The sequence below is a fragment of the Neltuma alba genome, unplaced genomic scaffold (assembly GCF_004799145.2).
Source record: "Neltuma alba isolate B1F8T4 unplaced genomic scaffold, ASM479914v2 tig00012250_pilon, whole genome shotgun sequence".
NCBI classification, from domain to species: Eukaryota; Viridiplantae; Streptophyta; class Magnoliopsida; order Fabales; family Fabaceae; genus Neltuma; species Neltuma alba.
Genome location: NW_021636776.1, coordinates 1 through 54,934, shown reverse-complemented (window position 1 = coordinate 54,934; position 54,934 = coordinate 1). Strand labels below are relative to the sequence as shown.

Below are 54,934 nucleotides of genomic sequence, written 5' to 3'. Positions count from 1 at the left end.
TTAGGTTTCTCCAAGATATCCCCACAGCCGGTAGCTATGGGACTAATCCCCCATCCCTACTGTCGGCGCACGAAGCAATATGGAACTGGCCATGTGGTGTTTTCTATTCACAAGAGTGGGGGATCAAACCCCCAACCACTTACTTAAGGGACGAGATGCCAAACCATCATGTCTACCCGTCGTGGTTCAAAAAATAAGTTGATTTAGTTAAAAATTTTAAGTATGTAAGCGGACATAAATTTTTTTCCTCATAATACCCATCAAGAAATTTACCAGAGTAGTTCATTTGTTGATAAGAAAATATTTCTCCCTTCTTTAACTGTTTTTAATCATAATTAAGAGGAAAAATTAGAATCTATCAAATGATTTTGGGGGGGGTTGGGGGTGGTTTTATAATTGTTGGATTAAGTATGGGTGATTAAAGAAAAGGGATGAGGTAAGTGAAGAGAAAGGCAGATATAATAATTTGTTGGAGGGCATGTGACTTAAAGGACACTCAAAATGTGAATAGTAATAATAATAATAATTATTTAAAAAGTGAGTCACCCACTCAAAGTATGTCCGTTTATGGGGGGGGTCTATTTGTTTGCTTAGAAAGTGATTATGGAATAGAATGATCCAGTGGACCAATCCTTTGCCCCCATTGCCTTTCCAGCTTTTTTAAATATTTAGAACAATGAAAATATGAAAAAAAAAAAATTTATCATGTCTCCATTGCCATCAAACAAATAATAGGAATTATCAAACAATAATATAATAAGATGGTAATTATTTTCTCTAACAGCTCATTATTTTATTGAGGGAACTAAAAAGTGAGTTACAACTCAACTAATTATGGGGCTTTCCGTTTGGCGGCTATTGTGCACGCTCTTTTCAAAATGTGCTTATTATTATTATGATTTTATTACGTGGAGTTAATAATCCTTCAAGCCAAAGACTTCAAAGATTCCTCCTCTCTTTCTATTTCTCCGGCTTAAGTTATGAGCACTTCAAGAACCTCTTTTTCAATTCTTTAAAAAAAAATCATATTCATATCCTTTTCATTTCTTTATTCCTCCATAGCTTTTCATGCACCAATCCATAGCGTTACTGATGTACTATTATCTAATACTATTTTTGATTTTAAATATAAGATACAGTTTGTAAGACTATAAACTAAATCTTATACTACCTCCGGTCCTAATTATAAGACCCAGTTGACTTATTTGAGGAGATTAAGGAAGTAAGTTAAGTTAGTTATTTGTAATAAATAAGTGTTGTCATTCCTAAAATATCCTTGCTAATTAAATGTATTGGTTAGAACTATCATTATTAGAAGGACTATCTTGGAAAAAAATGCATAAATATGAGAGAAAAAATGGATTGAGGTCTTATAATTAGGACCAAACAAAAAGTCAAACGGGGTCTTATATTAAGGACCGGAGGTAGTATTTAAAATCGAAGGTAGTATTTAATTTGTAACTACATGCATAATATATTATGGATCTAAAGGTTGGGGGGTTAGACATGGAAGATTAGAAACGTTAAAAATTTCTATAAAAAAAAAAGAAACATTAAAAAGAAAATAAAACAAGGTTTAAGAGACAATATTCCAAGAAGGATTAATTTAGAAGACATATATGAAGTTTAGTTTATAAGCAGAAGCTAAGCATATATAAGCTTGAGTGAGAAGAAGGTGGTAATTAAATACTAGCAAATAGGGAATAGAATGATTCTTGAAAGGGAAAAAAATGATATTGAGAGAGACAAGTTACTTGTATAACTAAATATTCTTGTCAAACAGTCATTTGCTAAAGTGCTGTGCAAATCATCCATTTGGATTTTTGAGGATGAAGATAACACACACACACACACTCGAAACTGGAAAAGAAGTTAGATGTAGAACAATGCACACAAAAGTGACATTGATCTAATGTTGTCTTCCTCTCGTTCAACTATCACTATACTTCACGCCTTCCCAAGATGAAATGTTTGTACAAACTTTATTGCAGCTATATCGATTTTGAGGTACTACTACTATATTTCTGCTGCCATTTCATTTTAAAGTCAGTGTCACGTTCTATCTTTTTTTTGTTGGTATTGTTAGAATCATATAAAGAACTTTGCAGCATGAGCTTCCAACAATTCATATTTGTTGTTTATGATGATTAGCTATAAAGCTTTGAGCTTGCATATTTTTAAAGTCAAAGAATAGAAATCGATCAAGCTCCAAGTTAGTAGTTGTATTGTGAATAATTAGCTTAATTATTGGATTGTGAATAATTTAACAAAGGAAAAACTACCGTTCAATAGCTAGGTGATTGATCAGGAACATGTTTGAAATTACAGTAGGAGTCTTAAAAAACAACGTTTCCATAATAATTTACAAAATAGAAAACAAATAAGTTAAATAAAGTAAAAATGCCTTTAGGCATTTAAGATAAACCAAAGTTGAGTGTTATGCCGTAACAATGGGGGGGGGGGGGGAATCTGTCATAATCATCCATACTACTATTTTATATTTTTGGTAGGCAAGTAGAGCTTGCAGGCATTGAACCCTGATAAGGCCGCCAATAGGTGGCTACCATGCCACAGCGCCACTTTTATAGTTTGACAGAAAATCATAAAATTAGTTAAAGAGGCCACTTATGAAATGGACTGTTTGATAGGCGCGGGGTGAAACGTAAAAGAGGACTAAAATTCGACATACGTCCATCTCTTTATAAATAAAACCTTACTAGTTTCTAGCACTATATATACAGCTGCCCATCATTTCTCGAGTAAAAGTTAGCTTGAGGGGAACAAAACAATTTCATGCACATCCCATATATGAGGAAACCAAGTAGCTCTTTTATAAAAGAATATGACAATTTATGGAGGAATTCTCAGAATCCAATGCATCCTGACATTCTAGTAGTTCCAAATAAAAACATCAAAAACCAAAGTAAAAGTCTAGAATTCTTCCATCACTCTCCAAGAATACCCTACCAAGGGTGTGGGAATAGCCTTTTAACGATACTGCAATTGAAAAACAAACAGAACGTAAGTAATGAGAACTCATTGTGAAACAGAACATGACACAAGAACCAGCAATCACAAACAATGACAGAAGTAGAGAAGATATTAGAGCAGCAAAATACCATACCAACAAATTCTAAACACACACTTACCTTAATAAAGCCGATTTCTTTGGCATTGCTGCGAAAACACTGCCTGCAGCACATGAGCCCGTATTTCCTAATCAATCCATGTGGGTTTCCACACACCCGGCTGAAAAACAAACGATAAAACTAACATCATAATCCACAAAACTATTCAAAAGTGGCTGAAACTTCAAGCTTTGCTTTAACCTAACTTCAAGTTTTGCTTGCCTCTTTAACACCAAAAAAAAAAAAAGGTGGCTAAGACTTAAAATCAAGTGATCATGCGCAAGGCCAACCATCACTTGATCTTCATGAATTAGTTTTCATGCCTAACAAGGTGTAATTTTGGCACTAAACAAATGTGCAGCTCATGAAGCAACATCTTCCGAGCTTGCCAATGCACACAAGAAGGAGAGCCACAATAGGTGGTAAAATTCCCCCGACCAAAGGAAAGAAGATTTAACTACCAACTAATTTATTCCCAAACATATTGTTCGGTTCAACAAAAGGAAGGAAAAGGAAGGGATTTGAATGGGAGGAGACAAACATAAGTATATAACTCCTCCCCTACTCACCCAAAAAAAGGGGAAAGAATCTCCCTACACAAGAGATTCACAGCTCAAGACCACGACACTACATTGGCAGTTTATTAATTTGTAAAGCAACTAATCAACTAGCATTCTAGCAGTTGAAAACCAGTATCCCAGTCTGTTGAGCATGCTATAACGACGAATGCAATATTACCCTATTACAATAAAATCAAAGTATACAGATTTTGCATGCTGAGCCCCCTAGAGATCGGATCAACAGAGTAATAGCATTATTATAAGACAAACAGATTAAAAAGAAAGGAAACTCAATTGATGATATACTCATAATCACAAACATAAAACAGCGCTTCAGCCGTTGCATTGCAGATTAAAAGATAAGTTGGCACTTAAAGTAAACAGCTTTGAAAAAATCCCAACTAAAGGTAAAGAGAAAAGGGTCGATCATATCCATAGACTGATGAAACGAAGCAAAAAGTTTCTTTGCTTACCAGGTGCGAGAACCAGGGCCGTAGTTCTTAGGGTGAGAATTCCACACATTAGAATGCCCCATCTTAGCTGCAGCCAGCAAGCCAAGCTTCAGAGTGAATGAATACAGAGGAGGTCAAGGAAATAATCCGAGAGTCAAAACCCTAATTCTGTGTTATAATCGCGCCAAGACGGTGTCGTATATATGAGTGCCGTGAATCTTCTGTTTCCCCGCCAGGAGTGCCTTGCATAATGCATATGGATGGGCTGGACCCAAACTCCTTCCCTTGGTAGGACATGGGGATGCGATGGACCCAAACCGGATTTTTACTAACAAAAATATGAATACATTCTTCAAAATATGTTTCTTTGAGAAAGATTTTATGGTAAGAATAACATTTTTCAAACCACGAAGAGTACTTAATAATCATAAATTATTTTTGCATAATATCGAATTAAGAAATCAATTTAGTATTTTAACAACATAAAAAATTAAAAACCTCATTGATAATCACACATTTAATATATTTTATATGATAAATTACAAATATCACATGTAAATCAAAATCAATTTTTTTGGCCAACATATCAATTTTTTTTGCTGTATAGGTCTCTCGCTATTAAAGATACTCTTAGATCACACATACTAAGAAAACTTTTAAATTTTATTAACTTTCATTTAAAATTTAACAATTTTTTAATTTTATTTTTATTTAATATATATTATACCTCATGTAAATAAAATCAATACAATAATATATGAAGGATTAGATTATATATCTATATAAAAAATTTGTCTCAGTATCCCGTAAATAAGACCAAAAAATATTTTCTTTCTTTACTCTATAAATAGGACCAGAGAAATAATTTTATTCGATGTTTCATATTAAATGTAGACACCTCTATGTTAGGTGAGACTAGATGGAGGGCAGGTTGCATTCAACCCATATAACTTTAAATTTAAAGATCGTAAAATGTATTTTTTTAAATCAAAATATATGAATTCTTAAAAATACTCATCAATCATCATAAATTTCCTTTTATACGCGTGAAAAATTGTACCAATATAAATGGGAACTCATTCAATTTTTCTTTTCTTTTTGCTAAGCAATTAATTGAAATTTATGTTCAACTAAAATTAAATATCTCATGCTTATCTTTAAAATCAAAGTTGAACAAATATTTAAATCACAAATCCTCCCTAATGCCGCTTCTTTCATGGGATTGGAGGAATGTGTAGATCTCGCCATCCAGTTTAGATTTTTCGTTTGGATTTTATTGCAATTCAAATCTAATTTAACTTAAAAATGAATAAAATAATTTTATTTTATACATATTTTAAATTTTTATTGTTGAAACATTAAAATTCTAAATTACAATGAACCCTTTGGACGGTCCGGATTGCTAATTTAGCATACAGATTCTTCCATTTCCCGTGCCATATACAATATATATAGCCGGGCCCGGGAAGGAACCTTTGAGCGACGGCACTCTTCCGGCGGCATCAGTCTCATCGTGTCCTGGAGTTCATGGCAAACGCAGGTGCTTCGTCTTCTTCCCAGCCGGTATTAACTTCTCCTCCATCTGAATTTTCCTTTTTGATCCCTAACAAAGCCCCCGTAATTCAGTCATATTTAAGTATCATTCTAATTAGTCATATTTAAGTATCATTTTAATTATATTTTCATTAACCGGAAGGAAAGAATCAATATTTCACATGCCAGAGAGTGGAAACAATTTTGCTCATAAAAATCTCAATGTAGTTTGTGTTTACTGTTATCATGTCTGTGCGATGTTCAGGAAGGTCTTCTTGAAGAAGAATACGACTTAATATATGGCTCTGAATCGGGTTGGGTCGAAGCTCGAACTTCGTGCGATCACCTTGGTTCGTTGGGGACCGATCTTACCCACATCCCGTCTCCTGAAACTCCCTGCAATAGGTACCTTTTGCTGGTTCATACTTCTGAAATGTCATCAATTTTATTTATGATCCAAATCCAGCTCCTGTGACTTACCAAATAACGAATGGAGCTTAACGGGATTTTCAATCTGCGAAATGAATGTCCTTAAAACTGTAGGCGTACGCTTGGTGTTATTTTCTCCATGTCACTGTCAATAAAAGCCTAGCTCTTGCTTAGCTCCAAGAATTTTTGGAAAAATCTGGAAACGTTTGGAAAAAATTTGGCATGAAAACGCATAACCCGAAATTGTGTTTGTTATGTGTAAGTGAAGGTAATTCAGCGCGTATATGCAAGTGAATGGAATTTACCAATAATACTAGTCTACTAGTGTATGACTTTCTAAATACTACGTGGTCTATTCGAAGTGATGGGCATAACTGAGAACATAGGTCACTGCCTACACGTTCAGTGCATGGACTGGGGGGCTAAATGGAGAGCTAATTTCAAGGGAAATGAGCAATGACGGATGGTTTGGACATGTGAGTTATGCATGTTGATTGAAGGTTTGGCAGTTGAAGAAGTGCATGTGAGATGTGTATCTGGAAGATGCCACTGGCTTCAGGATAGCCGAGTTGACCTAATTATATTTCACAATATGCTTGTGTCCAACAGTATTCGATCCCTAGGAATCAAGCATATGAACACTTCATGATGAGAAGCCTAGTTTTTGCATAAAAAAGTGGATGTCTTCTAATCTGTGAATGGATTAAACTTTCAGTTGCCAACACCCCAGTGAGAACTGGCTGTGTTTGTCCTGTAAGGATGTGCTTTGTAGCCGTTTTGTGAACAAGCATATGCTTCAGCATTATCAGCAAACGAGTCACAGTGTGGCGCTCAGCTTCAGGTAATTGGCTGCTTTGATCTAAAATGTTATTTTGAAATGCACAATTCCCAGCCAATCTGTAGTTATACTGACGCCATGTCCTTGATGCACTTTGCCACACAGTGATCTGTCAGTCTGGTGCTTCTCCTGTGATGCTTACTTAGATGCTCAAGTGATTCCACAGCTGCGCGCGGTTCATGAAATAGCCTATATATTGAAATTCAAAGAGGCTCCACCTTTGCGCCCAATTAATCATCCTCCCAGTGGAGATAATCGAGCCGAAAATTCATCATCTGGTAGTTGAGATTGACAGGGTAAAAGTAAACCATAGGATATTTGCTTATCTTAATTTCTTTGGGGCCATCTTATCTTCAGTGTCTTTGAATATCATCTTTGCAGAGGCCTTACAGCTGTTAGGATTAATATCTTATGAATGCAAATATTGTAAGTTGGACATGTTGGTATGCAGGATCCAGCTATTACTTGAATCAGATAAATATAGGTTTATTGGTGTTTGTTATCAGATTGTCTAATGGTAGCTAGCGCTAACATGACAGATGAGATGCATAATTTTACAGCTTAGTACCGCGTGATTGAGTATTTGATGGATTTCTTTTGTATTTTATACTTTCAGTAGAGAATCTAATAACAAACATTCACAGAATTTTATCTCGGTATTATCCTCTGTGAAATATGCCATCAAGTTTGAGAGATTGTTAGTCCTTGTGTTGGAAGCACTGAGCCTCTTGATGGCTACTATTATTGGTTTGTGCAACTTGTGACTGAAGTTAAGGAGTTTCCAGTTGTTAGTCTCATAAATGGAAGATGTTTTTGGGCACTTAATAATGATCCTATCTACACTAACATCATTCAAACATGATGAAGAGTAGTTTATTTCTCTGATAAAATTATACACGCTCCGTAACTGAGAAAACTAGGCGCGGAATTTAGCCTTTACGTTGAATGTGGTGTATTCGTTTACCTGTTTTAACCTGGGACATCCGTATACCATATCACTGAACATTTTTAAGAGTTTGTCACATTAAAAATACATAGAATATATTATCGAATGGATTATACGCTTGCACAATTTACAACGATGCGGTACACATTATCTAAAAGAGGTTAAGCTAGATTCTTTTTTTTTTTTGTAGACACAGTATCTTTCTGTTAGAGATAATCATGTTCGAGACATTTAGGCTAGATACTTGATTTGCCTTTTTTTATTCTCCAATCTTTTAGCTATTTAAATTAATCATTAACTAAATTTTCCCTGCAATGTTGTGCATCGTATAAACTATAACTTTGAGGAATGTGATTTATTTGGGAAAAAAAATTAACATGAAGTTAAGGAGCCCAAAAAGTAAAGTGTCTAGTGTCTTTTTTTAAGATATTTTTTTGCTACTGGCCTCTTAGATATTTGATGATGAAAGTGTAATTATAGGCGATTTACACTCAATATTATTACTAATAAATGGGATGATGGAGCTTTAAAAACAAAAACAAAAAAAAACAAAATTGATTCTCCTAAACTGACTCTCCAAGATCAAATAACAAGTTCGCTCCATTAATATTTGTCAAAAGCAAACGGGCCTTTGATAATGCTCGTTGCGTCGGAAAAGCCCATTTTGCTCTTTCGTCTTTAGTCTTCGTTTAGTCTTTTTCCGTTCCCATTGCGTTGAACCGCGCGCTGCAAAATTCGCTGATGCAGCAATTGGAGGCAAAACCTTCACGCTAGATCTTCATAACCTATCCGAATTCGGGTTCTCATCACTTTGGTACGAACTTCAACCTTGTTTCGTAAATTTTCCATCTTTCTTCTAGTTCTAATCCTTTAACGCTTTTTCTCGTGTTTTTTATTTGTTGCTGATCGCTCAAATTTGACCTTGTGCCCATCGGCATTCAATGTTAAACTGAATGAACTGATATTCTGTTATCAATCGCACATCTTCGTCTTAATTTTCTTTCCGATTAATGATTGGTTTCGTAAATTTGAAGCTTTCCTGTGATCTGAACAACGATGCAAGTTTTAGGTCTTGGCTGCGCAGCATTCAAGGGTTTAATTTCAATTCATTGTAGAATTTAAAAATTCATTAAAAAAGCGGATACGTAGTAGTTTCTGATTGATATTTTCGTGAATTGCAGATGAAGACACTATCGGGGAATTAGGGTTTAAAGAAACTTCCGTTTTCGATCATCTTGGTTTTGTTAAAGCATTGCGGGCGATGGTTTGAATGCTGATTCGTTTGCTGCATGAAACTTGGGTAAAATGACGGTACCCAGTCGAAGCTTCACTCGAATTGACACTTTGGAGCTGAAAGCTTTGATTGCTCGAAAGATTGGGCATCAGAGAACTGTGAAATATATTGAACAGCTCAAAAGATTTGTCAGTTTAAAGATCGGCAAGTCTGAGTTTAACAGGTGCTGCATCAAGACAATAGGGAAGGAAAATCTGTCTCTCCACAACCAACTTATGAGGGCACTGCTCAAGAATGCTCGGCTGGCTAAAGTCCCACCTCCAAGGGCTTCTTCAAAAATAGGCAGTCCTCTTAGCGCTAAAATTTCAAATGTGGATCCCTTTTCACCTTGCCTCCAGAGAACCAGGTCTTCAGCCGGCAGGGACGGCAAGTTTAAGGACTGGCAAAGTCCTTTGAGACCGTTGGGCAAACCTCAAAGTGTAACATCTTTAGAAATGATATCCAAAGCCCAGGAGCAGCAGAGTGCAACCGAATTGCATTCCCTTGGCAGTAGGCCACCTATTTCTGTTGAAGATGGGGAGGAGGTTGAACAAATGACTGGAAGCCCTAGTATCCAGAGTAGGAGCCCTGTTACAGCACCTCTTGGTGTATCCATGAACTTCGGCTGTGGAAGAAAACTTCTGTCTAATGTATCAACTTGTCGTAAATATTTGGAGACCTGTCAGGGCAGTAGGGATCTACCTGATACGAGTTCTCTGAGGAGACGATTAGAGCAGAAGCTGGAAAAGGAGGGTTTATCTGTGACTGTGGATTGCGTAAATCTATTGAATAATTCCCTGGATACATATTTGAAGAAGCTGATTGAGTCCTCTTTCGGTTTAGCCGGGTCAAGACAGGGTAGCGAGCGCTTAAGACAACTAAATGGTCGGTCGGTACCTGGTTCAAATGTATCACTACCCGGAAGATGTATACAAACAGTAACAAATTCTGCTTGTACATCTCTTCTAGATTTTCGTCTTGCAATGGAATTGAATCCACAAATTCTTGGACCAGATTGGTCCATGCAGTTTGAGAAGATTTGTTTAAGCGCCTCTGAAGAATGAAGCTTCTGTTTTCACTGGATTAGAATTCAATTGGAATCAAAGGGCAGGAGTTGGCAGATAAGGGATTAATTTGTTGATTGAAGTTTTGAGTGTCTATAATTTCTCACTTCAGCTGACATGAATATTGATTTCCATCTCCTGAAGTCACGTCGATTGCCAAAACAGAATAAGTAACATCTGGGATTCTAGGTATAAGTTGGCTAGATTACACGAAAGATACAGGGACTGAGGGTTGTTGGGGAGTGGAACATGTTTATACAGATATGACCCTCTTGATTGGATGAGAGCTTCACTGTTTTCAAGAGTTCAACATTGATTGTTGATGATGCCCACTTGTTGCCACGCTTATTTTGATTCGCCAACTAATTGTTGTAGGCTAGGCTTGGATGTACTTCTTGGGTCCTCTTGTTTTATATAATACAAGTTTCTCCTTAGTCCTTCTAATTTCAGCAATTTTCTGTTATATGGAGTACGTCCTCCATTAACCGCAGCAAATGAAAGGTGATTTCATTCTAATTTTACGATGTGGAATGACATCTTAACAATTTAATTTATACACGTGTATTTGTAGATGATAACTTTAAATTTTCCGAAATGGCATCCTGAGATATGTTGATAAGAAAAGAAGCCGCCAAGAAAAGGACACGAATAATTAATCCGAACATTGTGCGTTTATTTAAATCTAAATAAAACCTTATCGCCCCCCTTCCCCTCTTCTCCTTATCCAAACATTACTCTAGAAGTGGCAATGTCATGTGATCTCCCTGCTGCATCGATAAACTTAAAAAAGACTCCAACCTAAATATGCCTTTACAATCAGATTATCTGCTGCCTTCGGGAATAATCGTGAATTTTATACAAAACACCCGAATTTGATTTAAATTAGATAATTTTTTTCCATCGCTTCTCTTTCCTCTTTAGAAGACAATTACATCAAACTACCCGTGAAGTCAGAGTGGCAGAGTAAGTTCATGAACATTCATCATTATCCACTTTTTCGTTATGCTGCTTCTTACACAAAACCGCCTTTAGAAGTGGTAGTAGCTTCACAAACGATATTCAACCTCAACAGTCAACAGCTCGTTGGATTAAAACGATTACATTTCCAAGGGTTCACACAGCATCGTAGGAGCTAAAATCTAAAAGAATAAGAAATCAACCCCAAATATCTAAATGAAAAGGTAAGCCAAAAACCATGTCCTTAGTAACAGAAAACGCTTTACAGAGTCCTAGTCGGTCCAGTCCCCTAAGAAAAATGGATACTGTAATATTACCATTAAGTGAGAGAGAAAAAAACTCTCCAAAAGAAAATTTGCTTGAAACAAGTAAGCATTTGATCCACATCATGAATCTTAGAGCGTCCTACCTGCACAATACTAACTACAACATGTCCTGTAAGAGATCGGCTTGGCTTGTATACTGTAACTATTATATAAAGTCTTAAGACTCTATTACTCCATATTTGGATCATGAAACAAGGATTCCTCCAACTAAGTTGATTAACTCGCAGCCTCTGCTTTATCTAGGTTTGCCATATACGTCATATAAATGGTCCACACATATGAAAATGAATTGCTGACTAGTGGCTGCCAAAATATATGAATACAAAATTTCAGGAATTAACGACCATCCATAGCAGGTTGCAATAATAGAAGGGAAATATGAAGGAATAAACCTCATACATACCTGTAAATGGACAGGAACGAATCTGAATGTTATAAAATCACAAACAGGCCAGTACATAATTCCATTTAACATCGTAGGCAGTACATCGCGCTTTAAGCGTGCAACGATCTCTGTGTTGTTTTCACCTGGAAAAAAGTGAAAGCTAAACTAAAATATTCAAACAGCAAATATAATGACGCGATTCTGAGAGACATTGTGATTTACTTCAAAAAAGTCTTGAAATCTTCTGTTATGTTTTGCCCACTAGATATGGACCGCTACACAGTTTTAGAACACAAATTCCTATCTAATATCCGCTGTAACCCCAGTTGTCAATTTTTCCCTCTTTTCTCCAACAAGTCAGAAGAGTTTGGGCCTCTTTCAAGTTAAAGAATCAAAAGCATAAACACAAGACACAAACAGAATGCGATAAACAACGTCTCAGAGACACTTGAGTAAACATGATATATATTAAAACTGAAACGGGGGTCATGTTCTTTACATAGAGGTTCAGGTGAGTCACACTATTCATAGCCTAAGAATATTGAAGTATTCTATAAATTACATATATAGGTTTAGTACAGTACAATACAAACCACAAATGCACTCTGTTAAGGAAATACCTTGCAAGAAAGCATTCAAGGAGAAGAAAACGACAGTCATGATAGGTCCATAAATTGCTTGGCCCATTGCCATCTTCTTGAATGTCGAGAAAAGATCCCTCCTTGGGAAAAGGTTTGACACAAAATTGAACCAGAAATGCAGTGAGGGTCCTAAAATAATCATCCCATATCCTGCCATGCGTAATGTCCTCACAAAATCAAACGGTTCTGAAGATGGTGGTGAAATAGTCTGAAGAAATTAGATTTGATTAGCAAGTGAATATGACAAAAACAACAAATTGAACATGAAGTATAAAGGGTCCAAAATCACATATCTAGCACAAGATAAACCAAAACAGTGAAAGGGAATTATTATAATGTCATAATTACTGCAAGATTTTGAGAGTCTATATAACAGCAATAGCGAGTACATAAATCCCAAGAATGGATGGCTATCCAATACAACAAAGAAAGCGCTAAAATTCCAAGCAACATGCGCCAGCGGAATATTCTTAACAGCTCCCGGATTTACTCCATAAAAACAATAATGGTGAGAAACAAGAAACTTCATAATCATATATACTGTTTTCTGCTAAAAAGTGGGGAAACTTGCAAAGATTAAACCCCTTCAGGTGAAACCCCATAAGCTCGGAAGGGGGAATAACCCATTCCAAATCCAACAAGAGCTAGGGAAAAACTAGGAAAATGGAAAAAGAATTTGATCAACAAAATCCCTTTTAATAATAAAGATGCATAAAGTATAACTTTGACTTCAACCGATAATGGTTCATATCAAACAACGCATTCTCTCTCTTTCACCTACCAAACTTCACGTCCGCTAAGTCAAGACTTATACAAGAATGAAGAATCCAGAAAGACATTAGGGGTTTTCGTACCTGGGAGGACAAATCAGCAGCCGTGTAAATAAGCCCAGAAGTAACACTTTTTGTAAGAATCGGGCGCGACTTGATCATCCCCAAATACCAACCTACAAAACGAACCTTGGAGAGACAACCGCAAGACGATGAAGAAGAAGCAAAAGAGGAAGAAAGAAACGAAGAAGGGGAAATGGCATAATCCCTGACTTTCTTTGTAAAATCTGGGGAACGAAAATATGCTCTGTACTGGGTTTGGTTACACAGAAGCGGAGCTCGGGTGAAATCACTAACACGCTTGGTCGAATGCTTCTGTACCCAGAAGCGAGAAAATGAGGTGTTCCTCAAGAACGCACTGCCCATTTTGCGGTATGCCATTCCCTGAACTTTAGCCGTAAAGATTTTTAGGGGTTTGGACTCTGGGAATGGAGGGGTTAACGCGGGCTTAGACCTAATAAATAACTAGTAGAGAGACTCAAAAGCGAACGGGACGACGAAAGCCGCTGTTCAAAGCGGAATGCTACTTTGCAGGAAAAGGTGGCAATATCAATTTCTTCCTAATCGTTGGCCCAAATAAAAACCATTTCTCGCCGGAATTTCTTCCTAATTGTGAAATACTCCCTTCGTTTCTTATTATAAAAGACAAATAACCGAATTACGTTGATTAAAAAAACAGTTAAAATTAGTTAAGAACAATCAATGTGTAAAAAATATAATTTTTTTTCCAAAAATACCCTCATTAATAAGGAGAGAGAGCATGAGAGAGAACAATTAAATTATTAAAAGAAAGAGAAGTAGGAGGGAGAGAGAGTGTGAGTTGGAGACAATAAATATGGGTAAAATAGGAAATCAACATAAAAAAGTAGAGACAACTTTTAAGTGTCTCTTATATATAGGAACATGCAATAAGCATCAAATGTCTCTTATAATAAGGAACAGAGGAAGTAGTTTCTTACTCCCTCGGCTAGGCAAATCAACTTGTACTCGATTCATGAACCGCTCTTGTCTTTGTTCCCCTAAAACGCTCTTTCTAATTTTTCATTTTTACTTTGTTCGTTTTCTAATTATTTATTTATTTTCTCTAGCTAGCACTAATTAAATTAAATACAAGCACGGAAAATAAAAGCGAGTGGTATTTGTCCGTTGTGTATGACCATTTGTTATAAATATGATATACTCCTCCGGTTCTTATTATAAGGCCCAATTTGACTTTTTATTTGGTCCTAATTATAAGACCCAATCCATTTTGTCTCTTATATTTATGCATTTTTTTCCAAGATAATCCTTCTAATAATGATAGTTTTAGCCAATATACTTAATTAGCAAGGATATTTTAGGAATGACAACACTTATTTATTATAAATAACCAACTTAACTTACTTCCTTAATTTCCTCAAATAAGTCAATTGGATCTTATAATTAGGACCGGAGGAGTATCAAATATGCTAATATTTTAATCATGTTCCAGAAAGTTCCTTTTTTTTTTAAAAAAAAAAGTAATTGAAATAAACAAATATGCTAATATTTTAATCAGGCTTCGAAGAACAGTTTTATTTCACGATGTTGTCGGAAATGCGGCACAATCCACGCCATCACCTTTTTGACAAGTGTCCTATCGGCCACCACTTTCATGCCACGTGTAAAATCGCTGGCCAATTCAGTATCTGGGAAGGCGGCTCAATGCTGGGGCGTGATTTTGCGGTGAGGTCCTGGGGCGAGCGGGCGACAGCATGCCAACATTTTTAATTTTTAATTTTTAATTTTTTACTACAACCACTCCTTCCCTTATCATGATTCATGACCTTCCCTTATCATGACCACTCCTTCGTCCTTCCCCGCAACTTATGATATTTGTCTTTTTAAAAACAAAAATTTTATAAAATTAGACTTTCATTGAATTGGAATATCTTTAAATTATGGGTTCGCAATCTCACGCACAAATTTAAGCGGCAGAAGAAAAAAACATGAACAACTTTTAGTCAGTTCTAAACAATTGTTTATTCCTTAGTTTGCAATGTGTATTTAAAAAATTATTACTTCCGGTCTTAATTATAATACCTCGTTTATAATGTAAACGGGTCTTATAATTTATAAACGAAGTTAGGACTAGAGGTGGTACATTGCACAGAATATGAGAAAAAATGTATTAATTATAATTTATAAATGGGTTAATACAAACTTTACTCCTTTAAGTTTTTTCTTATTTTGATTTTGGTCCCTCAAATTTCAAATCATAGATTTTAACCCCTTCAGTTCCTTTTCATTTAAAAATATTAATCCCTATAATCCAATAAAAACTTGAACTAAGAGACTAAAACTTATGATTTGAAATTTAAAAAATTAAAACCAAAATGAGAATAAGTTTAAGAGACTAGAAATTATATTAACTCTTTATAAATTTTTAAGTAATACAATTTCTTATAAATTTCATATTTTTGTATTGATTAATAAATTATATCAATATTAATTCAATCTTTTTTTTGGCTAAAATCCTAGAAACATAATATTGCCTTTCTGGAATCACATAAACAAACCTAAATGATATGCTAGTATTTGTCAATCAAGTAATCATTTGAAACCAGCGATTTACAATTTAATAATTTTCTTTCACAGAATGGGCAACTTTCCAAATCAAACACACACACAAACTATAAATCGTCTTTAGATTTTATATTGATATATATAGATTTTCCAAACAAACCAGGTATTCATATCTTTATGCTTCAGGGTAGTATAACAAACAAGGTTTTCCTTAAGAGATAAGTGCTCATCACCATCAAAGTCTGAGCTCAGCTATATGCTGAATAGGCCATACAATCAGATCAGATCTAATTTTACTTGATCCCTTTTATTATTCATATATCAGGTTCTCTTCCATGGCAACCATATATTGTTTTAGATTCTCTTTCTCTTCATATAGTCTATCCCCAAATAATAGCTTTTCCTCAGCATCCAAAATTGTAAGAAACCAATCCTTTCAGCTCTGGACCCTTCAGTTTACTGTTGTTTGCAAAGCTGCAAGAGTAAGCAAGCCCACATCAGAGATTATTATGAGATTTTTCATGAACTAAGCTATTAGTTTGGAGATATTAAAGTATATCATCCTTGCAGATTTTGGTTGAATTGATGGACGTAGTAGTATGGTATAGTAAGTCCCATGTTGAGTGGTATGGGATGCTCAATGAGTTATTTATGTGAGTTAGTTCTAACCTGCTAATTTTTGGGATAGGGTTTCAGTCTACTTTAGTACCCATTCAATGAATCTGGTATTTTCTGGTTTATTTCACCTAAAGTGGCATTTGAAGTGATTTAAGTTCATCATGAACAGGATTAATTGGTGAAAAAACTTACCTTTCTGCGGGGAAAGACGCAAAAGGGCCATCTACTGGTATTGTTCCACACAGGTTGTTACTAGAAACATCACTGCAACATGAGAAAATGAGTTCATCAACATATTTCCATTAGATCATATAAGCGACAGCAGAGAAATCACAAGCCACAATGAAGTAGAAGAAACGGAAACTTACAAGATTTTGAGATTAGTTAGACGAGTGATTTGTCTTGGGATTGGGCCCGAAAGCTTGTTGTTGTTTAGGCGGCTGAAGTTTGGATACAGAGAAACCAAGGCAAATGGGAATTTAGATATCATTCTGTTCAAGAGCTATATAATTTTGAGAAGGTTTCTGAGCAATCAAGATAGATATACTCACAGGAATCTGAGAGAGTTCAACTTGCTAAATGATTTTGGGATCTCGCCTTCAAACTTGTTATCATACAAATCCAGACTAACTAGTTTTTTCAAGTTCCCAAATTCTTCAGGAATCTTCCCTCTTATGTCATTCCTATACAGCTCCCTGCAAAAATCACCAATTTCAGAAACCCCGACTTGTTTTTGGCCAATTGAAAGTAACTATCAAATAACTTGGAGCTCATCCTTGATCGAGAAATAATCAGAAGTAATCCCAATCTACCTATCCAGCCAATCATAATCATATGAATAGACAGCAAATATAATGCCTTCATTTAAGACCGGTCTGGTTCAGAAATCAGTGTTTAATCTGTCCTTCGTCAAGGGACAGGAATAGCTCATGAGAAAACTTCGATGGTTCGTAGGTGTTTGTTTGCTTTATGAAAACGTAACGTATGAAGATCTTTCATTTCCTTTTGATGAAAGACTCAACAATATGGGGTTGGGCTCTGAAAATGATATCCTCTTGTCACGTTTATTTCATTGGAACATGTATTTCTCCTATTCTGTAATGAGTTGTGACTTATAAGAGTAAAACTAAAAAGAGGCTCCAAACTGAACTTTAAGCTTCATAACAAACAACCAAAACAAATAGCAGAAGGCAAAAGAGGTAAGGCCAAGTACAAGTATTGTAAATGGTGAAGTTCGCCGAGTTCTGGGCCTAGAGTTCCAGAGACGTTAGAGTTGCCCAAATCTCTGAAATTCAAAGTATAGACAAGCTGATTAGAAGCCGAACAAGCATAAAAAGTTCAAATCAAAATATAAAACAGAAATGAAATGGAAGCAACATACAAGCGAGTCACATGATTATTGGAGTCACAGGTAACATGGAACCAAGTACAAGGATTAACCAGAGTTGGGTCCCAGCTCTGCAGAACGTTGTGGGGGTCAGATAGCCTGCTTCTCAGAGCATTCAGAGCATTTCCTACACGAAAAATTCAAAACCATATAATGGGAAAGAGAAAATTCTCAACTTTTTGAAGCTTAACATCTGAACTTTGATTCTGAGTAATTGTAGTTTACTCAAATTCCTCAGAAACCAAACAGGTTAAAAAGAAACAAAGAAATCAAAATATGAAGAAAAGGATATATTCAGATCCTAAAACTGGAAGACTTGATGGGTTTAAATTGGAAAAAGAGAGGAAATTAAACGGGGCAAAAAAGAGGTGATGAGAATCAGGAGAACATACCTTCAGAATTGGTTGAGAACGATGGGAGGGGACACTGGAGAAGGAGAAACAAGAAAGAGAGGCAAACGAAAGGAGTCATCTTTATTCTATGCAGAGAAACAGAACGACGGCAAAGAGGAAGAGGACGAAGGAGGAGGAGGAGAAAAGAGAAGAGAGAGAGAGTCTAAGTCAAAGTTAGAATAGAATGGGAATAGTGTTTGAAATTGAACAGAGAGACGAGTGGGAGAGGAAAAGTGGAAAGCAAATCATAGTATCATGGGAAGGGGGTGAGTGACAGATTAATTGGCGCGTACTGTGGGGCCCAGTCACACCGGAAACATTGGGAAGGAACGTTGTTACTAGGAAAGTGGTGTTGCTGTTTGTGTTTGACTCCCAATGGGGAAACTGACTTCTTTGACCATTAATAAATCCACCCATTTTGTTTTCGTAAAAATCCAAATGTTTGAAATATATTTTTCAGAGATAAATTAAAAAAAATACTAATTTACTAATTTATGTTAACTCATATAGCGAGTCCTAATTTTTAATTTACTAACATGATAGTGAATTTATAGCGAGAGAATCAGTCTTTCTATCAGAGTAACTGGCTGTCTGGTAAAAGCTTTCTCTTGGGATTAGTTTAAAAAGATGTCTATACTTCTATTCTTCCTGAGATAAAAAAGCTTCCAGACACCAGACTGATGCTAGTAATAACTTTTGGAGAGTTGTCTTAATTGAAGAAATAAATGAAAAGTGATTTTACTATGGACATGTAAGCGGACAATTCAAAGAGTCAGAAAAACATTATCATGCTACCTACAAGAGTTTCATTTGATAATTTTTTTATATATGCAACAAACTTAATTAGAGAGAATTTATCCTTGTCTATGCCTGTAGGGAATTGGTCCCTTTTGCCAACGAAAAATACTCCCTATCCCAACAATGAGAATTAAAAAGTGTAATCAGTTTATCAATTTATTAATTTTTTAGTCAAATCAAATCAATTTTCTTTTTTTTGTTTAAAAAAAAAAAGAAAGTCGACATTCTCAGTAGTATAATACAAATATCATTCCTCCCATTACCAAATTCTTTTTTATTTAAAAAAAAATCACGACATTAGTTTACCAGCTGAACTGAATTTTTTTTCCGTAGCCATCCCCTGAAAAGAGAAGTCTTTCTTCTTTCTTTCTTTTTTTTTTTTTTCCCTTTCCCGTAACTGAAAACCAACATTCCAAAATTTAACACGAAACTTCAAAGCAATAACTAGTGAACCTATACAACTCAGCTAAATGGTGATTAGTTATCACACCGTGTGAGTAAATCTGTCAAAGCATTTCGTACAAACTTTTAAATGAGATATATCTTGCACATAGTAACATATACAATCAATTTTTTGACCTATTTTTAGTACATTAGGCTGCTTCAAAAATCTCATGTCAGGGCAATGGCATAGTTCTGGGGGGGAAAAGACATTTTAGACTCGATCTCGATCTCTAATCCACTTTGTCGCCACCCATTTCTGCCCTTCAATCACGGGACAACTTCCATGGAGAGAAGTCTGCAGTAAAGTTCAGTTACTTGTACCAAAAGCAAACCAAATAATGTAGCAAGTGCGACATTATTGGACATTAAGTTACCATGAAACTTTTTGTTACCAAATTCCAAAGATATAACTGTATATGGTTAAAATATATGATATTTGTGTGAATTTAATGAAATTCAAGAAAAGTAAGTGTAATTTACTTCTCAGTATTAAAAGCGAAAGTACACAAGTATTTTCTATTAAAAGGATGATAAGAGCAATCTCCATGCATCGTCATGAAAATACTATCCAGTCCATCATTATTGTCCAAAAAATCTTCATCTGATTCTCAGATGCTCTTCCAGTATTATACCTACCCATATGTACCACAAGAGGACCAGCAATTATATGCATGTATTATTACTGTTTGAAAAGGGAAGATTCTCTAAAATGGATTACCTTATCGATTGTGCCATTTGGAAGCAAGGAATAAAATAGAAGTCCATCACCTTGACGCGGCTTCACTTTCAAACCAATGCATTCTTTATAATCATAACGTCTACCAATGTTCATACCATCCTGCAAGTTACAGCATTGTCCAGTGACTACATCTATATCGAGATCCATATTACAAAGTGCCATACAATTCCGATGACGTAAAATTCCCCAATCTACCTCGAAAGGGAACATGGTTTCTCCCCCTGCTTCGACGTTTGATAGGTATAGTAAGAAGGAAGCGACCTGCTTATTGAGCATGGATATATACATAAGAAGAGACCCATAAACAGACCGATCAGGCATAAGAAAGGCCTTTGAAAGAGAAGATAGTTAACCAACTTCTTTTAAGTTGTTAAATTCTTGAGTTTCTTGGCAGGGCATATAATATATAAAATCTGAACTGATTTCTGGTCTTAGTCTAATTATTTAACCGGTACAGGTCTAAACCACCAGGGGTCACTGTCAGCCATAATTGGTCAAAGTTTTATAGGATCTCTGTGTGGCTTCTGTCTGTGTTTTGGGACCAATTCATGTGAGCATGACGAGAAATAGGTGATCAGAACAACTTTTGGACTGGTCAAAATATTGAAACAAACTTAACATGGAGAAAATCAATCTGGGCAGTGAAGGTAAAGTCAAAGTCGTACTAAAGAATGCTCTACTTGCTTTGCTTATTCCTTATTTTCCCATTTGGTTCTTTCGCTTTCCAACTCCTGTCTATTCCCACAGTGAATTTGCTGTCCAAATAATATCATACAACAGGTACCACTAGAAATAAGAAGAACTAGCTGCCCAATGACCAGAGGCTTACTTCATAATCTTGATAAGAACTGCTATATAGTCCCCCCCCCCCAAAAAAAAAAAAATCTGAGAGATCTAAGAGGTGAATATGATTTTAGTTAAATCAAACCTAAAAAGGAAGACAACAGGTGTCAGGTACAGCACATAACAAGACATAAAATTATTGAAAAGAGAGATTTGCAGAAAGAATGATTCAGCCAAGAATACCGCCACAAAGAAAAGCAAGATGGCAAAAAGTGGTGTTTGACAAGAATTCCTTAACAATAATGATACCCTTTGACTCTGTTGAGGGCCATATTCAGCTGGGTTAAACGCATCATAATGAGCATCATATTTTTGGCCAATCTCATACCGCAATATGTTGAATGCCTGCAAGATTTTGGCAACAACCTCCACTTCACTCATCTTGAGCAATGAGCACTAACCCTTTAGAGAGCGTTAAATCTTAAAAAGAGTAAATACCTCTCCGTGGGTCCTTGGAAGCATCGTGACCCTCGCAATTTTCCTCTCAATTAACTCCAAGATGCCAGTTTTGTCTTCTGATGCGCTGATGAATGTGCCTGAACTGTTTCCAAGTACAAATTAGTAGCAGCAACACAATTCTGGTAGGTTCAAATGATAAAATTCGTGCGCAAAAACACGTGATGGCATCATAATCTAGCTGTTTTCTCTGCATTTTATGCTCCAGAATATAATATGGTAGGGTTATTATGTATAGTCATAACTAATATGTGAGAGACGGGCCTTCAGTGGGGTGGAACAATCCATTCAATCAAAGATCTACCTTTCGCATTTAAAATGAGGAGTCTCCCATAAACCAATTTTTACAAGGTTTTTCTACCTAATTTATAATACATCATTTTTAAAAAAATCTTATTACTCGTAAACCATCAATTATCACAGCACGCTAAATAATCTATGTGAAGAGAACCGAGCATCCCAAACAAATAATTGATGTTCGTGATGCTTAAGAGTTCTAACTTCCCCATGTCACAAAAATTTTATTTTTTGATACGAGCTCAATCAATGATAGATGACATAAACTCAAGAGCCTAAAAACCACGAATATGAAAGAGCTGATATAACATTTATCGCCATGCAGGATAAGTAATTCAAAAACGTTACCAAATCTAGTTTGACTCATTTAAGCAGACCTATCTATGCTAAGATTGGTCATGTTAATCTACAAGTGCATGTTATATGCAGAACTCCAAGCTATAAATAAGTAGCTATCTACTAAAAAAGCATGAGAAGAATTATAGTAGATAATGCACGTGAGAAGGATAACACCTTGTTCTAGTGCCCTTGGTGCTCTCAGCAGATTCTCCTTTCCGCAGAGCTAACTTTGATGGTTGAAGTTTTGACTTTGCCATGTCAATTATGCGGTCACATAGTTCAGCACTTGTGAAGTTTGGAAAGTATACTGCCCTTGGCCTCCAACTTAAAACCTGCAAAAAGAGAGAAAAAGGAAGAGAATGACATTGAGCAGCAGTAACACTAAAAAGTTCCAGGACGTTTCTAAAAGGCAGAGATTTTCTCTTTGAAGGCTCCATCACAGCCGGAGATATTAATACTTAAGATGATGAGAACCATTTGTCAGGATTATGTTATTACTTAAGATGATGAGAGCAAGAATCAATACAATATATACAAGTATCACTTCCCATGAGCACACTTAAGCAATGTTCTCCCCCCCCCCCCCCCAAAAAAAAAAAAATTTAGGGACAGATATGAACTCACCTTCCTCTATTCGCTAGAGTCGGATAAATTCATAACAAAAAAGAACGGAGCAGACTTGCCCGCTGCATCATTTTTAGGAAAGAAGAAATAAGAATGAAATACCCTATGAAAGACTGCATCAGTAGACGATAGTCCTAAATGACGATAGTTTGTCTAGCTTCTATGTGTCCATGTACCTCCAAATGTGAATCAAATAGATAATCTAATACCTTGAACTAACAAAGCAAGCAACTTTTACATGAACAGAGGTATCACATTGAATCTCGGGCCGTACTGTGATAATCCCATGAGATTAACAGACTTAAGTCATGATAATGTTTGCATTCATTAGCCACGAGCATAAATGTGAAACAGATATGGCCAGATAGAGATAAAAAGAAGACGAATCACCTGAAATGGAATTGATTCAACAAAATCTTCCCCGGTTTTGCCATGTTCAAGCGGGTCATAATCCTTCTTCGCCACCGATTCTTCAAGTATTCTAGCTCCAGATCGAGGCCGTGCGTCGCCCAAATCCTGCTATCAAATGACATAATGAATTCAAGTCACGAGATTGATCAGGCACTCACCAGGCAGTCATTCGATCGAGTATTTTAGAGGGAATTTAAGAGACCTGAAAGAGGATAGTGGACAGAAAAAGTCCAAGAAAGAAGAAAAGAGAACAAAAGAGGATCAAAGAAGGTGAACCCAACTTCAAATTGGAGCCTTTTGCTTTGGCTTTCATCATGGTGTTCCTTTATCTCTCCTCAGTTCACTTTCTCCTCCAATGTTTGCGCTGGGAAGGCTTTAAGAACGTGGGCGATGTGGGGTATAATGGAGGATTTCGACAGTGAAAATCAAGATTTGGAGCTTTTTGGTTGCTTTGTCTTTGTTCTAGGAGAAGATGTGACTCAACACACACGACAATGGCGGGAGTTTCTCTTGTTCAGGTTGGCAGGTTACAACAGCTCCGTCCAAGTTCTACACCCTTCCTTTCTCCATTCCATCTGCTACATGTAACATCTCATGAGAAAATTAAAATCAAGTCCTATAAATCTCAATGTTAAATATTAAATATGATCCATGACAAAAATTAAAAAAAAAAAATACTACTTTCTATGCTTAATACTCCTCCGATCCTAAATGTAAGATCCTTATACACACTAGTATAAGGATCTTACATTTAGGATCGGAGGAGTACTATCTTATGTTCTAATTATAAAACTTTCTTTATAAACTACAAATGAGGTATTATAATTAAAATAAAAAATAGTACAAAAACTAGTTGATTTATTTATTTGAATAAATTTAAAAAATTTGTTTAATTAGTCATTTGTAATAAATTTATGCTACCTTCTTTAAAATACCTGTATTAATAATATGTATTAGGTAAAAGTATTATTTAATAAAACTTTAACATGTATAACTATTATAAAAACTATCTTAAAAAATAGATAAGTATGCAAAATAAAATGAATTAAAGTCTTATATTTATAAGCAAATTAAAAATTAAACTAATTTTTATATTAAGAATTAGAAGTAATGGCAAATATAAGGGACACTTATAAAAATATTTATTAATCAGAAATACCTCCCGCAATATTTTAACGCAGTCTGAACCTTCATTTTGATTAATAGGCCAGGGTCTCCATCACGGGGCAAAACTGCCATGGCGTGCTCTCATATCAACAATGCTCCGTCTTTTTTTTAATCAGCAAGCTTGAGCATGGTGAAATTGTAACACCAATTAAAAAGTCTCTGCGAAATATTAATATCTTCATAAACAAAGAAGGATGGACAATAATTATGTACCTTTTTTTTCCCCTATAACTAATGCGTTTTATTTTATTTTTTTGTTTTTTTTGGTAGGTTATTTTTTTGTTTTTAAAAAAGGGCCAGCGTGCTATTTTGGCGTTGAAGGCTTTCGTGTCAACAAGAAGAATGTAAGATGCGGTGGCCCAGAGAGTACCTCCTCATCCTCCTCTTCTAAATTTCGACTTATTTGTAGCAAGTCTTTTTTTTTTTTTTGGGCCCGAAGACTTATTTGTAATAAGTGTGAACTTTGAAATATAATAACTCTTAGAATTTTTAATTACGAAAATCCCACCAAAAAAATCTAAAATTATTAAATCCCAAATCAAGTTTGGTAATAATATTTTAATTTGTTTTGACAAAATTAAATTTACCATTAACAACATATTTTTATAAAAAAATTATTTGTGATTTAATAATTTCAAACTTTTTGTGGGATTTTTTTCTTTTTGGTTTTGGGCATTAATTATTTGGTTTTTATTTCATTGATAAACAATTATTTGTGTATAACCTGAAATCATTCCATTTGGAATATGCACCAAGTCATGGAATGATGGAATCATCGTCAAATTTCAATTAAAAATTAAAAATAGTTGTTGACTAGGTATTATATTAGAACTTTCTAGAAATGGATTTAAACAATTCGCATAGTCTTCACATGGCCTTGAGTCCCCCTAGGAACCTGAGTTCATAGCATATTTGCTTTCTTAAATTTCAAGTCGGTTCATAAATTTGTTACATGAATCAATCATTTTATTTTTAATTTATCGTTCTGTACACTACTATTTTCAGAACTACCATTTTCAAAAGTACTATATTAAATATAAGTAAAATTAAAAAAACTATTAAATTTTAAAACATAATTAATAAGATTTACAAATTTTCTTGGTTTCAATACACCACACTAAAAGTGTCTTCCAAATATGATTAAAAGAATATAATATATTTCTGGGTTTTTATTTTGAGAGCATGGTGTTCAACCTCGGTTATAATTCAAAAGGGGCAGTTTGAAAAATTCAAAAAACATTTTTTAAAAAAATGCTTTCACACAAAAGAAGCAAAACTATTCTCATATATTTACTTATATACCGATACATTATTTTCAAAAAGCTAATCTAAACACTTTTCATAATTGGTGTTTATACAAATATTTAATGGAGAAAACTGCAATAGAGTCCCGTTGAAAAAATATAATGACTAAAAAATTCTAATAACAATATAATAGTTGAAATAACAAGTTTTAGTATAAAAAGGAACAATTACTCAGTTGTTATGGGGATTTTTTAGATAATTATTTTTGTCTCATAGCAATTTTCCCTATTTGATAATGCAATGACACTCTGGTCAAAAAAAAGATAATGCAATGACAAGAAACTACGCTACTAAAGCAATTTTGTGGTTAATATTTAAAACATTGATTTATTCGTTTAATTAAGTGTGGTTTCCTTTTTACTTTAAAAACACTAAACGCGTTGCCTCTATCAATGTTCATCATTTGTTTGAAGCTCAAAAGTAGAGCCAAAAACAAAAAAAGAGCCAGACATACAAAAAGAAGAAGCTCAAAGGTATAAAAGTTTGAGAGCGACTGAGCGTATGGGAAGGTATTAAGTTTTGTCATGCTGTTTCTTAATTTATTTCAGTTTTAAATGCTTGCCTAGCTTATTTTTCTATCACTATCTACCTGAAAATAGGTTTAAAAAAAAGTAAACATTGAAACCCAAAAAAGACAGAGAGAGAGAGAGAGTTCTATCCCAAATGACATTGTAAAAACGTACTGATCAAGCCTTCAAATAAAATAAATTATAAAAAGAAAGAAAATTTAAATTAATAAATTATAAAAATTTATGAATTAATTTTTTTTTAAAAAATCCAATATGTCAAGTCAACGTTTGAATGTAAGAGAGAGAGAGCGCAAATTCACAACACATATGCTCATAGCTCATACGCAGCAAGCGAAGCCGCGTGAGCCGCTCCCAGACAGGTGGCCCCAGCACAGGCAATCTCACCAACCTGCCGTGTCCCCCTCACACTCCCTCGATGGCAATATATTTTTATTTAACCAGTATCAGCATTATATATAAAAATTTAACTGTTTTTAATTTTGTAGAAGAATTATTATAAAACATAAAATAAATTTAATCTCCAATTAACTCAACAAAGTAATTGATTAATATATGGTTATTAATTAGTGTGGGACATGTATGTGTCTGGGGGCGGGGTGATTAGGAGTTTGATTTCTAATATAGATCACGATTACCTGTATAAACTGCTGGCCAAACACTTCCTTGTATCTTTAGTTTTATCATGAAATGTCTTATTATCTCTTATTATTTGAAAGGAATTTATTCTGTCCTCTTCAACCACTGTGTATGTTAATAACTTTTTATATCATCAGTGCGCCATCCATATGCATGTATCATAACTTGTGCATTTCCATAACCGCTTTCACAGATGCACTTTTTGTGTGTGCGCTCTTATATTTTGACTCAGTACAACTTAGTCCCTATAGTTTGGATTCGGTTGTAACTCAGTCTTGAAATTTGATTCGCTGTAACTCGATCCCTATAGTTTTAACCATTTTATAATTTAGTTCTTCCTTTTATTAGATATATAATTTTATTTTTTAAAACACAAGGATTAAATTATAAAATAGAGAAAATTATAGAGACTAAGTTGTAGTGAGTCAAACTTTAGGAACTCAGTTACAATCGAGTACAAACTATAAGGACTAAGTTGCACCGAGTCAAAGTATAGAAATTGAATTACAAATGAGTGAAAACTATAGGGACTAAAAGATTAATTTTCCCTTTTTTTTTGTTGCTAATATTTCACAATGAAAAACGGACATGCATGCATAGTCATAAATCACAACATATCCAATCCCCCGATTTTTTTTCTGGTTGTTATTTGAATTCAATGTATTATAATCAAAATGTTGCTAAATAATGACACCGATGGTAATTAAAAAAAATTCCCTTTCCTCGCATTTTATCCTTTTATATATCTCTTGCTATTTCCGGTCCTAATTATAAAATCTCGTTTATAAATTATAAAGGAGATCTTATAACTAGGACCAGATGTAGTATTATTCTGCACCAACTGCCAAGGCATTCAAAGTATAAATCCAAACAACTAAATCCTACATTAATTCCTCACATGCATGTTGATATCACTTCCCTATAGCCCCTTTAATATCAGTAATTGACTTTACAAAAATATGTGATTTTTTATCGAATATTTTACTTTATAAAAATTAACTTACTTCTTTAGCCTAATTTAACTTTTTATTCTCTAAAATACTACTCTTCCGGTCCTTAATATATGACCCAATTCTTGAGTTGGTTTTGGTCCTACATATAAGACCCATTTCTCATATTTGTCAATTTTCTCTAAATTACCCGTATAAATACTCCCTCAACCATAATCAAGTAGAAGAAGGAGATGGGGTATTAAGAAAGATTATGATGTTTGAGGGAAAATGTGTCACTTTTCTTATAATTAACTAATTTACCTAATTTTCTTAATATAATCAAATTAGTTAAATGGGCCTTACATTAAGGACCGGAGGAGTACTATTTAATTTGTCAAAACATCAAGTGCTTATAGTTTAAAATTCTCTTTATTTGATCCCTGCGCTTGAATTGTTACTAACCTTTTTTGACAAATTTAATTGACGTGGTCATACTTAGATATACGAAATACACAAATTAAATAATCTAGATGTAACTGATGGCTAGAAGTTGCCAATTAATACATGTTGTATTGTATCACATGTCGTATATTGTTTTGGCCGTATATTGCATGCGGCGCGTATGTGCTATTTTTGCCAATTATTTATGTAAATCGCTTGTGTTTATACAATTAAAATATATAACACATGAGAGTGACATGGTTAAAAAAGTTTTGAATAAATTATTCTCAACAAGCTTAATATATATCACAAGATAGATACAAAATAAATAAAAATTAAAATCATAATAATAAATTAAATAATAAGATTAGATTAAAATACACAGGGATTGAGAAAATAGATAATTACTAAGCCAATGTAAATCAAGATTAGATCAAAACATAACCACAAGGATATAATGACGTGGATATATATCCTATGATTTCGAACATTTTTTATTGGATAGCTTGTTATGGCTAAAAAAAAAAGAGTAGATTGACAAAAATTATTAATCTTGGGATGTTGATTTCAGGTTATAGAGATAAACATGTGGGAAAAAAAACATAACACAAAAATGTGTTTTTTTGGTGGAGTTCCGGATACGGATCGCGGGTACTATAGAAGGTTTTCAAGCTCATCCAACGCCTAAACAGCTTCTAGAAATTTAATTTTTTTTTTTTTAAAAAAAAAGCTTCTAAATGGAGTGAGATGCAGTGAATAATGTGAACTGAGGAATGAATGAAATGGTTAGTTTCCTCGAGAGGAAGTGGTTAGGGATAACACCTGAATGTAGAGTCAGAGACACGCTGAGAGAAAGAGGAGACTACGCGTGAAGTATAAAAGCAACATTCGTCGTTGTATCTTCTCCTTCTAACGCGGCATAGCCTCTCTACTTTCCTTTGCGTTTACCCCACTCGCTTTCTTTCTTCTCCTCTTCCATTTTCCGATATTCGTCTCTCATCTCATCCTCTCCTCCCCCTCTTATACCTAATCACACCGCAGCCTCCTCTCTCCATCACCATCACTATCGAGATCGTGATCTCGATTTCCCTTTAGACCTCCAAATCTTATACGATTTGATCCCTAACGTATATACGCGATGCTTCGTTTGTGCTACAGGCCGCTGGAGCGTTGTTTTGGATGGCGAGGATGCGGTGGCGGCGGCACCGGTGGCGATGGCCTGTTGTGGCACTCTGACTTGAAGCCTCATGCCTCTGGCCACTACTCCATCGCCGTCGCTCAGGCCAATTACAGTCTCGAAGATCAGAGCCAAGTCTTCACGTCTCCCTCCGCCACCTACATCGGCGTCTATGATGGTCACGGTGGACCCGAAGCTTCCAGATTCGTCAACAAACGCCTCTTCCCTCATCTACAGAGTAATTCTCTTTTCCTGTTTATAATTCTCAAGATTGAAATCGGTGTTTTTGGTTGTTCCTATTTTTGGCTCTGAATTGGTAGCTTCTCAAGGCTCACCGCACTCTCTGTGTCTTCGCGGTCGTGAACCTTGTTTTAAGGTTCTGTTTCATGGATCACTTATTGAAGAAAAATAGACTTGGTTGGGATGATGAATTTTATGATAACAAGGGTTTTAGGATCCATGAGAAATTTAACCCTGTAGAGGTACTCTGTGGGCTGCATTTCAGTTACTCCTCCTGATTTCATATGGCTACTAACTCACCTTCTCTTGTTTTTGTTAATTTGATTGCAGAGTTTGCTTCTGAACAAGGTGGATTGTCCGTGGATGTGATAAAAAAGGCGTTTAAGGCCACTGAGGACGAATTTTTGCATTTGGTGAAGCGAACATTGCCTATGAGTCCCCAAATTGCTTCAGTAGGATCATGCTGTCTTCTTGGTGCAATTTCTGATAATATGCTGTATGTTGCAAACCTTGGAGACTCTAGAGCTGTTCTTGGCCGGCGAGATTCAGAGAGCAAAAAATGCTCAGTGGTGGCAGAGCGGTTATCAACAGACCATAATGTGGCCTTCGAGGAGGTGAGGAGGGAGGTGGAGGCCCTCCATCCTGACGATTCACACGTTGTGGTTTATAGCCGTGGAGTTTGGAGGATTAAAGGCATTATCCAGGTATTGGTGGATAATTTCTATACGAACTTTTGAATAATTGTAGGCTCTGATCTGAACACAGCCCTAACAGTTTTAGTATGGATGGACTAGAGAGAGACTGATTTTCTTAAATTATCTGTTCATATTTAAGATATAGTCCAGGATTGCTGTGGACAAAGTTTGTCTGCTTTTAGAAATAGTCTTCAATGAAATCTCACCGTTTATTAGTATATACAATAATACAGTCTTACTGCGACTTGTATTTATTTTTCCTTTGTATTCCCTCCTCATTTACTTGCTTGTTCAAATTCTTAGGGCCTTAAAATTGCATTCCATGGCAAGGGTTGCTTGTAAATGTTGGTAGGCTAAACTTTTCAATTTTCCCCATATTTTGAAATAGAAGGTGATATCTGTCACTTGCATCTCTGTGTTAATGCTCTTAATTACAACGCTTGAGCCAAGCTAGCACATATATTTAATATTTCTTACTTCCTGTCTTGGCTTTTAAACCTATTTCTATGCTTATGAAGTTATTGTGTATTTGGTGTGGTTCTAGCTTTCTACTATAATGTGCTGTAGAAGTTGGCTATCCTGTAATTAAGATTCAGAACGTACTGGTAGACCTCAAGTCAAGATCACCTGCATTTACTTCCCTTCCATCCATGTTTGTCTCCTATGTAAGAGGAGGGCCGTGGTTGCTCCTCGATCATTTGGTTGTTGACTTAGATATCAATGTGAAACTGAATATTTCCTTGCATGTATTCAGGACTTCTTAAGGACTAAGCTGATTATGGAAGCTGATTTTTGGTTGTGCAGGTGTCAAGATCCATTGGTGATGTGTATCTCAAGAGACCTGACTTTTACAGAGACCCGGTTTTTCAGCAGTTTGGAAACCCAGTTCCTTTGAAGCGTCCAGTAATGACAGCTGAACCATCAATCCTTATTAGGGAGCTTGAGTCGGAAGATTTATTCTTGATATTTGCATCAGATGGCCTTTGGGAACAATTAAGTGATCAAGCAGCAGTTGAGATTGTTTTTAAGCATCCAAGAGCCGTGAGTACCTACTCTTACTTATAAGATGCATATAACCATGGACTTCATGGATTCTTATATAGATTTTAATTAGACATATGTTGTCCCCGTACTTGTAGGGAATCGCCAAGAGATTGGTAAGAGCTGCTCTGCAAGAAGCTGCAAAGAAGAGAGAGATGAGATATGATGATATAAAGAAAATTGACAAGGGAATAAGAAGACATTTCCATGACGATATCACTGTTATCGTTATATATCTTGATCACCACAATGGTTCCCCTTATGATAGATCTAAACCAAATACTGTTGGCTGCACTAGTGCCCCTGTGGATATTTTCTCCCTCAATGCAGATGAGTCAGAACAGAGCATGCTCCGTTCGGTTGCTTAAGGAGCAAAGTTCAATATAAATTAAAATACGAAGATGGATATTGTTGGTGGATGGGATTCATGAAAAGAAGGGTTCAAGTTAAGTTACTGCATAGATAGTAACTGAAGGTTTTCTACAGATTTTGCTATTGCAGATAGCACATGTATAGTTTCGAAGCCCCTTTTCTGATTACAGATATCTCAGTTTTGTTCTTTCTGAAAAAAGAGAATAAAGTCTGTATTGATTAGTCAGTCATGATATCAATCTCGTCCCGGAAGATATTTTTGGGGTAACGTATGGTGCATGTACATATAATGATTGAGATTTATTTACACGTCAAGTTGGCAGAATTAGACTATATATCACTGTATGTGCATACACCATACAGCACCCGAGAATTTTCCCCAAGTCCAGTGTTTAGTCATGAAGGCCAATGGTGTGATGAGCTTTGATGGTGTCTGAATTTTCCCGCGGAGCACTAAAGCCGCAGGAATTATGGCCATAATCTTGATTTGCCCCATTTCTCCACATTGTAGAAGTTCTGACCGGTCAAATTTGTGACCTTAATTTACGGGATATTGATTTCTTTTATTTTTTTTAATTTATATTGTTGAATAATCAGGACATGAGTGGAAAGATTTCATCCCATTAATTGGTGGGATTTTTGTTTATTAGATTTTGATTAGATTTAACACCGAAATGGGAGGAGGATAATGGCTGAAAAACAAAAATGATTACGTGGGCATCTGAGTTTTCGATCCTTGAATGACTGGCCACTAATTAATGGAACACTCATGAAGCTGTTGAAGAAGTTCTATTAAGTTGTGCCTGTCATGTTTGGCTTGACTGATGAGTTCACATCATTCAATTGTGTCGGCAAAAGCACTCGTGACCAAATGCTCATGAATAAAAGTCTAACCACGTATGATCAGTGAAGTAACAGTAATTTTTATTTGATTTTAATCATTTACATCGTTTCAAAAGTGAATATACATGTCGTAGCTAAGCTCATTTATTTGCTTACTGACACCTGACGGATCCCGAATTTCATATCATTAGACCTGGTAGAGTTTGCGTTGGCCAAAAAAAAAAAAAAGTTGTTAAGAGTTTAGAATAATTGACTTTTCTAAAAGAACAGACATTTAACTAGTTTACATATTTCGTACAATTCTTAATAAAAGAAAAGTATTTATGAATTACTTGCAAATTCAAAAGAAGAAGACGTAAAAATGAAGGGAAAATCCATGTATCCCTGTGACTAAACGAACTTTATTATTGGCAAATAGGATATCTGAGATACTCCCTCCGTTTTTTATTATAAGAGATATTTGATGCTTATGATATATTCTTATATATAAGAGACACTTAAAAGTTGTCTCTATTTTTTTGTGTTGATTTCCTATTTTACCCATATTTATTGTCTCCAACTCACACTCTCTCTCCTTCCCACTTCTCTTTCTTTGAATAATTTACCATTGTTCTCTCTCATGCTCTCTCTCCTTATTAATGAGGGTCTTTTTGGAAAAATAATTATATCTTTTACACATTGATTGTTTTTAACTAATTTTATCTGTTTTTTTTATCAACGTAATTCGGTTATTCGTCTCTTATAATAAGGAACAGAGGGAGTATGATATATGAGCATATTAAAGAAAAACGAGCAATTTGCAATTCATTTAAGGAAAAATTAGGATAAACCCCTCATTAAAAATTTAATTAGCAAATAGAATCTAAAGACTTTGTGCAACTTATCTTCCATTGTGTGCAATCTATTTTCAGTTATGTGTAATAATCTTCCTTTATGGGATATGTAACTCAATTTCTTTTTGTACAAATAAAATTTTTTTATGTGCAAATCATCTTCTTTACATGGAAACTAATTCTTTTTATTTAAATAATGTTTTTTACAAATTATCTTCTTTTCGTGTAACTAATATTTTCTTGTGTAATCAATCACCCCAGATCCTATTTTACCAATTAAATTTTCAATGAGAAATTTATTCTAATTTTCCCTTCATTTAATGATGGGTTTGGACTCTGGTCAAAAAAAAAGATGGGTTTGGAATTCCAAGAACCCATGAATTCTGTTTCGTTTGTTGGTAACTGTTGACCCTGAGCCAAGTCAAAATCCCAACTCTTTCTCATTGGGCACTGCCATCCCAATAAATATTTTAGCTTTGTTTCCATAGAGTTTTTATGCGTGTGCGGGTAATATATACATGCGCGCGCGCGCATATTGATGTTAATCGTATAAATATCTTAACCCATCCAACCAACATCAATTTTCTAAAAGTCAAAACCAAAGACGCACTACTGCATGCGTCTCATAGAAGCGAGCAAGTAGGGATTAATCGATCCCAAAATGTCATGAAAGCTAACTTGATCTTTCCCCAGACATCCCAAAGACGACATTAATTTTCTAGATCCTGTATCAGATTTACAGCATCCAGTTTAGGTTTCTTCAGTAAGCCGGAAAACGATCACGATACCCATACCACGCAAAAAATAGAAGCAATTAAATGATATATTCAGACATGAAATCTAAACATTTGATGATATAGACATTAGGCAATCAAAATAAAATATAAAACATGTACACTGTGTTGAATTCTTCTATATATATATTGTGAGTTAAATTAGTTGCATCTCACTTACTCAATGGAAGGCTCTTGTCTATATATAGGATCATTCACTTTAGATCACGATTGAAATCACTTATAAACACATTTTATATAAGTTAAGACAAAAATTTTTTTTACTTATTTCGTATTCTGTAAATTAAAAATTACTTATAAACTATTCTAAACGGACTTTCTATGTATATAGGTGTGATGGGATGTGGATGTAAAGTTCCCACCATTGTAGCGAGAGAGAATAATTTAGGTCTCCCTCCTCAAGGTTTCCATAAATTACAGGTTTTATTCCTCACCCTCAAATCGTTTATATTGCTCTGTCAAATGAAACTAGGACATTGCCACCGTTTTAACCTATTGGTACATGCATAATAGCAAATCCTGCGTGCCACTACTATTTGGTAATCATAACACACACACATATATATACTCCACTTGGAAGTGGAAGTAAAGAATTAAAAAAAAGGAGGAAGAAGAAGAAACGTGGCATTGAATACAAAATGTAATAAAAGAGAAATATGAAAAGACACACAATCTTAATGTCATAGTTCAACGAGGTGGTAATATAGTGTCGACAAAGGTCAAGTGAAGGAGAAATCACTTCTTGTTTTTTGACATTTGTGGTGACAGTCAGATTAATTCCATATTGTCGGCAGCTAATATAAGCAAACCAGTGCCCACATAAAAAGTAATTACTCCTCCGGTTCTAAATATAAGACTCTTATACACGGAATGACCAGAGATGGACCCCTTGATATATAATTTATGTCCACTGCATTAGCAAGCATATTAAGAAACGTGGATAGATTACAGGTCTTAATGACTAGGTTGATGAGGATTCTATAACCTCTTGGCATCTTCGGCTGAGGTTTACAGCAAACTCAGCTAAGAGCCGGTCTCTTCTTAAGGACGTCCTCCACATGTTTTAGGACATATTCCCAGCCACGTGGAGCTTACTTGAAAGTCACAGCAGCAATTTTTATGTTGAGTTAGCAATCTCACTTGACACGTAGAATGATGATGACGTCTGATTTTATTAAATGAGAAAGATTAGAGGGAATAAATTTTAAACGAGTTAAAAATTAAGGAATAAAATCATACCTAATTGACTAATGATTGAGTGACTCAGTTAAAAGCTGAAGCATCAAAAAACTTAATTTTCCCAAACCAAATAGAATATGACTCACACTAACCTTTTCCTTTTGCTACTCAAAAAATATTTTTTAAAAAATTAGTTTATTATATATATGTTTTTTAAGGTATATATACTTATACATAATTTATCACCTAACAGTTTAAAATATATATAAATATTTTTTAAAAAATAATATGATAATAAATATTAAGATTCTAACTTTATATTCGTTTTCATAGAATTGACCCCTAACTAACTATTCAGGCTCGTTCTGCCCCAAAATGCTACAAAGTATACTAAAGTCAAAAACAAGAAAAGCAATAATATTATTTATTCAATCCATGGCCATTTGCCCAAAAAGGAATGGGCCGACCTCAACTCTTAATTCAATATTTACAACAAGGCCATATGAGGCATGTGATTTGGTTATATGGGCTAATATGTTGTCCAGGCCCAAACCTATTTACTTTTATAAAAATGCGTAATTCAACCACTTAGAACTGTTCACGAGACGGATCAGAACCTGGACAGGCCTATCCCGGTCCCTTTTTTTGTCCTGTCCCGGTTTGTCTCGTTTGGAAAAATTTCAGGAGGAGTCTGCCTTGAACACCCTTACAACCACTTATATTTTATTAACCGAGAAGTTTAATTGAAATATGACAAATTGTACGATTTTTAATAGTAATGATATGGAAGGGAGTTTTTTTTACGTATTATTTGATTTAAAAATAAATAATAAAATCTTTTGAAAAGAAAAGGCTAAGTTTATTTCTTTTTTTTACCCGACATGGACAATAATAAGACCATCAAAATCATAGAAGAATGAAGACTATATACATGTGTATGTATATGCAGAGAGGGGGGTAGCTAAGAAGTAACAATCGTGCACATTGCATATACATTGACTTCAAAACAAACATCTAATCCTACTCTTACGCTTCTTTTATTACTTCCCGTCTTAAAAATGTGACTCTCTACTCTATATTCTTTATATACCCGTTTTCCCATATATGTATAGAAAAAGTGACTTATAATGATTCCCTTATTATATTCTTGGTGGAATTATATATGAAACTACATTTATAGAATAATAACTTAATTAATATACTATTTATCGGGCAGAAAAAATATATATTTTTTGTCTTATTTATAAGACACTAAAAGAAATTTTTTTGTATGAATATATAATTTTACTCTTCATTTATTATCGTGTAGACTTTGTTTACATAAGGTATAACGCATATTAAATAGGGGTAAAATTAAAAAGTTGTTAAATTTTAAATGAAAGTTAATAAAGTTTAAGATTTTTCTTGACCTGTGTGAAATATGTTGAAAGTGACTTATAAATAGGATAAAAGAAATAATTAATAATACTATCTCTAGTCCTAATTGCAACAACTCGTTTGTATAAACGAGGTCATATAATTTGGACTGAAGATTTTCCTTTTTGTGTGAACATAATTAATAAAACTATTATGATCACAAAACAAAAACTACAATTGAATACGTACTTAGATGAAGATGAGCTAATAACAATTAAGGTCAGAGCAGCAAGTAAAACACACAATGGGAAGGGGTTGAAAGTGGAAACACCAGACGTACGGTAGTTATGGTTCACCCTACTGTACTGGATTTTAACCCCTACATATTGATCATGTGGTTTAATGTCAGCTTTAATTTAATGATGGGTTAAATATATGATTGGGGAATTATACAAAATCTAACTTTTGATTAACTATAAACCACGCTGCCGTGTTATTATGGGGTTTGAGTTACAGCTTTGAATTACTATTAGTGGCAATCAAGGTATGTGTTGGTAAACAAAGACATGAACTTTCGATTGGTTTGTAAGCTAAGTGCCTGTTTGGGTCAGCGTTTGCTGGCCCAAACGTAGCTTAAAATTGAAAATAAGCTCAGTGGGAGAAAGAGGTCCGTTTGGCAGGGCTTTTTTACAATTGAGCTTTTCAAAAATAAGCTGCCAAATCGGGCGTTGTGAAAAAAGCTAGGAAGAGCAGCTTATGAAGCTCTGGGCAGAAGCTTAATGGGACGAGTTGGGCGCTGGCTCCATTGACGTCATTTTGCCAATTATCCTAGGACACATGGTGAGATGTTATTGGAAAAGAATAACACCACCTTCGTTAATGAGTAAAAAGGTTTTCCTGGTGCTTCAGTTCATATGCTTAGCTGGGTGCCTCTAACTTTTACTTTAAATTAGCTAAATTAGTTCAAAAAAATAATTCATCATGTTTCACTTTAAATTTAAAATATTTTTTATGATTTCTTTGAAATTTTAAAATTTAATTCACTTATTAATTTGACTTTTTCATAATAAATTATTTTAATTTCATTGTATTATGTCAAATCATTTTTTTAATCATATTTCATTATTTATTAACACTTATACCCATTTTGGTCATTTTATAACCAAACTTACTTTTACTCAACTATAATCCAAACAACTTTTTACCAATCTCACTTCTGCAAATTAGCTTTTCTGAACTCCAATCCAAACACAATTCAGCTTATCCAATTTAACTTTTACCAACTTCACTTTTCCATAAGCTACTTTTCCTATAAGCTGCTTTTTCAATCGCTCATCCAAACGGACCCTAAGTCTCTCTCCATGTGAGGTGGCATTTAAGAATAATATTCATCCACACCTTCACAAACAAAGTACATTGAGGTTTAATAATTAAGCAATCAAATAAAATCTCATAACTAACTCGTGTATTAAAAATCAGGAATAATGTTTACCCACACCTTCACAAATAAAATAGATTTAGGTTTAATATTTAGATAATCAAATATAATCTCATAACTGACTCGGATTTTGAAAATTAGAAAGAGTACTAAATTCTGGGTGAATAATTTGGGACCCAGTAACATTTGGAACAATTTGTATTAAGATTAATTTGGGTCATTATATATACACTTGTGGGTAGTTGGATACACGTGGAAGGTTGAGATCAGAGCAATAATAAATTAAATGTGAAGGCAGCAAGACACGTGATTGTACATAATTAACGTTGTGGCCTGCCCCCTAGCTATGACCACTGCTATTCTCTCTCTTTAATAACAACAGTGCCAGTTATTCCATCATCATCCCAGTTATTAATTCTCTCTCTTGTCTTTTTATCCTTAATTTGACCTTATCCTTCGTACCCTCTTCCCTACCCTTTCATTTACATCTCACTAACAACATTCTGATCTGGTCCTTGAATCATCATTAATGATATGTCAAAAGGGCAGCGTTTATAGAATATATAAACAAATAAATATAAGTGCAACTTTTTTTCATATATTATGTGGAGCAAGTTAGCACGAGTATATTGGCTCATCTGAAGGCACGCATGCATGTTCATAACAAAATTCCTCAATTTTCCAGAAGCAGTCTCCTGATGATATCTCACATATATAGCATCAAAGGTTGGGTGTATTTCATGACCAAGAAAAACCTTCTCTCTCTACCCTATAAATAGGACCAAAGAAGTACATCAGGCTGGTAGCCCCACCTTTCTCATGAAACCATCTCTTGAATTGTCATTTTTTTAATTATAATCTTAAATATAAGAGGTAGTTGGGAGTTGGATTTGGTCATAGATATAAAATTCTCAATCTATTTTGTTTCTCAAAATCATAACGTTTTCTTCAAAATATCATTAATGATTGTAAGGGCCAGTTTCTACCAAGAAGTGGTTTCAAGTTTATATGATAAAATAAGATAATTTAGGAGACTCAACACACACTTATTACAGATAATTAACTTAACTCATTTTTTAAATCTCTTTAAATTAGTTATATGGTTCTTATATTAAGGATTAAAGGTAACCTTACAAGTGAAAGTTACATGTTTGATGTCGCTTATAACTTCAAGCTATTAGTTCCCAGAGAGACTTTGATTTTCTCTATCTCATGTTATCATCAGCCTGATTTCCCCCCATGTCTAACGCATCTCCGTTAACAGCCTGTGTGGATAAAAACAAGCGCAGTATCCTTTTTCATTATGGTCCTCTCTCCATTAAAAACTTTACATAATTTGATCTTCTAAAGCATCTCGCACGTCTAAGCACAATAACTCTTTGCCGTGATAACCTCCATATTGCTTTGCTCTCCCCGTTTCAGCTTTGGCATTCCCTAGCATCCAATGCTATACATAGTTGCCAAAGAGAAAGAAAAATCAATAAGCATAGAAGATTTTTTTTTTTGGGTCAAAAATAAGCATAGAAGATTTGACTAATCTTGTACCACACTTTTTTCAGGCTGTGAACAATCTCTAATCTCTAACAATATGTAAAGTAGAGCTTTGTCGCCCACAACTGAACAGAGTTAATTAAGTATCTCTAAGTCTTTTTTCTTTTTATACTACCTCTGGTTCTTGATATAAGATATCATTTAACTTTTATTTTGATCCTAAATATAAGACTTCAATCCACTTTGTCTTTAATATTTATACATTTTTTTCCAACATAGTCATTCTAACAATGATAGTTCTAGCCAGTATACTTGATTAGTAAGGATATTTTAGAAAAGACAACACCTATTTATAACAAATAACTAACTTAACTTCTTTTCTTAATCTCCTCAAATTAGTCAACTAACTCTTATAATTATGACCGGGGCAGTATTACATTACGCATCAATTCATACTTAGAAACAATAAAAGATAAGTAACGTAAAGAAATTAAAGGAAGGATAGGGAATAGCTTGAAATTGACTCACCAGACAGACAGATATTGCTTTACTTGCAACGTCGTATAGCTTCCAAATCGCACATGCTTTCCAGGTCCTCCCTCCTCAATCATTCTCTCCTTTTCCCTTCCTTCTCATTAATTAATCATTAATCAATCAGTTCATCGCCAAGCATATCTCCTTCCTAACACTATAATCTCTCATATTCCTTATTTTGTTTTCACAACATCAACGTGGAAGCACAATCTCACCCTAGCCAGCTGTTAAAAATTGTTAATAATCAACGTTAATTTTTTTAATGGTACACTTTTTTTTTAATTGTTTGAGCGATGTTGCTCCTCTTCTTAACACTTTTGAAATAATATTGAGACAAACAAGAAAACTATTAAATATTCACAACTCCTTCGCTGATACGTACTTTTTAGGTAAGAATGACCCTTATAGAGAGAGAGAGAGATATATATATATATATATATATATATGTATTCTCCAAATCATACATCCAAAATGATACAACCTCCATATCATTACCTTTTCTTCTTCTTCTTTGGATGCCTTTCATTAATTCTGATGCTCAAATTATATGGGTGTAGATGCTTTCTTGCAAGGATAAATCTTGTCTACGTCCCAACAATAATTGATATAATGTAATATGCTCAAATATGTCACTTGAGGTTCGCTGCATCCGGTTCTCTGGACCCATCTGCCTGGCACCATTGATTATATGAGAAAATGACTTAAAGGTGCCCTATATATGAAGAAGATCACCGTACCTGAGTTTCTAGAATTTGTGAAATCTCTCACGAGTTAATGTCCTTGTTCATTCCGCAACCCAGGACAATTACAAACATATTTGAAAATATATCAACGCTAAACATAATTGAATTGTAAATCTTAAAAGATGAGTAATAAATTATTGAAAATATAATTTTCATAGACTGATATAGATTAAGTTCGCAATTTGTCATCAGTGTTATATATCGAGGAGTCATCTCAAAAAAGGGCTTTATTTTTTTTTTTGGCCAAACAACTTTAGAATTTAACACTTCCATTTTCATAATAGCATGATCCATATTTGTAATCACATTAGAAGCATATTGTTTCATCGTAGCAACCCGTTTCTTGATTGCAACTTCAAGCTCGTCCTGTTCATCAAAATTGTCTTGGCTATTATGAAGGGATCTTATAAAGTCTCGAGTTCTCCAACTCAAACAATTAACTTTTGGGAAATGATTCTCCTTACGTTCGTTATAAAATTTTACAAAATTATTCATGAATCGAGTTGTTATCATGTTTAGAAAATAAGTTTTAATATGCTGATGACTCAATAATTTAGTATTTACAGCTAGCGGTTTTTTTTTTTTTGCCAACAAAACTTATGCTTCGATATTTATAATTAAGCAATGTTGTTGATTGAAAAAAGGCATTTTATGTATTAGATTTTTTTTATTTGACAGCTAAGAGCCTTAGAATTTGCATGTCCTATTTGTTATTATTTTTTTATATTAACAAACATACTATTCAACGTGGATGTGTGTCTATATCAAATGATTTGTGCATATATTGACAAGACAAAATCTTTAAAGTGGGCTTTCAATTCGATTTTGGTGGCATAAAAGAAAAAAGACTTTAAGCTTCAGCATCGTAAACTAACTGATGAAGCGTAATATTGGTATGGATAGAAACTTCCTACCCGTAGAGAACAAAAGCACCATCTCACCAATACCATAAAATCAAAATCCACAAACAAAACGCCAAATTCCCTTCACAATTTCTCCCCCTTTTATTTTTTCTTAGAATTATTTTCTCATAAGTACTACAAAATATTAATTTTCCCTTAAGTATGATTTAGTAATTTGATTTGTCTATGCAGATTTTATTCACTCGACATTAGAAGGTTCGCAATATGGACAGTTGAAGGTGGGTAAAACTTTACTAAAAATGCACACGTGAGTTAATGTAAGGCATGTGCTAGCAATAGTTATAATTAGTGTAAATATGATCACTCATCTTTACTAATTATGTCAATTTATGAGTTATAACGCAAAAAGTTGGGAGGGATTCTTAGGTATTGTTTGGTAGCAAACATTAAAATTTAGGGGTAGAGATTGGGATTGGGATTTAGATTTGGATTAAAAAAATTTACTAAAAGAATTTTTAACATAAGAGATTACTTGTCGTAAGGAACTAATCAAAACGATGTGTGTAGGATTAGAAAATACCATGAGAAGAAGTGGTATTCTCCAATATAATCCCACCTTTATGGGTTTGCCTAATTTTATATAACAAACAATTACTCATACTAAATATTATTTTAATGACTTTTCTCAATTGAAATCCTAATATCAATCCCTCATTTTTAATGTTTCGTACCAAACAAGACTTTAGATTTGAATTTTTGTTCACATGTTACGAGTAACCAGTTCCTTTCACAAGACCCAACCATTGTTGGTTGATTTCTTTATACTTATAGTTTAATTATATCTAACATTTCTAAATCATAAATCATATAAATAACATTTCTCATCTTTATAATGTTAAAACGAAATTTCTTAAAATTTTATATATAACAAATAATTTTCTTAATATTAATCTGTTCATCACTTAATAAAAAATACTATGGCAAATTAAAAAACTAATTTTTTTTCGTTTTGTCAGCAATAACAATAGATGACTTTAAATTTTAAAAATTGTATGCATATAGCTTGATTTCGAAGGTTTTTTTTTTGTTTGAAAAAATAGATAGATACTACATATGATAAAATAGTACTCCTCCGGTCCTTATTATAAGACCCAATTTGACTTTTTATTTGGTCCTAATTATAAGACCCAATCCATTTTGTCTCTTATATTTATGTATTTTTTTCCAAGATAATCCTTCTAATAATGATAGTTTTAGCCAACATACTTAATTAGCAAGGATATTTTAGGAATGACAATACTTATTTATTATAAATAACCAACTTAACTTACTTCCTTAATTTCCTCAAATAAGTCAATTGGGTCTTATAATTAGGACCGGAGGAGTATTATATAATAATTCATTATTAAAATAATTAATGACAAGAGAATCAACACAAAAATGAAGCTCTAAAATTGATGCCATTAAATTTAGAAAAAATAATAGATAAAGAAGGTGAAATATATGATATTTTAATTTAAAAAATTAAAAAAATGTAATAATTGAAAGGAAAGTTGCCGGCAGTGGTTGCCAGCCGCTGGCCATTGGTGAGGGGTTGAGCTTTTTGTAAAAAAAAAAAAAAGACAAAACATATTTTTATCATTTCATTGAATTTTAAAATTTCAATTTAAAAAGAACTTTTCTTTTTGTTATTATATTTTCTTAATTTTCTAAATTAGAATATCATATATTCTTTTTTTTTTTTAATCTGTCATTTTATCTTAAATTTATTTAGTAATATTTCTTTAAAAAGCATGACTGGAAAAATCAGAGAAGGCCCAGGAGTCCAGCTGTCGGGTTTTAATTGAGTCCTTCACCGGACAACAGGCACTAAGATTTTTTTTTTCCTGAAAAAAAAAGAGAGAGATTCCCATCATGAAAAAACCTTGACCACGTGGCAATCAGATCGAGCAATGAAAATGAGATGGTTGGCCATCTGACGCTGCAGATTTGTCTGGATGTGACCCCTGCAACAGCAAAGCCCGAACCTTACTTCTTTTTTGTTCTCGTCTTTCCCTTATTTAATGTCTCCTCCTTCTTCCCTCTCTAACTCGCTCCCCCCCCTCTCTCTCTCTCACTCTCAGTGCGCAGGTTAAGCAGAAGCGGGTGCGTAGCTTAACACTTCACGCATTATGGACCGCCGGTCCCTGTTCTCGTTTGCTTTCATCTGCATTGTCGTAGCCGGAGTCGGAGGCCAGTCTCCCTCTTCCTCTCCTGCTCCTCCTACTCCCACTGCTCCCACTGCTTCTCCTCCGACCTCCACTCCAGCTCCACCCACCGCCAAAACTCCCCAAGCAGCTCCTCCCACGGTTCAGCAATCTCCTCCTCCGGTAAGCTCTCCGCCACCTGCATCCCCTCCTCCGGCCACTCCACCCCCGGCATCCCCTCCGCCCGCTACCCCTCCTCCTGCTTCTCCTCCCCCCGCTACTCCTCCCCTGGCTTCTCCTCCACCCGCTACCCCTCCCCCAGCTTCTCCTCCGCCAGCTACACCTCCTCCCGCTTCTCCTCCACCCGCCAGCCCTCCTCCGGCCACTCCTCCCCCTGCCACTCCCCCACCGGCCACTCCTCCTCCGGCCACACCACCACCAGCTGTCCCACCTCCCGCCATGACCCCATCGCCTGTTTCATCTCCTCCGGCGACCTCTCCGGCCCCGTCCCCGTCGAAGCTGAAGGGCAAAGCTAAGGCTCCTGCATTGGCACCCACCACTCCGTTACCTCCAGCGGAGGCACCTGGTCCTAGTCTCCCCACCATCTCTCCCACTGGCGCTGGCAGCGACGACGTGGTAAGTTAATCGACTCTCTCTTTCTGCTACTAACCGTCTCGTAATGGGACGCTCGTTTTGCAAAGGAAAACGATGCCGTTTAGTCAAATCTAGCTTCGTAGTTTCCAATGAGAAGTGGAATCTGTAGATAATGTGCCGTTAGGTTAAAATAAGAGGCAGGAACGTGCGGGAGTATTGGAGAGGGCGTCTTTTGTTTCCTAGGCGGGATCCCATACCAGTACTGGATTTTAAGGTGTGGGTTTTTAGCTTCTGTAGACGGGATGTTAAAATGATTTTCTTTTTTTAAAAAAAAAAACAGAGAACTTTTTCCCTTAGAGCAATAAACCAATTCAGGGTTGCACAGCACATAGATGGATTTGAAAGAAAAACCTCTGTGAATTACCTTGTACCTTAGTGTCATGAAAGCTCCGGTAAGGTAAGAGGTTGCAGATTTGATCTCTTTAGGGTAAACAAAAAGAGAAAGAAACTTTGCACTGTCCTTCCAAGTCTGCAGCGACAGATCAGTGCCGGCTGCAACATTTATTTGTTGCAGTGTGCTTGTCAATTACGTTTTTAGGCAATATTCAATTTAAGGATCTGCATCTTGAATGTTTTTTTTTTTTTTTAAATGGTATTACATCATGCATATATTTTGTGTTTATAATCAATGAAAAAGAGACCGTCGGAAATGAAGAGGCTTAAAAGGTTGAAGTTCATTTTTTTGAACTGGAAATACTCGTAGAGGAGTTATGGGCAGTTCAGAAAAACTTGCAGAGTAACATGCCAATACATAGGACTGCTGCAATAATGTCGTCAACTTTTCAGTCAACTTTAGGTTTAAAGAAAGGGTCCCGATTCCTTGCGCCGTTAGAAAATGACAACATTGTACCACTGTATTACTGATTTTATGGTGTTGCTTAGGTTGGTCACTTGCAGAGATGCAATCCCAGATCTAAATCTCAAATCTGCTTCATTATTCCTTTCTTTCTTACTTATAGATCCAAATCTCTGTATCCGTTGGGATTTATTAATATGTGATCTGGGGATCCGGGATCATTTAGAGTTGGTCCTTTTTTCAAATAATAGATGAATTATTGGGAGATCTGCAAAATGTTGCTCCACTTGATAAATTATATTTATACAACACAAATCTCTAGGACATGAACGCTATTCTTTGGGCACTTTAAAAGCTAATTGTTTATATATAAACCATACATATCATATCATAGTACAAGATAAAAATAATTCAGGTGTGTGATGGTATGCTTTATTGTAATAAAAGGGCAATCCGAAACCTGAGTTTGGTTGGTCAGGGGCTGGTAGTTACAGTGAGCTGCCAGTTCATAACAGATTAGTTGATCCCTTTTAATGACAAGAAGAAAACTAATAACTGAGATGGTTCTAAGGATTGAGCTGGCAATCCATCTTGAATGTCGATCGAAGCTAACTATACTATGAAAGGAAGCAAACACCTGGCCTCTGAATTAACGTTGTGGTGTGTCATTTTGCAGAGTGGAGCAGAGAAGTTGTGGTGCGTGCACAACATGATTGTGAGCCTGGTGTTTGGATGTGGCCTTGTGTCGTTGATGTTCTAGAGGATTCTATTCTTTGGGGGGTCTTCACCTTTTCCTATTTTTGCATTGTATTGTTGTGTATTATTATATATGTGGACCCATTAGTACAAAATTATTGACTCTGCATTCTTTTTGGAGGATCTTGAGGTTCAGGGCACGTCTTTCTTTGTATCTCAGCGGATTTTATTATTCTATATCTATGCTATTTTTCTCTTAGTTTATCTTTCTCTTATTGGCCTTGTTGCAGTATAGTGAATCTCCATTCCATAAAATTCAATCCCTACAATTAAGAATACAAACTTCATTTTTATTCCTCACCAGGAAGGGAATTAAAACCTTAAACATATAGATCGTTTCAACGATATCTGGCAAAACTCCGATGAGACCTGTGTCCTTCAGTAATATGGTTGAGCTCTTAATATAGAATCTGTGTTATTCGGGACAATACGAACAGAAATGCAGTTGTTTTTCTATTAACAGATTTATAGATATGATAAAAATATATAACTTTACTTTTTTTTTTGGTGACATATGTAACTTAAAGTTGATATAGGATCCGTTTGAAATGATTTATAAGCAACTTTTAAATCATGATTTATAAAATATAACAAGTATGTATCTCGAGTGTTTGTAAATTATTCAAATTGTAATGCGAAACAGAACTATATGTCCTTGAATCTTTTATAACAAGCTTATTGAAGATCACTAAGAGCCTTTTGGTTCAATGGCACCTACATGTCCTCTCTGAGTTCTATACCCATAAGTGGGTGGATGTGTGTGTGAAGTGTGGGTGTGTGGATCTCCTTTCCTCTGGGAGAGGGGTTTAAATTGTTTAGAGGGAAAAAAAAAAGCTTATTGAAGACAGTCAACTATAGTTTTTATTGAGATCCTAATATGGGGGGCATAAAATTCTGTTGGCAGGGGAATTTCAATTATGGCTAGCTAAGTTGTGGGATTTTTTTCTTCTTTTTTTTGGCCTTAGGTTGTGGGATTAAACCATACAGCTTTTGGTATTTTATTTTTGGCATTTTATAATTACATGGTAAAAAATTTGTTAGTATATTCATCTCCCTGTTTGGCATCACACGTACACGCACATCCCCACATGCCCACTCAGCGACGCTCCGCATATTCATACTTCGTTGGGAAAGGCTTTGTGAGGCCCAACACAGTATATCCAGTTGAACAATGGGATATTATGACCCAGCCCATTTAGTTTCTTGAAAGCCTCCCATAATGGATTTTTTGGTTTCCACCAACAAAGATACAGAATGGGCTATAGTTGCTCAGGCCCACTAGTTTTCTGTGTTTTAACCAAAGAAGGCCTCGGTTTGTGTCTGATTCAATTAGTAAGAAATTAAGTTCATTTTTTTAAAAAAATGAATTTGATAGAAAATTTAATTTAATTGATTAGAATGTTTGAATCTCACAAGAGCAAGTGTTTGAATCTTAAGAGCCTTTCTGACGGACGATATGTTTATAAATGTTTTTTTTTAACTATAAAGCTTGTCCTTATTTTCTAAGAGACTTCTAGTCAATTCACTCGAACTTTTAATTAAAAAGTAAAAGAACTGAAGTTAATTATCTTAACCTTTGAAATCTGAATGAAATGGCCCCAAAAAAAAAAAAACGAATTTCATCTTTCACTAGCTCACAAGAATAAAGATTGACAAAGATATCCAAATCAAAGCAAGAGATGCTATTTATGTAGTCAAACCAAATAATACTTTTGATTCTTAATATAAGAGTTACTTGAGAAGTTAGATTTTATCCTAAATATAAGGTTTCAATTTACTTTCTTTCTCATTTTCTTTAAAATATCCTTATTGATTGCAAAAGATGCTTATAAAGGGTATTCCAATAATATGATTAAAGATAAGGACGATAATTTGGAGAGATCAACACATATTTGTAAAAAACAACTAGCTTAACTTTTAATATTTTTAAATTAGTTATACAATTTTTGTATTAAAGACCACGAGGTAGTAAAAGAAAAGAGAGAGGAATTCTGAATGTATCTGTGTGCTCTCTCTTCCCCAAAGCCCACAACAACAACTTATGTCCTGTCATTTTCTGTTGAAATCTGCCAAGATTCACCTTTTGAGGCCAAACTTAGGGATAAACCACAAATATGTTTAACCGGATGGCATAATTAAATTGAACAAGTATGGAATATTGTGCTGAGATAGAAGCTTGGCTGTCATTTTTTCTGCAACAGAATAGAATAGAATAATAGCGAGGAGCGTGGAGGTAGATAGAAAGAGAGAGAGACAGACAGATAGAATTAGAAGCACATGGGAGAAATGGCGGAATGAGAATAGTGAGGATGATCGATCACAGAGTGGGATACTGAGTTGATCAGTAGAAAGGGTATGGTAGTAACCCCACTTTTAGCTGTGTTACTCAGTTTTCATTTAATTCCATATATATCCCCACCACCTTCTCAGAAAGAAAGATTCAGATCAGATGTCTCCTCATTAATGTGTCTCCATTCCTTGTCTTCTCTTCTGCTCCCAAAAGTTAAGTCCTACCTTCCTCTGCCGACACTCTCTCCATTTCCATATAACAGTACAAAAATATCTGTATTCTTCTTTTTAAGATTTTGAGACGAACTTCATTACTTGATTATCTCTACGCATGCACTGATATGCGTCACTTTGAAGTCCTCATTTCCACATTTTTAATGTATTCTTCATTAATGTAATGAAATAAGGAACCCATTCCTCTAGTTCTGCAGGATTTTGCCGTCACTTCTTGTCTCTCTAATGGGGTTCATTCAGTCAAAACTCCAATTCCCTCTCACCTTGGCTCTTCTACAGTTTCAGGCTTCCACTTTAATGCCAATTCTGCTCCTAAAATATCTCATAATTGGCTTTAAAATCTAGTGGTACTAAAACTTTCTTATAATAAGGAGATTGTAGGTTTGATCTCGCTTATAATCTCGAGAGTAAAATTACACTATGACTCTTCTTAAATTATAGGGTAGATTTGGTTAGTGCTCAACACAGATCTTTAGCTTCACTGCAAATTTTTTTTTCCCAAGTTGATGGGAAAAAATAGTTTTCCTTCTGCTAGGAAGCTTCATATTGGTAAGTCAACTTCGGAATCTATATATATATCAATAACTACAAGGAGATGCGATCAGGCAAGTCAAAGCAAGATTAGTCTAATAAACCAGGCACTATAACCTACGAGTTTCATTATTATTTTAATACCGTTTTTACTTGGAATTGTTGATCATATGGTGTATATGATATAAAAATCTTATGACTTTATTATTTTTTTTCTTAAAAAAAAAAAAGTGATGAATGACTGGGGCTGGTGCGAAGCCTGAGATCGAGGAAGCTCAGAACAGTACATACCTAACCCATCCCTCCAACTTCTCATCATTTACTGCCTTTTCTGCTACTTCCATGTGCTTCACCTCATCTTCCTACTTCTCGTCCTCTTTAGCCTATGAACCACTGGAGCATGAGCATGACTACACATGAAAAAACACACTTTCAAACTTAACGGATTTTCAATCACACACCCAATTCTAGTAATGCTTCTCAACTCTGAAACAGCAGAGCGTGCAGCTTTTTGTTTTTTGTTTAATAAAAAAGAATCAAACTATTAAGAACTAGAGAGTCTAATCCAAAAGAGAGAGAGTCCCTTGTTTATAAATTACAATATCTTTATATGAGACTTTCCAATGAAAGACTCATAATATAAACGCAAGACTCTGTTTTAGGTAGCTTCACATCTTACTAGGTACTAAGGTGTGGCATGAAGATACAAGAACAAAGGCCATGTAAAGATATATATCTTGGTGACCATAACGAGACGACTAGGTTTGGTGACTAAATATATAATCAGTTTGTTACAGTTGAAGCTTCCCTTCTCATATAAACATCCTCACTAAACCCAACTCCAACCTTCAATTCTCTTTGACTTTTAGCTAACCAGTTTCTTTCATTCCCATGCTATACGTATATTTAAGTGTGCGTGTGTATGTATCTATAGAGAGAGAGAGATACATACATATATACGTCGCCATTCGTAGGTGTCTCTATCAGGAATCCAATTATGAGATGAGTACCCAGAGGAGCGGTCGTTGTCATCCTGAAAAAATTTACTGGTTTAGAAACTGCCTTTTCTCAGTGAAGGTATGGATTCGGATGGGTTAGCTCTATGGACCACTCCCACATAACTTGGTTGAGGAGTCTCCATCAGTAAGGCTGAGTTCACACATCATACTTTGCAAGCTTACGGGTTTTTTCTTTGATTTGGATGAGTAAATTGCCGAAGCAGAATTGGTGAGTGGAGTTAGCTCGGGTGATTAAGATCTGTACAAGCCTGAATTTAAGTATGAGATAAGTGTAGCTAAGATCAGCATCAAGCGTTAGGTCGGCTTCTTTAAGATCCTCATCTCAACAATGAATTTCTGTTTTGTGGCCCCTCGTTAAAAAGATGCTGATCTCAACAAGTTTGATTAATGTTGGCACTTTCTCTTCTTTTTCTTTTGTGTTTTTTTTGTTAGATATAACTATGTTTTTATCTGAGGTAATCTGTTCAAGTTAGTGTATATTAATGATTCAAAATTACTGGGGAAATCCGAATCTCTCACTTATAGACAACTGTCAGTTATAAGATTATTTGTTGTCACCTACTCTTCTAAGAGCATCAAATGCAATCACACTTCCTCATTCCTTTATCACTGATTGATGCAACTCATCGTTTTCTTTCGGCGGTTCTTGTATGATGGGTATTACGTTGTTCTTCATCTTTTCTCACTCTGAAATTCCCCCCGCCCCAAGATTCTTGTAGGAACTAAGAGATTGAAGAAAGTTAATTCTTAATATTATTATTAAATCAAATTCATTATAAATACAAAACAAATTTTCAATGCATATAATTTCTCAAGTTTAATCTTATTGAGCTCCAGGGGGAAAGCTAAAGAACTCGTTGAAATACCCAAGTTTGTGTTTTGCCCGTTGAAGATCCCGAAATACAACAGTGAAAATAATTTTAAAAAATTGCTAGAATTGGATCAGACAACAGAAGGTCTCTCTAGGAGCTTCAAGCAAAAGTTAACTTCCCCCGCAAACCCAGCAATCCAGAGAATCATACATCACGTGAAGATGGATTTCAAGCCATCCTCTGCTCTGCTGATAGGTGCCTGTCAACTCTCTCTGTTTCTGCTTGTGTTCTCATTTTCTCCCCTTTAAATTTGGGTCTATTCGCTCATCATAAGCCCCTAGAAGTAGAACTAACAATCATACTCCTTCTATATTAATATAGAATTCAATTATTGAGTTAGTTTTGGTTTTAAATATAAGACTTATTTTTTATATTTATCAATTTTTTTAAATTATCCTTGTGATACTCATTCAACCATAATTAAGTAAAAGAGAAAGATAAGATATTAAGAAAGATGATTATAGTATTTTAGAAAAAACATGTCATATTTCTTATAATTAACTAACTTACCTAATTTTCTTAATCTAATCAAATTAATTAAATAAATTTTATATTAAGGACCGGAAGAGTATTTATGAGGTAAATATATATGATTCAGGACATGAGCCAACTAGCCATCCGGCAGGAAGTTAAAAAAAAAAAAAAAAAATAGGTAATTTATGAAAAACCGTTTTTTCCCCTCTCTGGTTGTGGGGTTGGGGCTTGTCCTTTTTCTGACCGGGCACGAGGAGGAGGTAAATCGAGGTTGGTACCTTCACCAAATAAACAGAAGTTTTTTTTTTTTTTCCTTCAAAAAAACAGTTTTCTTACCAGTCAAATGGATCAAAAAGAAAGACCCTAACCTGCCAAAGCAATAAGCCAATAACAACGTGAAAAAAATAAACAAATAATTAAATAAACCTGCCCTAGGAAGAAAGAATAAGGAGAATTACAATTAGGTCCCACATAAGAGAATTAAATACTAAAAAATCTCTTAAAATCATGAAATTATTCTGAAGTCCTAAAAGACTTTTTTAATAAATTTTATTTATTTAATTACCAAATTACCTTTTTTTTTTAAGTTTGCATTGACAACTGAAAGAGTAGTGATTGACAACTTATGGTATAAAAATTAACAACTACCGTGACTGGTTTAACACATTTTCTCAGCATCACACCTTAAATTGTCAAACCAGTCACGGTAATGTTAATCCTTACACTCTAAGTTGTCAACCGCTACTCTTTTAATTGTTAATGCAAACTTAAAAAAAAAGAATAATTTAGTAATTAAACAAATAAAATTTATGACAAAAAATCTCTTAAGACTTTAGAATAATTTTATGATTTTAAAAGACTTTTTTGTATTTAATTTTTTAGATATGACCTAATTACAATTTTTCCGAAAGAAAAACAATAAAGATGATGGTATACATCCGCCGCTAGTCCCGGGCCGGGGGGGTTGGAACTCGGAAAACTAAAATACAAATACGTAAAACTTCGAGGCCATCCGTTTTCCCCGTCTCAGAGTAAAAACAGCAACCGCGTCTGTCTGTGTGTGTGTGTAAAATAGCAAGAAAAGATAGTAACATTAGACTCAAGGGAACATTTAATTTAACACATAGCTAGGAACCGCATCAATTCCTCAATTAATAGAAAGCTCTACACAAAATGTGCCATGAGCATTAACGTGCCATGAGCATTCATTGGCGATTACATTTCATTTTCAGAAGCACTGAATTAAAAGCAAATTACAGCTGCATACCATATCAGAAGAGTTGGGCATAGAGGTAAGGTAAGAAAGAGTATTTCCCCCCCTAACCCAAAAACAAACCCTTTTACCAATCCAAACCCAGAAACAATACCTACACTTGGAAAGAAACGGAATTAGCATATCCTTCAACACCAGAGTTAATTGATCTGTTAGTGTCAAACCCCTTGCAGTCGGCGGAAGGCTCTTTAATACTCACCACCACCAACACTAAACTAAATTGCCAAGTTCAAGTTTCGTTGTCTCTGCTAAACCAATGCTTCATCACCACCTTTCCATTGTGTATGGAAGCCCGGCTAAAAATTAGTCGCTATTTTTTTTCTATTCCTAGGTGGATAAACAAACTCCAACTCTGTAAATGGATCCTGCACAGAGTATAAAAAAATTCACTCAGGTCTGGTTGAAACAAGTGAATTTTGTTTTTGCTCTATTTACAGATTAAATAGAGGCATAGGTAGACTTCCACAAAAAAAAACCCAGCTGAATCCCAACTATAACTTCTGAGTATCAGTAGTCAAACACTAGTAACTGCTATTAACAATTGCAATGACCTAGTCCTCAGCCACAGTTAGACTTCCATCTTCCATGCCATACTATTAGTGCTTCCATTATGTGATTTTTCCAGCGCAGAAACCTTGACCCTCTGTGCTGCTACAGAGTTCTTTACTTTTTCATCCTGAGGAAGCTCAAAAGCTTCACTGACGGAACCAGTTTTCAAATCAGCTGGAGGGATGAAACAATCGACTGAAAGGCCTGGAACATTGAATGCAACCTCTTCGATTGTCCAGGCTTCTTCCATTCTTGTTTTGGAGTGACTCATCGCCATCTCCCCAAACCTGAAAAGTGTTACTACAGAATGACCTGAGTGAGCAATCATAATCCCTTCCACAGGTCTATAATCATCAAGGAATGAATTAATTGTGGTTTCCCAGTAAACTGCTTCACCCCCATTAGATTGGATGCGGGTCAGATGAGAATCTTCAATGTGAACAAGGAGTCCAGTCTTCTGGTTGAAGTAGCCAAATAAGACATGCCTGATGATCTCTGCAGGACCCTCACTCCGAGCTTTTAATGTTTGAGGATCGGCACAAAGCTTAAGGATGAAGCAATCCTCGCCATTGATTTTCTTCTCCCCAATGCATTTGGCAGCCGCAAACATGCTGGCAGTGGTTCTGGGGTCAAGACCCTAATTAAACAAACATGTAAAGGATAAGAAATACACAGAGGAAAGGAGCTAGCACAAGAGAAGCAGCAGATGTCATGTACAACAGCAATAAAACTGAAACTCAGGAGCCTAACCTGAAGTGCACGACGCAGTGGTCTCACTGGTCCCTTCGCTGTGTGAGCACCAAGCCACGGTGTGTGCCTCCAAACAAGCTTCCCGTTGCAGCCTGCATGAACCTTGCTTCCCCCTACGGCAAGCTCTACGTACCACATGTCAGGATTCATCTGCCAGAGCACAAACCCACCAGACTCGGCACATCTAGAGGCATTTCTATTCTTCACGACCCTTGTGGCAGTTTCAAATTCAGAAGCCACCATTCTCACCTTTCCCATTGCATATGCATTTTTGATAGAGTTCTGTAGCTTCTGCCCACCCGAAGCTGCCGTGAACTGCTGCAGTATGTATTGCGCGGACGAGGTTTCCTGCAATGCAAGCAACTTGAGATCGTCGTTATCCATTACTAGCGAGATATGAAAGTAAAAAGGTACAATATTCGTAGAAGCCAAACAAACACTTGACCAGCTCAAACTGGAATTGCGAAACAGACGCTCGATCCTGTTTTTCCACGACTACCATTTCAGGTAAACACAAGAATAGCTCAAATAAAGGCAGAAATCGTAAGGTTTTTATATACAATGAATCTTACCCATTTAAAAAATACAACCATGCGTACACACCAAACCAAATGGTAGCCAAAACGTGGCAATTTGCTGATTACTTAGGGAGAAAGATTAATCATAGTCCAAATATCAAACAGACAA

At 35.1% G+C, this 54,934-nt stretch overlaps 9 protein-coding genes across 11 annotated transcripts; 4 read left to right on the top strand and 5 right to left on the bottom strand.

Moving 5' to 3' along the window:
• Positions 1 to 2,674: 2,674 nt before the first annotated feature.
• Positions 2,675 to 4,324, bottom strand: LOC114725371 (40S ribosomal protein S29). The gene is made up of 3 exons (XM_028911874.1): positions 4,162 to 4,324; positions 3,150 to 3,249; positions 2,675 to 2,997 (listed from the first exon to the last, which is right to left on the bottom strand). The coding sequence occupies exons 1-3, from the start codon at positions 4,221 to 4,223 to the stop codon at positions 2,989 to 2,991; spliced, it is 171 nt and encodes a 56-aa protein (XP_028767707.1). The 5' UTR covers positions 4,224 to 4,324; the 3' UTR covers positions 2,675 to 2,988.
• Positions 4,325 to 5,608: 1,284 nt separating this feature from the next.
• On the top strand, positions 5,609 to 7,522 carry LOC114725369 (histone deacetylase 6). The gene is made up of 4 exons (XM_028911871.1): positions 5,609 to 5,703; positions 5,939 to 6,078; positions 6,818 to 6,943; positions 7,046 to 7,522. The coding sequence occupies exons 1-4, from the start codon at positions 5,668 to 5,670 to the stop codon at positions 7,224 to 7,226; spliced, it is 483 nt and encodes a 160-aa protein (XP_028767704.1). The 5' UTR covers positions 5,609 to 5,667; the 3' UTR covers positions 7,227 to 7,522.
• A 165-nt stretch (positions 7,523 to 7,687) lies between these two features.
• LOC114725368 (uncharacterized) lies at positions 7,688 to 10,777 on the top strand. Its single transcript, XM_028911870.1, has 2 exons — positions 7,688 to 8,700; positions 9,068 to 10,777. Exon 2 carries the CDS (start codon positions 9,192 to 9,194, stop codon positions 10,221 to 10,223), a length of 1,032 nt encoding a protein of 343 aa, XP_028767703.1. The 5' UTR covers positions 7,688 to 8,700; positions 9,068 to 9,191; the 3' UTR covers positions 10,224 to 10,777.
• A 614-nt stretch (positions 10,778 to 11,391) lies between these two features.
• Positions 11,392 to 13,835, bottom strand: LOC114725372 (PXMP2/4 family protein 4). Its single transcript, XM_028911875.1, has 4 exons — positions 13,387 to 13,835; positions 12,512 to 12,740; positions 11,910 to 12,034; positions 11,392 to 11,809 (listed from the first exon to the last, which is right to left on the bottom strand). The coding sequence occupies exons 1-4, from the start codon at positions 13,741 to 13,743 to the stop codon at positions 11,723 to 11,725; spliced, it is 798 nt and encodes a 265-aa protein (XP_028767708.1). The 5' UTR covers positions 13,744 to 13,835; the 3' UTR covers positions 11,392 to 11,722.
• A 2,196-nt stretch (positions 13,836 to 16,031) lies between these two features.
• LOC114725363 (leucine-rich repeat protein 2) lies at positions 16,032 to 18,517 on the bottom strand. Its single transcript, XM_028911865.1, has 7 exons — positions 18,304 to 18,517; positions 17,906 to 18,038; positions 17,738 to 17,809; positions 17,076 to 17,219; positions 16,893 to 16,964; positions 16,717 to 16,788; positions 16,032 to 16,380 (listed from the first exon to the last, which is right to left on the bottom strand). Exons 1-7 carry the CDS (start codon positions 18,380 to 18,382, stop codon positions 16,311 to 16,313), a joined length of 642 nt encoding a protein of 213 aa, XP_028767698.1. The 5' UTR covers positions 18,383 to 18,517; the 3' UTR covers positions 16,032 to 16,310.
• Positions 18,518 to 19,491: 974 nt separating this feature from the next.
• LOC114725361 (probable prolyl 4-hydroxylase 9) lies at positions 19,492 to 23,747 on the bottom strand. Of its 3 annotated transcripts, none has more exons than XM_028911861.1 (8): positions 23,457 to 23,746; positions 23,234 to 23,362; positions 22,394 to 22,551; positions 21,566 to 21,668; positions 21,377 to 21,472; positions 20,480 to 20,545; positions 20,264 to 20,383; positions 19,492 to 19,840 (listed from the first exon to the last, which is right to left on the bottom strand). In XM_028911861.1, exons 1-8 carry the CDS (start codon positions 23,568 to 23,570, stop codon positions 19,757 to 19,759), a joined length of 870 nt encoding a protein of 289 aa, XP_028767694.1. In that variant the 5' UTR covers positions 23,571 to 23,746; the 3' UTR covers positions 19,492 to 19,756. The 3 variants fall into 3 exon arrangements, with proteins under 3 accessions (XP_028767694.1, XP_028767695.1, XP_028767696.1); XM_028911862.1 differs by having other exon boundaries at positions 23,234 to 23,359; XM_028911863.1 differs by lacking the exon at positions 20,480 to 20,545 and having other exon boundaries at positions 23,457 to 23,747.
• Positions 23,748 to 26,362: 2,615 nt separating this feature from the next.
• LOC114725362 (classical arabinogalactan protein 9) lies at positions 26,363 to 46,471 on the top strand. The gene is made up of 3 exons (XM_028911864.1): positions 26,363 to 26,377; positions 44,007 to 44,686; positions 46,177 to 46,471. Exons 2-3 carry the CDS (start codon positions 44,036 to 44,038, stop codon positions 46,258 to 46,260), a joined length of 735 nt encoding a protein of 244 aa, XP_028767697.1. The 5' UTR covers positions 26,363 to 26,377; positions 44,007 to 44,035; the 3' UTR covers positions 46,261 to 46,471.
• On the top strand, positions 29,186 to 32,020 carry LOC114725360 (probable protein phosphatase 2C 63). The gene is made up of 4 exons (XM_028911860.1): positions 29,186 to 29,680; positions 30,013 to 30,386; positions 31,182 to 31,418; positions 31,517 to 32,020. Exons 1-4 carry the CDS (start codon positions 29,404 to 29,406, stop codon positions 31,784 to 31,786), a joined length of 1,158 nt encoding a protein of 385 aa, XP_028767693.1. The 5' UTR covers positions 29,186 to 29,403; the 3' UTR covers positions 31,787 to 32,020.
• Positions 46,472 to 52,937: 6,466 nt separating the features above from the next.
• On the bottom strand, positions 52,938 to 54,720 carry LOC114725383 (uncharacterized). Its single transcript, XM_028911889.1, has 2 exons — positions 54,248 to 54,720; positions 52,938 to 54,134 (listed from the first exon to the last, which is right to left on the bottom strand). Exons 1-2 carry the CDS (start codon positions 54,629 to 54,631, stop codon positions 53,517 to 53,519), a joined length of 1,002 nt encoding a protein of 333 aa, XP_028767722.1. The 5' UTR covers positions 54,632 to 54,720; the 3' UTR covers positions 52,938 to 53,516.
• Between the last annotated feature and the right edge of the window lie 214 nt (positions 54,721 to 54,934).

Coding starts and splice junctions, on each gene's coding strand:
- LOC114725360 (XM_028911860.1), top strand. CDS start 29,404: ATGCTTCGTTTGTGCTACAGGCCGCTGGAGCGTTGTTTTGGATGGCGA. Junction 30,387..31,181: donor GGATTAAAGGCATTATCCAG/GTATTGGTGGAT, acceptor TTGGTTGTGCAG/GTGTCAAGATCCATTGGTGA. Junction 31,419..31,516: donor TTTTTAAGCATCCAAGAGCC/GTGAGTACCTAC, acceptor CCGTACTTGTAG/GGAATCGCCAAGAGATTGGT.
- LOC114725368 (XM_028911870.1), top strand. CDS start 9,192: ATGACGGTACCCAGTCGAAGCTTCACTCGAATTGACACTTTGGAGCTG.
- LOC114725372 (XM_028911875.1), bottom strand. CDS start 13,743: ATGGCATACCGCAAAATGGGCAGTGCGTTCTTGAGGAACACCTCATTT. Junction 12,741..13,386: donor CTGCTGATTTGTCCTCCCAG/GTACGAAAACCC, acceptor TAATTTCTTCAG/ACTATTTCACCACCATCTTC. Junction 12,035..12,511: donor CTTGAATGCTTTCTTGCAAG/GTATTTCCTTAA, acceptor ACTTTTTTCCAG/GTGAAAACAACACAGAGATC.
- LOC114725362 (XM_028911864.1), top strand. CDS start 44,036: ATGGACCGCCGGTCCCTGTTCTCGTTTGCTTTCATCTGCATTGTCGTA. Junction 44,687..46,176: donor GCGCTGGCAGCGACGACGTG/GTAAGTTAATCG, acceptor GTCATTTTGCAG/AGTGGAGCAGAGAAGTTGTG.
- LOC114725369 (XM_028911871.1), top strand. CDS start 5,668: ATGGCAAACGCAGGTGCTTCGTCTTCTTCCCAGCCG. Junction 5,704..5,938: donor CTTCGTCTTCTTCCCAGCCG/GTATTAACTTCT, acceptor TGCGATGTTCAG/GAAGGTCTTCTTGAAGAAGA. Junction 6,944..7,045: donor AGTGTGGCGCTCAGCTTCAG/GTAATTGGCTGC, acceptor TTTGCCACACAG/TGATCTGTCAGTCTGGTGCT.
- LOC114725383 (XM_028911889.1), bottom strand. CDS start 54,631: ATGGATAACGACGATCTCAAGTTGCTTGCATTGCAGGAAACCTCGTCC. Junction 54,135..54,247: donor CACTGCGTCGTGCACTTCAG/GTTAGGCTCCTG, acceptor TTGTTTAATTAG/GGTCTTGACCCCAGAACCAC.
- LOC114725363 (XM_028911865.1), bottom strand. CDS start 18,382: ATGACTCCTTTCGTTTGCCTCTCTTTCTTGTTTCTCCTTCTCCAGTGT. Junction 18,039..18,303: donor GTTCTCAACCAATTCTGAAG/GTATGTTCTCCT, acceptor TTTTTCGTGTAG/GAAATGCTCTGAATGCTCTG. Junction 16,789..16,892: donor CTAACTAATCTCAAAATCTT/GTAAGTTTCCGT, acceptor CTCATGTTGCAG/TGATGTTTCTAGTAACAACC.
- LOC114725371 (XM_028911874.1), bottom strand. CDS start 4,223: ATGGGGCATTCTAATGTGTGGAATTCTCACCCTAAGAACTACGGCCCT. Junction 3,250..4,161: donor GGCCCTGGTTCTCGCACCTG/GTAAGCAAAGAA, acceptor TTTGTTTTTCAG/CCGGGTGTGTGGAAACCCAC.
- LOC114725361 (XM_028911861.1), bottom strand. CDS start 23,570: ATGATGAAAGCCAAAGCAAAAGGCTCCAATTTGAAGTTGGGTTCACCT. Junction 21,473..21,565: donor TTCCAAGGACCCACGGAGAG/GTATTTACTCTT, acceptor AAAATCTTGCAG/GCATTCAACATATTGCGGTA. Junction 20,546..21,376: donor GCCCTCAACAGAGTCAAAGG/GTATCATTATTG, acceptor CTCAATAAGCAG/GTCGCTTCCTTCTTACTATA.